General features: G+C 40.5%; 5 protein-coding genes and 2 long non-coding RNA genes across 9 annotated transcripts in view; 2 read left to right on the top strand and 5 right to left on the bottom strand.

The window, feature by feature from the left end:
- Positions 1-3,347: 3,347 nt before the first annotated feature.
- Positions 3,348-5,272, bottom strand: LOC146363049 (uncharacterized). Its single transcript, XR_014799249.1, has 3 exons — positions 4,879-5,272; positions 3,917-4,000; positions 3,348-3,793 (listed from the first exon to the last, which is right to left on the bottom strand). It is a non-coding gene; the product is annotated as an uncharacterized LOC146363049 (long non-coding RNA).
- A 4,130-nt stretch (positions 5,273-9,402) lies between these two features.
- LOC146363048 (ictacalcin-like) lies at positions 9,403-11,434 on the bottom strand. Its single transcript, XM_084919540.1, has 3 exons — positions 11,349-11,434; positions 9,921-10,066; positions 9,403-9,707 (listed from the first exon to the last, which is right to left on the bottom strand). The coding sequence occupies exons 2-3, from the start codon at positions 10,056-10,058 to the stop codon at positions 9,567-9,569; spliced, it is 279 nt and encodes a 92-aa protein (XP_084775666.1). The 5' UTR covers positions 10,059-10,066; positions 11,349-11,434; the 3' UTR covers positions 9,403-9,566.
- Positions 11,435-16,866: 5,432 nt separating this feature from the next.
- Positions 16,867-18,573, bottom strand: LOC146363047 (protein S100-A10-like). The gene is made up of 3 exons (XM_084920076.1): positions 18,318-18,573; positions 17,261-17,410; positions 16,867-17,126 (listed from the first exon to the last, which is right to left on the bottom strand). Exons 2-3 carry the CDS (start codon positions 17,387-17,389, stop codon positions 16,965-16,967), a joined length of 291 nt encoding a protein of 96 aa, XP_084776202.1. The 5' UTR covers positions 17,390-17,410; positions 18,318-18,573; the 3' UTR covers positions 16,867-16,964.
- A 1,669-nt stretch (positions 18,574-20,242) lies between these two features.
- On the bottom strand, positions 20,243-23,073 carry LOC146363046 (uncharacterized). Its single transcript, XR_014799271.1, has 3 exons — positions 21,061-23,073; positions 20,766-20,925; positions 20,243-20,478 (listed from the first exon to the last, which is right to left on the bottom strand). It is a non-coding gene; the product is annotated as an uncharacterized LOC146363046 (long non-coding RNA).
- A 558-nt stretch (positions 23,074-23,631) lies between these two features.
- LOC146363045 (tripartite motif-containing protein 46-like) lies at positions 23,632-39,076 on the top strand. Of its 2 annotated transcripts, none has more exons than XM_084919453.1 (12): positions 23,632-24,259; positions 26,726-26,987; positions 27,204-27,393; positions 28,071-28,269; positions 28,802-28,948; positions 29,690-29,785; positions 30,125-30,378; positions 31,231-31,352; positions 31,554-31,892; positions 35,247-35,476; positions 37,296-37,363; positions 37,697-39,076. In XM_084919453.1, the coding sequence occupies exons 1-12, from the start codon at positions 24,167-24,169 to the stop codon at positions 38,124-38,126; spliced, it is 2,430 nt and encodes an 809-aa protein (XP_084775579.1). In that variant the 5' UTR covers positions 23,632-24,166; the 3' UTR covers positions 38,127-39,076. The 2 variants fall into 2 exon arrangements, with proteins under 2 accessions (XP_084775579.1, XP_084775580.1); XM_084919454.1 differs by lacking the exon at positions 23,632-24,259 and adding an exon at positions 24,341-25,071.
- A 16,350-nt stretch (positions 39,077-55,426) lies between these two features.
- Positions 55,427-57,236, top strand: dpm3 (dolichyl-phosphate mannosyltransferase subunit 3, regulatory). The gene is made up of 2 exons (XM_084920040.1): positions 55,427-55,480; positions 55,691-57,236. Exon 2 carries the CDS (start codon positions 55,737-55,739, stop codon positions 56,013-56,015), a length of 279 nt encoding a protein of 92 aa, XP_084776166.1. The 5' UTR covers positions 55,427-55,480; positions 55,691-55,736; the 3' UTR covers positions 56,016-57,236.
- Positions 57,237-68,364: 11,128 nt separating this feature from the next.
- Positions 68,365-70,737, bottom strand: part of efna1a (ephrin-A1a) — a 12,883-nt gene continuing 10,510 nt past the window's right edge. Inside the window, exons 2-5 of one of the 2 annotated variants that reach the window (XM_084919499.1) lie at positions 69,735-70,030; positions 68,875-68,940; positions 68,668-68,763; positions 68,365-68,545 (exon numbers count right to left, since the gene is read on the bottom strand). In XM_084919499.1, coding sequence (XP_084775625.1) covers positions 68,421-68,545; positions 68,668-68,763; positions 68,875-68,940; positions 69,735-70,030 — 583 coding nt within the window. In that variant the 3' untranslated portion in view covers positions 68,365-68,420. Of the gene's footprint in view, positions 68,549-68,667; positions 68,764-68,874; positions 68,941-69,734; positions 70,031-70,737 lie in introns of both variants that reach the window. The other variant, XM_084919498.1, reaches the window with a different exon arrangement.

The following is a 70,737-nucleotide window of genomic DNA, read 5'->3' as shown; positions in this document are numbered from 1 at the left end:
CCGCACTATAAGGACTAAAGAGCCGCATGCGGCTCCGGAGCCGCAGGTTGCCGACCCCTGGGCTAGGTGGTATATAATGATGTGCTACGTGATCGCTAGCGACACAGCTATGTTAGCATAACATAAACAGTGAAGCTGGAGGATGAAGCTAACACTTTTCCACTCGATAAAAGTTAACAAGAAGCTTCCTGATGGTTAGAGACAAATGCAATCGCATGGCAGGATGCTGTAAACTGACCAAACTTCAGTCAGGAGAACAACTGAGATAATCCATCCACAATAGAAGGTTAGTCATTAATATACTGCAACAACATAGGAACAGAGCAGCTGTGATAGAATACATCATTAATGAATCAATGGTACAGAAGTGGAGGAAGCAAAAAGAATGAGTTGAATAAAGTTTGATTTATCTGACTGCTTTGTTTCGCTTAATGTGCCTTATAATCCCGTGCACCTTATGGTCCGAGAAATACGTATTTGACTTTTTTATTTGGCACACTGCAGTTTAATGTTGCAAAGCACCTCTTTTTAACTTCAGTGGATATTATACATGGTTATGCTCAGGATATGTCAGCCCATTTCTACTGGAAATGCCTTTTGGTTAAACCTTCAGCAAGGAATTTGCATTTGCACTGTTAAATTTTTATATAGCTTTAATGCACATAAAAAAACAGCTTCTTGTTTAAGTGAAAATAAATGGATGGTGTTTTTTTTGCGCTAGTAAAGTTGTGGAGTTGTATTTTGTCTCGCATCAATTATATCGTCAGTTATATCTTTATTGCAAATTTTCAAATATATATCATGATAAATATTTTTGGCCGTATCGCCCTGCTCTATCATCCAGTAAGTTAGCAGCTGGGGCTTCTGGAAAATTGGAGAGGTGGGATTGCAAAAAATGTCTGAGTTGTAAATATCTAAAAAAGTGAGTTTTGGGAAGACTGTATTTTTCTGACAGTGAGCCAATGATGCTAGTTTATTATGTATAAAGAGATCTTTAAAGTAAATAATACCTGCTCTAAACCAGACCTGGAATAAGTTGTTCAAAGTTGGGGGGAGGAATAGGTGGTTTGAAAGGATGGGGCTTTGAAGTGAAAAATTATTAAGATTGAAATGTTTCCTGAACTGCGCCCACACCCTGAGGGAGTGCCGAATTATCGGATTAGATGTAAAGTTGTCAATGGATAAAGGAAGAGAGGAACCCAGAAAGGAGGCAAGAGAAATACCCTGAGTTGAGTCTGATTCCATTGCCAGCCAGCTGGTGTGGCCCACACCTTCCCCAGACTGTAGCCAGTAGGTCAGGGACCGAATATTGGCAGCCAAATAGTAAAAGCTGAAGTTGGGGAGTGCCAGACCCACTTCAATCTTAGGTTTCTGTAAATGCACCTTAGCTACTCGAGATTGTTTACCCTTCCAAATGTAAGAGGAGATTATAGAGTCTAGAGTTGTAAAGAAAGACTTGGGGATGAAGACTGGTAAAGATTGAAATAAGTATAAGAATTTAGGAAGGATATTCATTTTAATTGAATTAAGTCGTCCGACCAGAGTTGTGTTCAGGGGTGACCACTGTTGAAGGCTTTGTCTGACATTCTTCAATAGTGTAAAAAGTTGGCTTTGAGAAGTTGCTTATACTTTACACCCAGGTAGGTGAACTGCTCTTTAACCACTTTAAAGGGGAAACCCGACAAATCTATTGGGAATGCTTCTTCATTTAATAGACAAAGTTAGCTCTTGGACAGATTTAATTTATAACCAGAGACTTGACTGAAACGCGCGAGTAGAGACAATATAGACGGTAGGGAAGTATTTGGGTTTGAAATAAAAAGCAATAAATCGTCAGCATAGAGAGAGACATGTGCTGTGTCCGAATTCAGGGGAAGGATGCTCATAAGGACACTACCTACCTACGTCACAAGGTAGTGTCCTTAGACAGACGGGTAGTCAGGAAGTGAGCGGCTGTGGACAGCCCCCTTTTTTTCTCCATAGAAACTTTATTTGGACAATTTTAATTCTCGCGGAGCTAGAAAAACCTTATCGTCGTCGCCCGCACGTTTTGTACCTTAGGCTCATCAGAGACAATCATATCCAGGTAAAATAATTTCCTTTAATCTACACGCATTTAGGAATTACAGCTACACGAATAATTGAATTATTGCCAGCGTTGTGCCAAAAAAGTGTTCGCCTGCCAAGACTGATTTCCAATGTTTCTGTGTGTAATATGTGTAATATCTTTATGTATGTTAGTAAATAGACTTCGGTGAACATGGTTTACAAAGGGGTTTTATATATACAATAATTACCTGTTGTTCAAGTATCTTTATAACTCTGGTTATAATGTAGGTACAATTGATATATTTGTTGCGCTGTCTGCTGTCCTCTTGGCCAGATTACTCTTAAAAAATTAATTTCTAATGTTAACAAGATTTTTTTTTAACTGGATAAATAAAGCATATATAAAAGTCACTGCCAAAAACTGATTGCAGCTTCTACCTTGTTACAGGAATGTTGCTGGTGGCTCAAAGTGACTTGATATCATTAATGAGGGAAACATTTGACATATGTTTCACGTATTATAGACCAGCAAGTTATTCACAGCAGGCAGGTTAAATACGAGCAATCAGTTTAGGGCAAAAACCGGAAATCAGTTTTGGCAGACGATCATTTTTTGACACAACATCGGTCATTCTTACACATGTACTGTATCATATAAAATATATAAACTAAATATCTTTGAAATGCATAGAATCTAATCTAATCTTTTGTTGTTGTTTTTTTACATAGCACTTTATTAAACTGTTGTCTGCTACAGAGTTACAAGTATTATACTAATAATAAAGCATCCACCATCTCCTGTTTGCATATTTCTGAAAACATCTTAGTGGTGTGGCAGCCATTGATTGAGCCAGCCCTGCAAACCCTGTGGATGGATGATGCAGTGGACAGTGAGAGGAAGCATCCTAAAGCTCTTTGCAGACCACCCTGTGTGATTCTCCACTCGCAGACCAGAAAAGACAAACCTCAGTTGCAGCACCCCATCCACATCTGATCTTGCTCGGGCAGATTCAGCAACACTGCCAGAGACTTCCTGTAATCTATTACAGTTGTTCAAGAAACGGTCCAGGAACAGGTCACTCAGGTTAATCCTGTGTGAACAACTGAAAATATTGTTTTTTCACCTTTACATACTGTGTATTTGAAATATTCTTGTTTAATTGTTATTGTTATTTACTTTATTGCTATCAAATAAATATCCAAGTAATATTGTTCAAAGTTAGCGTTATGTTCATACATGTTAAAAATGCCTGTAAATCAAATTGAGTTCAGTGACAATTACTGTTTGTTTGAATCAATTTATTAATAACATAAAACCTTTAAACCAATGCAACACATATAACAATGTAACAAATATATTCAAATAAAAAAATTTCTCAATACATAACTCATTTGGGAACTAATCTTTCTAGAAGTGAAAACAGTCTGTCCATCCTCTCCCTGCTCTCCTCTCCTCAGCCCCTCTTTGCTGCCTCATGTCCTCTCTGATGAGGTCTAGCAGCTCATCATCTCTTTTCCTCTTTCTCCCTGTCGAAAGTGGCTGACTCGCTTCGTCATCGCTGTCGTTTTGGTCACCCACTGCTGTGCTTGGCCCTGGATTGTCCTCAGGGAGAGAGGACATTAGGACAGGAGGCTTAATGGAAGGCATCTGTCCTATCACCTCATCCATGAGGGCAAACCAGGGCCAAGTAGCAGCAGTGGGCTTCCCACTGACCCCCTCTCCTGAGCCTGGATACTTGCAAACCTAAAGGCAGAGGAAATCAAAAATGACAGCAGGCAAATAAAAACACTACAACAACTCTTAGTAATTGCACATTTATTAACTTGTGTTCATAAGAATTATCTTCTTGATAACACACATACGTACTTTGTATTCTTTAAACTTATCTCATGTCTTCTGGCCTGCAAGGGGGTGACTTTCCCCTGCAGGCCCATCTTCCCCAGAATTGTCCTGATCACACACAACAAATAAGAGAAGAAAGGAAACCATGGCAACTATGTTAATCACTAAACCCAAAAGTTTTCACAGCAGAACACCAGAGGAATACCGTCTGGACATCACAGGTTCTGTACAGCAGCGGTCCGTGAGTCGTTTGGTACCAGGCCACGAGAGTGGAGGCTCCGCGGTGAAAATATGGTTTTCAGGGTTTTTAATTGTTAACTCGATTTCCCTGGGTCTTTTCCCTTGTTGTAGTTGTGCGTCTTATTTTGAAAGAAATATTTACACGTTACCATAGCGACAAGAGAGCATTAAGCGGCAGAGAGGAGGATGTTACTCTCAATTTGGCACATTTTCAGGAGGACGCTGCTAATAAAGTTACACAATTACACAGTACATTCACGATGCCACAGTTTTTGTCTTGGTCGGATCATTTTATGTGGTTGTATTTATCCGCGATACCTTAAAGGCCGCTCCGTGTCTGACATAAACTGATCTGTGGCGCAAAAAGGTTGGGGACCGCTGCTGTACAGCATGGTGGTTAATAGAACCGTACTCATATGAATATGATGTGTACATTGATTTATTCTTGCACCTCCACGCCCCAGCAGCCCAAATTCTTCACCCCAGTGAAGAGGTGATCGTTTTCTCCTTGTTTTAATACATTAAGCCGTTTGGTCTTTGTTCCCCACAACATATCACCAATTCGAAAAAATCAAAATTAGCTGTATGTAAGCGGCAATACATGAAAAACCGCGGGACCCACCATACAAGCTGGTTTACAGTTATTTAAATTAAAAAAACAACATGTCTATGCAGATGCCCAAAGCTTAACAACTCAACCGCTATAACAATTTAACTTTTGTACAACCAGATTTTCATATACTTACATTTGAAAGTGTTTTCCTCTCCTGCTTCGACAACCATCGTTATCAGAAACAAAGCTCCTCTGTGACCCGCAATGAATCCTGGGATATAGTAGGACGCGAGGGATACATCGGACCCATCCTTAAAATTTGGGGAAAAGTAGGACGCATTTGTCACCACATTTTGAGTACTCTTTGAATTCGGACAGCCTTCGTGGTGTCGCCGTGACGTCATTGCCTCCAAATATGGCATTGAAGCATCCTTCCTCTGAATTCGGACACAACTAACCCTCAAATTCGCGGAAAACAAGGACGCATTTGTCACCACATTTTGAGTGCTCTTTGAATTCGGACAGCCCTCGTCGCGTCGCTGTGACGTCATTGCATCCAAATATGGCATTTTAAGCATCCTTCCCCTGAATTCGGACACAGCTATGAAGTGGCTTTTGAGGGGCCTGGAAAGTTTAAAAGCTCTTGAAATTTGGGCCACACCTCCAATGTGATGACGGCTTTCTTGTTATGTGATCATTTTCATGGAATATTGGAAAATGGCTCCACAGTGCCCCCTACAAAATTTCAAAACATCAGCCCCTGCTCTGTGTTTCATCTATGAGTCTGAAACCTGGTAAGCTTATGTAAGATATCAAGATGTACAAAAAAGTCTCTTGGAGCAATATTCCAAATCCAACAGGAAGTGAGCTATTTTAAAATTAAAGTGTACCGTAATTCCCGGACTACAGAGCGCACCTGATTGAAAGCCGCACTCTCTAATTTTAGAAAGAAAATCAATTTTGTACTTTGTACCGGCCGCACCGGATTTTAAGCTGTATGCGTTTCACTTGTAATATGAGATATTTACACAGAAATATTACACGTGAGGATTTTTAACGTTTAATTTAATCCGTAAGGTAACATAAACATGGTAACATAAACGTTATGGTAACATACAAAAATACATACTGCAAATGCTTTTTTTCCTCGAACAGCGCCTGTAACACGGCTACCTTTAAGTATAGTTACGTATCAGTAACACACTAATTACGTTGCTTATGGGTTTTTTTACGGAACAGTGCACAAACAACATTACAACATCTCTTAACAACCAGTAGAAATATTTACCGTATATATACTATTTATCAATTTTATTGGTCTACTGTTACCAGCCGCATGTCAGTATAAGCCGCAGTGTTCACAGTGTGGAAAAAAGTAGCGGCTTATTACCCGAAAACTACTGTAATTTTGGCGACATTTTCCCCTCTTTTCAGGCCTCGTACTTTGACTAACTCTTCCTTGGGATTTCATCAAAATGACGTGATCTCTGGTGCATGGAACCTAAAGACCTTTGTGGTGCTAAATTGCAAAGCTTTTTATGTTTAGGGAAACGGGGTGGTCATGGCAGCACGTGGAGTTTCAATCACTCGCCAAAGAGCAGTAATCTGCTGTCACTCAAAAACACAATGTCCAATCTCTCCCAAACGTCGCAGACATGAGTCAAGAGTCAAGCTCAGAAATGTTTAAAAAAGCGATTTGTCAGTAATGGTTAGAGCGCCACCTAGTGGGACGACTATAATCATCATTGAATGAGATGAATTTTTAGCTCGTGGTTCTACGCATGAATTCCATCAATGTGACATCAGATTGGATGTGATGGGTGGAGGTGTTGGGCGTGGCTCGATGCGCTGGGGTGCGAGGGCCCTCATAACGTTGCTTATATTGTATTGCCTCCTGCAGGACAGGCTGCACATGTGAATTTGTCACTGTTTTTTCCTCCTTCTCCTTTTCGTTGCGTTTTTCTCCTAAGTTGGTTTTAGAGTAGGGTCATCTTTTAAAATGGATTTTTTTATGCTGGGTTTGTTTTTATTTCTACTGGGCTGGTGCAATATTAGTCGGGCAATGTGCAATCCCCGAGCTGGGCTCTTACCTTAGGGGAATTAGGTCTTTTAGAGGTGCTCTGTGTGGATTTGCGGTGAATAAGTTTTATTAAGAGTGATTTTAGTGCCACCAATTATTGCCTGAACTAAAACACTTAGTGCATGCGATAAGTGTTCTGTTGGGCTCGTATTTATTTGGGGTGGATTTGTGTTTTTTTAAAGCAGCGAACATCTGGGACCGCCGGGGGAGAGCAAGCCCTCGGGTGATAGTTGCATTGCTGGCAGGTTGCACCAATAAGACTATATTGTGGTCTTTAGTGACCTTTTTATTGTGATGTTTTAGGCCTATTGCAAACCCTTTGTGTTTTCTTTTAAAATAATAAACTGTAACGTATCTTGCTTATACTTACCCTCTTGTCCCGTTTATTCTGGGCTCGTTCCTGTAAGAGCTTTGGGGCTGAAAGTTTGCACGAGTAGTACAGAGGCCCTTAGCGGTTACTCGGTGGCTTTTACTCGCTACATTTATCTTATGTGAACAGTAAGATATTATTTTCCTCGCATTACTATCTTTCCTGTTTCGCACAGAACACATGGTGGCACTGCCGGCAGGTCATTGTTATCGAAATACATTGCCCATTGCTTTTTAAAATAATTAATGAAGTCTTGTTTTTCAAGTAATGATGTTTGAAATCTCCAGCTTCTAATTAGTGGTGTGACTCTTTTTTTTGTGTCAGAGAGACAGACGCAGGTGCATAACCACTGATTGTGATGATTGTGATTGGGCTTGTTTTGCAGCCACAAGACTTGGCCACCTTGCAGTCATTAAGTTGACTAAGAAATCGTCTGTATACCAAAGCAAATCTCCAACAGAATAAATGAAAAAGAAAAGACTCAAAGTGTTACAATGACACAGTCAAAGTCCAGACCTCAGCCAGATAAAAATATTGTAGTGGCACTTTAAGAAGGCTGTGCAAAAACAAATGCCCACAAACCTCAATGCACTGAAGCAACATTGTAAAGATGAGTAGGCCAAAATTCCTCCACAGCAATGCAAGAAACCGATGAAGTCATACTAAATAGATAAAGTGATTACTTCAAGTTATTGCTGCTAAATGTGGTTTTACAAATACTGAATCATGGGTTTGTATATGCAGCAGTGCAACACACACTATGCAACTATGCAACAAAAGCTATGAAATAAACAGGAATGCTATATTATGCCCCAAGTATTAATTCATTCTCAGTCTTAAAGGAGTTACTTAAATGTTACACATGCAATGTGTCATGTGCAGTCATGTGCTGTATGTCCATGTCCTTTATGTTTTTCTAGGACAATATAGCACATACAACAAAAACAGAGTTTGAATGATAAAAAAAAAAACCTTTGGTATGACCACCTTTATTCTTTGGCATATTAGGGAAGCTTTCTAGTCAATTCTTTAAGTAGTCTTCAGGATTAGCTCTCCAGGTCTCTTTAATGACATTAAAAACATTTTGTGTGTTGTTTTTCTCTCTATTGTCCATCACAGTTTTGTTGCAATATACCTTCCCCCTCTAATATTTGTGTAATTTAGTATATAGCAGTCTTTTCTCCTTGTTTTCCTATCTTAAGAATGACTTCTTTATAGCTTCCTTCCACTGAGAATATTTCTAATGAGGCTTTGGAGCCACTCAAAGGCCAGGGACACTTTCAGAAAGTCTGAAGCACTATTGTTCAAGACTGAAAAAAGTCTGGCTGTTTGGAAGCAAAATATGAAGAAATGGAGGTTGACTTAAGACTTTTGCACAGCACCCTAGTTTTGCAGAATAACTAGCGACCAAGGCAGCGTAGCTAATTCAAACAATCAAAAAGCGGTTAAAATAAGTGTTGAACACGTCACCACTTTTCTAAGTAAACATATTTCTAAAGGTGTTATTGATGTGAAATTCTCACCAGATGTCAGTAACAACCGATCACATCCACACATGAAATGTTTCTTCATGCATTCAATACTTTCTCCCTGTGTCATTTCTGAATATTACACATATCTTAATTCATTGTGTGATTTTTTTTTTTTTTTTTGTTGCGCATGTGGACTGAATGGGTTGTTACCAACATCTGGTGGGCAGAAAAACGCCTTTAGAAATATATTTACTTAGAAAACCGGGGATGTGCTCTGTACTTATTTTACCTGCTGTGTCTCTGTAAAGTTATTGGAGACTACGTTGAAACCTGAGTTAAAGCAAGAATATGTGACTTCAAACTACAATTACAGGGTAATGGAGTTGGCTAAAATGTAACATAATAGCAGCACAAGCAGAAACGTGTCATAAAGTCAATAAACTGATTCAACAATGGCCATGGGTATCGTAACATCACTGTAGGCCTTCAGACTATTAAAGCTTCAGAAGGAAAAAAAGCCCCTAAAAAACAAACCTAAAGTTTTCTGAGACCCCAAATGATTCAAGGCTTGGGGCTCAAATGAGTTGCTAGTATTAAAGTAACTTCTTGCAACATGTGTTTTGCCAAACTGAAACCCAGAGTGTGTTAAATTTAAGGATGTATGATATAAGGATGTTTTGCTTAAGAAGTTCACTTTTTATTAGTGAGATCAGGCTTGTGTTCTTGCTTCTTTCAAAAGTTTCTTCAGTGCAACTTCAAAAAGCCTGCTCTGGTAGCACAAAATGCAAACTAGTCTTTCAGAGAGAAAAAAAAGATTTATTTCATTTTGGATTTCAGTATAAGTTTGACTTCACTGTCATATATTTGTGTTTATATCTTCTTCAAAACAGCTGTCAAGGGACACTTCCTGTCACCGAACGGCAGCTCTCTCAGTTGGCCCCAAGGTGGCGCTCGGATCCTTATTTTTTGGTGAAGAACTCGTTGCAGATCATAGTGATGCAGGCGACCAGCGTGACATACTCTTGAAAATCCACAGTGCCGTCCGCGTTTGCGTCCAGATCCTTGAAGATCTTGTCCATTTTTGCCTTGTCAGTGGCGTTCTGCAGTGGACAAAAGTGTTAGCTTGAATTTAGACACTAAGTGATCATAAAACATAGAACTGCTCAGCCTACTTCTGCTCAAATAGTTGCGCAAACCACAGTGGAAAATCTGTGTATTTTCCACTCTCTCAAAGTAAAAGTTCTGCATCAGTATGCCAGTGTTTTCAGGCAACCTACTGGGTGTGAGATAGAAGGAGGATAGAGACCACTCACGCCAAATATGTCTCCAAGCTCATTTTGAAGAAGATCCTTCAGCTCTCCCTTGCTTAGGGTGAGTATGTCTCCCTCCTTGCCAGAGTATTTATGAAAGGTGGCGATGAGCAGGGCCATAGCCTTCTGGATGTCAGACATGATTAGGGCTAGTTTAGGGAGACAGAAGGAAAACATAATGTTACGTCTGAGACTGCAGTGGTATTTGTTTATGCAGGAAATCCACACTGAGTAAAGAAAGATGCCTCCTCTGAATAACGTTTACACATAATTCTGCTATGACTCATTATCTGGTGCAGATTAGGCTGAATCACGTGGTATTGTGGTCAAATATAGGATCTTAACAAAGGACATCATTGATATTTGGAACACGAGGAATTATTTAGAAGTAAACGAGGGGGAAAAAGGGGAATAGGCAGGGCCTGTTTGGTAAAACCAAAGTGAAAGAGATTGAGTCGTTTAACCCTGTGAGGTCCATTTTAGGTTTGCCTAAAATAATGATGCAGTGAAGCTCCTTTCAGTTACTTTTGAACCACTTCTGCAAATTAAATTGCTAATATATTTAAATTCTGGAATTATATATGTAAACATGCAGTAAAACATATGCATGTGCAAGTGCATACTGGAGGTCATAGCAGAAAACAGTGGCTGATATTACTGTTTGTCTTTGCCAAGGTTTCTCTAGGTTCTCAGTGGAGCTTGATAAAAATAAACTCAAGATTTCCACCTGGGCCCCACCACTCTTATTTCCCTTTTCAGCGGTCTCTAATGTAGCGTCTCTGCCAAGTGACACAGGACATTGTTATGGCAACAGCAGAAGGAGATAAGGAAGCAGGTTGCAGCTTAATTAAAGTCCCCAAAGCAACATCAGATGTCTGTTCTTCTAACATAGTATATCTAAATGATGCGTTCTTTCCACTTGACTGTATAAACCCAAGAGATTTGCTAGTGGTTATGCTGTGAGTCATACAGTGCTTTCCCCTCTTTAGGGAACACTAAGCTGAGGAAACTTTGGCATCAGAGAGTTTGGAAAGAGAGCACAAAACCTCATTCCTTAATTAGGTTGCAGTTAAAGGTGAGAATCGAGGGGTGCTGCTAACCAAAAAATCCCTTTAATGCATCCGTAAAAATGAGTTTCCAAACAAGTTAGTGGGATTCAGCCAAAATGAGCTCAGTCTTTTGCAGCATCAAGTTTCATAAGCAAGAAGAGAAGTTTAAGCATTAAAGTCCACATGGATGTGACAAACTTTGCAGTTCATCAATACTTTTCTGCTAATTCTTAATGTGCATTCATGTAAAACTAACTGTAATGAGCATTGCTTGATTAAAACGAACAAACAAACAAAAAAGAAAACCCAGGAAAAGTTTCCAGAGCGAGCAAATAAAAGCAGTTAACAAACAAAAAAAGCACTTGTAGGATTTTCTACTCACCAGTGCTGAGGTTTAAGACAATTCGAGGCTACTGTTGATCTTGGTAGAGCTGTTGTGATGAACCAATGGGTGGCAAAGATGCTTTATACATCACCACACCCAGTATCCCTCCCCCCTCCCTCTAGAATGCTCCTTTCATCTCCAACCACTCCTCCTTCCTTCATTTTTTAAAACATATTCTTTAACAAACACGACACTCGTGTGCTGTTACAGTGAATGTTTGCATTTGAGGATTTGGAGAATTCTAAAAACTTGCAGCATGTTTTACAAAATGTTTCTGACGTTATGATCTCAGGACTGCTTTTGAATCTGGAATTGCTGCAGAACAAAAGACAATAAAATATGAAATGTAAAGTTTGGGGTGCTGTGTCTTTAAGAGGACAATTAAAGTAAATTAAATAAATAATGGTCATGTAACAGTCTTACAAAATACCCTTTTTGCAGTGACGGATTCAAGACTATAAAAATGTTATGTTTATTGTTGATTTACAGTTTTTTATTTTACCCATTTGATTGACTTTATGTGACTATATTTTGGGGAAACCCTATGAGCAGCATTTTGTGGCATCTCTCTGATGAAAGGAGGGAAGCAGCATTTACATGTGAACTGAATCACGTTTTGTGCTCCATTTGAAGGTCACTTTTGTTAATTCTGTAAAAGAAAGTCCACAATTTGGTTTGTACATTTCATTCCGTCATAAACGAGTCTCTTGTGACTTTTGGTGGTGGAGTCATGGGACAAATGTTTGATCTGCTTTTAGAGATTTTAGAAGTAATTTTTCCCCGAATAAGAAACTTTGATCTTTACAAGATTTCATACATAATTGTGGAGCATTTGTGCTACTATGTAAATGCCGTTTTTCTACAAATGCATTAAAATTCTTTTTGACTTTTCTAACAGGATGACCAAATGTACTTCCTCTTTTTAAAAACTTACCACTTGGCACAATAGGACCAAAGAAATGAACAGTTACGTATGTTTTAAGCAAAACGTGCATCGCAGGAACCTTTAATTGTACCAACTAATTTCTGGTGTGTTTCTTTTGTATGTAATTAAAAAGTTTCTTTTTTTATTGACTTGTTTGAGATGCACATTATGTTAAAGTAAAAACACAGGGACAGTGACTCACTAGCACTGATTGTTATGGTTGTGAGTGGATCCACTCTTCTTTACAATTTTGCAGAGAGGCTGTGACTCATAGTCATGTCCCCAAAACCAAAGTCACAGAGTCCAAAAAAAAGAAAAGAAAGGAAGGAAGAAAAGAAAAAAATCTGCACTGTGGCAACTCTGTTTGCATGTTTGTTTCTCCCTGTCCGTGTGGCCTGTTGCATAACTTGAATTAGATATTTCTGGCATTGGTCTGGGCATTGTTTAGTCCTGTAATTAACAACTTCAAAGCACAGCTGAAAGCAGATGATAGGTTAGAATTCACTGTCACCATCATTCACAGCATTTTTAAACATTGTGCCATCCTTCTTCACTATGTGGAAATCATGAGTCACACATCTTCCTGTCGCCTTTTTCTCGGTCTTATTCACTCACTCACATTTACCAAATAATGGAGGGAGTATCCATGGTCACCGCATCCTGTGTCATATCCAGCTGTGATACACACAACACTGTTTGTTCAGTACAACTGGAGTGGATTTAATCACACTCACTCAGACCAATTTTTAACACTATAATTACAGATATGTGCCATCTAGTGGTTACAAACAGACATTTTTAGTGTCCAGCTCCAGCCATGTGTGCTCTAATGTAAGTTGTTTCTTCAGAAAGACATACGTCATGCAAATGCTGCATAGTGAATGTCACCCTAGAACCTTGTAGCTAGGATTGTAGAAATAATGAAGTCATGCATCTACAAGTACCCATGGAGGGAAACTATTTGGAGGTATGCAGCAGAGACAGTTTAAGATACAAATCACAGGAAATGACTGGAGGAAGTATTCAAGAGTTTTATTAAGGTAACACTAATAATAGAAAAAAAAAAAGACCTCAACAGAACTGCACTAAAAGATGCTCTAAAATTATGTACGCATATGTGCATCTATCATCTTCATTGTATCAGCTGAAGTATCAAAAGTAAAAACTGAAGTAAAAGGCTACAAGACATGCATAATATTATCATTCATATGTCATGACTTTAGCTGGAGGGAGTAAATTAATGTTTCCATGTATTGATGTTCAAGGCCTTTAGAGCCAGTCTGGTTGTTGTTCATTCAATTAATAAGTTTAGTGCCTCATTTGTAAAACACTCATCTTCATGCACTAAATTTATTGTAACATAAAAAAACTGCATACAACACTGCGCTAGAAAACCTTGCCTTGTAAACAAGGTTTTTTTAAGGTGGGTGAAAACTTGCAAATTCTTCAAAACATACTTAACTAGAAGTACATGGTTAGATTTAACCACTGTCTCATGTTTGCAGTTTGCATGTATGCACCTAAACCTTTAGGTCATAGGCTCTTTATGTCACGGTCTGGCTGGCAGACCATGGGGATATGGGGGAATGAGGACCCAAAACGCATGGTTCTGCGATGCAAACAGTGCACTTTATTTACAGTGAAGGCTGTAAACACAATAACTCCCCGTTGCTCCCTTGAATCCCGTGTGTGTGTGTGCTCCCCGCTGTTGTGTTCTCGCACACCCTGTGCGTGCTGCCGTTCTCGTCCACTCTTCCACCTGGGGGGAAAACCACAAAAACAGCCATCAACACCAACCCCGGCGGGCATACACAAACAGCACCGTCGTACGCTGACACACACTAACTTGGGTAGACAAACTCAATGATCCCACGCCAGTGGGAGCTCCAACACTCTCCTAAGTAGCTCCCCCGACGAGCCCTGATCACCAACAGGTGTGTGGCAGGAACTTCAGGTGTGGCCAGTCCTCCTGCAGGGGCACACCCATCAGGCCTGCATGTGGCTGTTCTCCATCCTCCAGCCACACATGTACACACCCACACCCTGCCTATACATATAATGAGTGGAACACAGACTAACACAGCATTGTGCAGAAAGACACACACATCACCAAATAATAACAATAATAATAATAATAATAACAACAATAATAATAATAATCATAATAATAATAACAACAACAGTCAAAACTGCTCACGGACCCCCGAGTCCTCCAGAGCTGGGTCCGTGACACTTTATTTTGGTAACCTGTTTTGGTGTCAACTTCTGTCAGTTCAACTGGTTCAAAGCACCCTCTCTGTGTGTCTATCAATAAAAGAACAGAAGAGAAGTGAAACAGCAGAATCAGGTTATAAAATACACATTTTGGGGCGATCGTGGCTCAAGAGTTGGGAGTTCGCCTTGTAATTGGAAGGTTGCCGGTTCGAGCCCCGGCTTGGACAGTTTCGGTCATTGTGTCCTTGGGCAAGACACTTCACCCGTTGCCTACTGGTGGTGGTCAGAGGGCCCGGTGGTGCCAGTGTCTGGCATCCTCGCCTCTGTCAGTGCGCCCCAGGTTGGCTGTGGCTACAATGTAGCTTGTCATCACCAGTGTGTGAATGTGTGCGTGAATGGGTGGATGACTGGATGTGTAAAGCGCTTTGGGGTCCTTAGGGACTAGTAAAGCGCTATACAAATACAGGCCATTTACCATTTTTCCATAGCAGCAACCACATTAAAACCACTGACAGGTGAAATGTATTGACCCTGCCTTTTCAGTATAACGTTCTACCCCCTCTTCTGCCTTCACTCCCTGAAGGCAGAAGAGGGGGTAGAACTCCAAAACCCAGATTGCAATTTGAACAAGCTTGATTCATCGAAGCCCAGCCCTGCTGTGGATACTTCGTGTCCTGTGGGCTGCAGGGCTGGGCTTCGATGAATCAAGCAGGACACAAAGTTTCCTCTCCCAAACACGCAGGTCCAATGGGACAGAGCTGTGTTGGCAGCTTGAGTAGGACCTACAAAACAATAAGCAGGTGATATTAATGTTGTGGATAAAGTGCCAAGTATAGGTTTTAAACTGTGGGATTTAAATGTCTATTGGTTTCAAACGCTCACATTTGAACACTGGGGATAAAAAAAAAAAATACAACTAAATGTAACTGTGAATTGAATCAGTATCAGGATCACAATAGTTATTTCCCATGGCAACATCTGCATGCAAACTGGACGTTGGGGATGGTTGGTATGTTTTGGACATTAATGTTATTGTTTAACAAGTTTCCACAGAGAGGGGCTTTTTTTTTTTGGTGTGTCCAAGATGGGCGTGGCATGCCACAGTGAATATTTGGTACTCCCCGAACTCACACCACAGAACGCCCCCGCAAGGAATGACTTGAGCAACTTTAAAACCAAAAGCATGCAGGATTATTTCAGTGAGAAAAATGTTGTGACAAATGTCATTATTACTATATTAGAAAGTCTGTGTTAGAAAACTAGACATGACACATACAGTGGTGTCACCGATCAGCGTCTGGTAAGATCGAAGAGTAATTCATCTAGACAAATGATGATTTTTCTTTTCTTTTAGGCAACATGATAAACATATAGCCTGCAGGATGCACTAAATACAAGGAAATGCACTGAAAAAGCAGCAGTCTCGGAATCTCAGCTGTGGGTCACATGGGCGTGGTGCTTCTGTAAACCAAGTGGTGCAAACTTTAGCTACACACACACGCACACACTTAAGACTCATCACATAGTCACATAGCAACTTCAGTGTTTTCCCAGTATCCATGAACACTGACAAACCAGTAGTTAAGCCCTGCCCAAAGCGGTGTTTGCCAAGAGCTCAAGAAGACCTCTTCCTCCTGGGTTTAGCCTTTCAGGCAGGCTTTTCTCAGGCAGTAAAAGCTTTGATGACTTCACTGGGATCGGCAGGCCATCATAGTAAACAGTGGCTCACAGTCTATCTGCACATCTACCAATAACAGATTTGATTGTTGGAGCATGCCTGAGAGGTAGGGCTGCCTGGAAGACTTCGTTTTAGAGCAAAGATATTTGTTCTGTTCAGTAAGAATAACGAGAGACGGGTGGTGAAGGGGTTATCTTGTTCCTCTCTCTCTTTCTCTGGTGTTATTCAACTTTCACCAGACATGAAACACGGTGGGATTTTTGTGATCTGCACAAGAACAGTGATGTGCTGTTCTTGTGAGTCAGTTGAGGGCTTGCAAAATACAAATCAAACTGACTAGGCAATGTTATCACCCGTTTTATTCATAGAGTTGCAACATCCTCTGAGAGTTTATGCCTCACTGAGAGAGGTGTGTTCATGCCTACAACATTCAGCAGATTCCTCAGAGCAGTGATAAAGCAGGGACTTTGTCAGGGAGGGAGTGGCTCATCTGCCCTTTAACACTCAGGGAAAACATAAAGTACTCAGTTACAAAGCCAACAGAGAAAGCTGTCTGGATTAAGCTTTACCAGCTTCTCAAATGGAAATGGTTCTGGTGCTTGCTTAAAAAAACACATGTATAAAAAGTTGAAGGGGATTTATGGGCAAATCTGTCTAACTTAAAGATTAGATAGTTAGGAAACACAAGACACAAGAGGTTTAAAATGATTCAGCACTTTTAATGAACAAAACTTTACAAAAAAAGCACAAAAAAAAGCAATGCTTTTTGGTCTCTTCTCTTCCACTGTTGTACTTCCTACTTCTTTCCAGCCTTTTTCATTTCGAGCTGATAGCACTGCTCACATGCAACAGACAGTCCAACAACCAGAGAAACAAACTCCTCAAAGTTCACAAGACCATCACCGTTGGCGTCCAAGTCTTTCATGATCTTGTCTACAGAAGCAGGATCTTTTTGACACTGTGTTTAAAAAAAGGGTGTGTGAGGATACATCAGCAACAGTGAGATTGCACAAGAAGTGGCATAGTATTGGATTACAGTGTGTAAATGATGCGCAGTGTGATTGCACAATTTACGTTTTGGTCTCATCTCACCTTAAGGAAGCTGGAAAGCTCAGCCTCCATTAGCTGTCTGAGGTTTTGCCGGGTGAGCGAACCGTCCTTGGCGTAACGGTGGAACACCTTGATGAGTCCTTCCATGCAGTTTTCCAGTTCTGAAGGCATGTTTGCTGGAATGTGTTTAGACTGAAAAATAATGTTCAGAAAATGTTGACTATGACAACTGATAGCAAGTCAGTTTAACTTCAGCTGACATTTTCCAAACAAGTCCATAGAAAGCATTTATGAAAGCTGCTTTGGTTGAGATGCTGTTAAACTCATCCATTATTGATGGAACTGACACATTTGGGTCTTTGTTTTACTTCCCACTGATGAGTGATGCTCGTGGGAAGACAGTAAAGGTATGTCACAGTAAACCACTGTGCAAAATACAGAAAATCTCAACATTTGAGTTACTGTCTTTGTAGCTGTAAGAGTTAAAAGAAAGGAGAAGTAGGAGGGAGGGTGTGTTATGTGTGCGCAAGAGAATGGAAAATGTGAACAACTTGAACTGAAAAACGTTAGACCCAAAATGGTGGGATTCAATGTGAGTAATGAGATAGGACACTGCAGGAACAAGCATGTGTGTACATGCCCACAGTCCAACCACACCCTTACAAAGGCTTATATTGATTATATGGAGACCTAGTTAACTGTCTTAAATGTGAATCAGAGCTTAATGTAAAAATGTTAATTCTATATTTTATTAATAAAAATAATCATAACACTGGAAAAACAATTAAAGTGTAGTTAATGTGAAAGATTGAAAACAAGAGAAAGAAACAAGATAAACTAACTAAAAGTTGGAGCCTAACTTAGTTAACAGCAGAGGAAATACACGGATCCGTTAGATACTGTTAGAAATTCACAAAGAGGGAGCTTCAGTAAATACAAAGCAGTGACTGGGAGCGGATTAAAGTAGGTTAAACAGTATGAAACACTATTCTCACACCTCCTAGCTGTATGTCTGTATGCTTTAGCAACTAAAGTTTATATTTAAACAAAAAATCGTGGCAAAGCCACACCTGTAGGACAAGAGCAGAAAGTTTCTTACCGTACAGTTGCTGGGACGTGGCAACAGAAGAGGTGCAAATGTTCAGACGTCTGCAACAAGCAACAGAGATTTTATAGTCAGGCGCTGGCTGACTCACACTGTGGCTCTGCAGACGCTGGACTCTGAACAGTTAATACACTGGAAAGGTTAGTAATAGGAGAGAAAATATATTAGTGCGACTTTAGCTTAAGTTCAGTCATCTGATTTAAAAACAAGGAAAAAGTTACTATTGCTGCTGATAGAAGAGCTAAAAGCCGTTTTTGTGGAATTTAAGATAAAGTTTCATTAAAGTTTAGGCTACCGGTTTAACAGACCCTCCGCCCCTCTCCACCGCCCACCGCCCACACACACGCTCTACTTTTCTGTGTTAATCTCTCATAATAAACACACCTTAGGTTTAAGGGATTTTAAAAAGTATTTACTGTAATTTCGAAAATCTGTAATTTACCTGTAAGACTAACTGATACCTAAAGAAGAGCCAATCAGCAGCATTCTGCTGAGTACAAGATCAATTCTGCAAACTAGAGCTATCATCCACAACAGAGGCAATCCAGCCAGTGTGGCTTCAAGGACTGTTTTGTCTCATATTATCTGCATTTATATTCCTATCATAACCTGAAACTTTACTCCTATTATCCTGAAATGCGTTTTATATCAAAGATGGACGACAGATAGCTAGGTGGATACAGTGTGCCACATTGTGGTGAAAACAGGGTATTACAAATGGCACGCTTTGCAGCCCAGTGTTAAAGCTGTATTTGAATAACAACTCGATCCGTTCTGTCTTTTTTTTTTTTTTTTTTTTAGAGGTTTGTGTCTCATTTTACTAACAAAGGAGAAAAAGAACATAATTGAACATAAAAATCACCAAAATACCTCATTGCAATTTTTCCTGCACTCAACTTTTGTTATTTTAACCTATTTGATCACGCTATGTATCAATGCTCGGTATTTTTCTTGCTGTTATCCATAAATACATAATTTTAACTGAAAGAGCTACAAGTACAGTACTTGACTAACTCTCATTTTCAAAACTCTGGAAATCTGGACTGACGAGTTATTATTGTCAGTCCAGATTTCCAGAGTTTTGTTTCTTGGTTAAAGCAGTTCTCTTCTTATTATCAGACTCCTTTAGTAGTGATTTCTTGAATCAGTTTTACCAATGTAGTCATATGTCTGGTCTGCTACTCAGGGAGGCATTGATGTGGGCTGTAAACTGAGTTTCCATCAAACTGAAAACATGTCAGACCACAATGAAATATTCCTCACCAGCAGAGGGAACTCTTGAGCATCTATTCCCATGTCTGTCATCATTATCAAAGTTTCCTCATTCTACTACTGTAACTTTCAATGTTGTATAAGCTTTTCCAAATAAAGAAAGCTTTGTGTTTTGAAGACTTATCCTTGTTCATTTATTGATTTATTTTCTTAAAGATAATAGCACCTCAAGGCCATTTGCTGCACACTGAGACTACCTGGTTACTGTGCAACTAATGGTAATAAACAATTTAGAAGGCAACTAATTTATTGCCTTCTAGTGTCTGATGAAGCGTACCTATTAACTGAAGACCATTTAAAATGCTTGTTCAGATAAAGAGACAGTAAATTTCTTTTAATCTCCAATTTTTCTGAAAACGTGAACATTTGCAGGCAGGGTTTATGGCAGAAGCATATCAGTTATTGCTGTATAGAGTGGAAGAGAACAGGGAAGTAACTGTAATCTAATTACCTTTTTGCAATAGTAATCCTTTACATTAACCTTATCATAGGGTTTATTTCAAACCCTATGATAAGGGTAAAGTGAGAAAAGCAGGCAATAAGGGTATATCCTAACATGAAACAACTAGTTCAGAGGTGTGAATAGGCAACTAGCAAACATTTCTATGCATCCCTAAGTTAAAGAAAAAACAAGCACAATCTTTGACTTTGACAAACTTTATTGTTTTGATGTGAATCCAGGGAAGGCCTATATTGGGTTTCTTTCCACATCAGCAGTGCTTTACTTTGGGCAGCCTTTTGCGTCCAGTTCTTTCATGACCTCTTGGAGGGCGTCATGGCTTGCACAGGCGCAACCAGCAACCAGTGAGGCGAACTCTTCAAAGTCCACACGTTTATCATCATTGTGGTCGACACACTTGAAGAGATCATCTTCACTTTTTCCCTGCAAAGGTGAAACAAACATTTAATAACTTGGAAAGTGAAACAAAACAAAAAAAGTGCCAAGTTTAATAATACTAATTAATAATACTTAATAAAAAAATTTATCTCTTGGTTCATGCTTTTAGTCAGGCTGTTATGAGAAATTTGCAAACTCAATAGATTTGTAGGGCTGGTTGATTTTAATGCTAAACTATGCCTTAAACATTTACATTGCACTTTAAAAGTGTCTGGATGTCACCAAAGTTATTGTGATCATTTGCAGTTATTTAGTACAATGTTTTCCCTTACCTGAGAAAGTAAAGGTAGTTCATTCTTCACTAATTTTAGAAATTGTTCTTTGGTCAGTTTATTGTCATCTCCTTGGTAGGACATGTAGGCACTGAACATTGCAGCCAATGCCATTTCCAGTCTTGTTGGGTCTGACATTTTTGCAGTTCTGTACAAGAATCTGGACAAGAAATAAAATGGATCATAAAATATTATTTGGCATGCATCGGCAGAGGGACAGAAATGTAGATGGACTGTACTTACAACAATTCTTTACTTTTTAAAAATGTGATTCTTAACTAAAAGTTTTACATACATGTCAAACGGAAGAGCAGCTTCACTGAAGCAAATACCTTAAAACAAAATACATGCAGTCAGAGTAGAACCAAAAACCAGCCAGTTTAACATAAATACAGATGAATCTTCAACCACAAGAAACAAAATTTGTCTAGTTTCTATCTAAACAATAAAAAAGTCACAGAAGAATCTGCTCCTACCTGGATTCAGCAGAGTCAATAGAGCGAAGAGAAAACCACCTCCACGAGGTTCAAAAGGGTGTTCGTGACACTCCCATTGTCTGTTTCCTGATTAGCAACTTTGTTTGCATTTTTTTAAAATATGTAACCGCTTCCATCCTGGAGGCCCTCGCATACAGGCAAATTCAAGAGGCCACCTTATACTGCAATCACTAAAATAGGTATAGCTTTCTTATACTTGATTTCTGTTGCAGGACTGGTAGCTTCAGTTTCAGAACTGGTTTACTTATAGTGTGCCTACTTATTTTAGTATGGTTGATTTTCCTTTTTGCCATTTTGACCAGGTGTGGGTAATAATGGTCTTTCTTTGTTGCAGTTATAATTCTTCCCCTGGCCTAGTGTTGATGAGCATACTTGCACAGTTCAATAAAAGATCTGACGAAAGACAAAAAGAAACACTTTCTGATTGCTAGCGACAGCTTGAAGTAAAGCGGCAGTTTTGTAATGAAACACATTGACCGAGTCAAACACAGCTGAGGCATGCATATCTCATGTTCATTGTTCAAACAGGAATTTTGTGATTAATATTTTATTGTACTTTTAGAACACTACAGTCCACTGCAGAGACAGATTACATCACATAAAAAAAAAACATCAGCATAGCAGCAGAACAGTAGAGAATACCAAACCAAAATGAGGGGGGGCAAACAAAGCAGGAGATAAACAAAAACATGAAAAAAAACAACAACAAAAAAAACAAACAAACAAAAAAGAAACAAAAACAGCCAGCCTTTGACTATGTGGGTCTTACTGCATGCCACACTCTGACATCCCTGAGAGTGCTTCGTCAGAATTCCAATGTCTATCCCACTCTAAGTTCTAGTCCAAACAGGAATTTTAATATGAGGAAGTAGTCTACACACCCAACAGAGAGCTGGTTAGGTCATTATTGAACACACCTGTCAGGAAACTTTCCACCTGTGGAAGAAACACTGAGACATGTGAATAGCTATGGCAGTCTTTTTGAAGAACAATCCAGTTTTTGCTTATTGCATTTGTTAGATTTGTATTGTTGGATTATCATTTATTCCACAATAGTTATTGGAACTGTATAGACAAGCAGGGGCCACAGGATTCGGGGCAGGATGGAATGCTGGTAGATCCAGGCTTTAAATCTTCCAGGCAGGCCGGACTTATCCACCTTAATGAGCCACGCTCCCAGCTCCTCATTTGCCTTCTGAATGCCATTAGAGTCTTTCAGGCTGGAGTCGAAGAGTTTCCCCAAGCTCTTGACTGGTTGTTCCGTTATGGATGGAATAATGGTTCCTGAGACCTTGCCCTTCTTCAGTACCATAGATCTTGACTTGGAAGGTTTAAAACTCATCCTTGCCCATGAGATGAGTTTCTCAAGTCCTTGCAAGATCCACCTACACCCTGGGACTGATGATGTTGTAATGGTGAGGTCATCCATATAGGCTCTGATAGGGGGCTGACGAACACCTGACCTTGTTAGTGGCCCTCTGCACTCCACCTCAGCAGCCTTTACCACCATGTTCATTGCAAGGGCAAAGAGCATAACTGAGATGGTACAGCCTGTTATTATACCTTTCCGGAGGCGGTGCCAGCATGAAGTAACTGCCCCAGAAATGACCCTAAGCCTGAAATTGGCGTAATAGTCCAGAATCAGGTCCTTGATCTTATTGTTTCATGGTTGGATAAACATATCTATATCTGTTTTAGTCTAAGTGCCTTTTGTTTAGATGAACTGCTGGACTTCCAGACCAGCAGGTTTAGGGAGGTCGTTTTGCAGACAGAGTAGGTAAAACAACACAAAGTCATAAATATACTTGGGAAAGCAGCTACTTTTTGTGTTTTATATACAAACTCTTTCATAACTCCTGTTGACCAGAGGCTATTTACTAACGTAAGCAAAGATATAGTACATAAAATTTATGTATCCTCAGAAAATTCAACAACTAAACTTGATCTGGGGATCCTAAAACTTGAAAAAAAAAGTGATTTCTGATGTTTGTCCTTTTTAATTTATTTTTATGTACTATATCTTTGCTTACGTTAGTAAATAGCCTCTGGTCAACAGGAGTTATGAAAGAGTTTGTATATAAAACACAAAAAGTAGCTGCTTTCCCAAGTATATTTATGACTTTGTGTTGTTTTACCTACTCTATGTCTGCATTGCCGTCAGCATATATCTTTATTTATATTATCATTGTAGAACTGTTAAATTTGTTGCAATTTCTGCTATCCTCTTGGCGTGATCGCTCCCGAAAAATACATTTTTATAAGTCAGTGAGAGTTTTTGCCCTGATCAATAAAAGATATATAAAACTCCCTTTGCCAAAAGCTGGTTGCAGCTTCTATCTTATGACATGATTGTTTTTTTCTAGCTCAAACTGACATCATCCACGAGAGATGTGTTCGACAGAGTCTAGGCCAACGACTCCTTTACAACATTTTAAATCCCGGAAATCAGTTTTAAACCGACAAATACTGGTTTTTCCCCACTACGTTCTTGAGTTATTAAGGAATGGGTTCCTGGATTTACAGCGATTTTCCCTGTGTTCCGCATCAGCTGAGGGCATCCGGTGCAGGATGGGAAACGTAGGGGGAGGGATGCCTGCGTGAGGAATAAAGCCACAGGCATCTTTTAGTAGTAGCTATTCGGCGTGGATGCACTCGTAAATTAAGAACAAATTCAGATTTTTTTTTCCAGAAAGCGTTTTGTTTTTATGTCTAAAAGCAGCACACGGTGCTTCTTATCAGTCGGTAATTAACGCGCGTAAAAATGTCCAAATTAAACATCTAATAGAAAAAAATAATATTAATATCCAAAACGCTTCTATATTCGAGACATATTTTCGGCATATTTCGCGTTCTTAATATGTGTTACATGGCCATCGGCCTGGACACACCACAATCTATTTCCAGATGATGAAAACAGGGGGAAGCTATGCTCTTAAAATGGCAGAGATGGATTTAAAAACAGCCACATCAGCGATGGAAGCCTTGGTTCGCGCCACCGTAAGTGTATATCTGTGACATTGTGCTGTTAGTTGATATACGCTGAATATAACGTGGAGTATGAATTTGTATTTATTTATTTCTTTTAAATAAAGAGTAGCTATCATGTTTTATCACGTTTTAAAGGGAAAAAGCGAATTATCGGCGTGGATGGCACCTGCCGGAGTGTCTCTATCACATGGGCCCAATCCGTGTGCTATCTGTTTCTGAACCTCAATTAAAGTCCACTGAAATAAAATAAAACTAAAACATATTTTTCTTATCATCTTTAGCCAATTAAATATTGATCTTCTTCGATTTTTGCTTTACCGACATTAATGAGCTATAGTCGGTAGCTTACATATCGGACTTGAGCTTAACCTCAATTCAAATGTGGCAATTATAATGTCATTAAAAAATAATAGCATGGGTGCAGACCCAAATGACACGTTTCTTTTTTCGGCACTCCGGATGCTCGTTTCCATGGAGACGAGATGCAGGACTCGGGGCTGCTGCTGAGACAAATAAAAAAAACGTGTATCGATGCATCTGGGAGCATCAAGCATTGCAGGGTTAAAACCTAGAGGTAATTTTTAGACACGGCTCCAACAGAGCGTGGTGGACTGGTCTTAGAGGTGCACACAGAGCACGTTCAGCAGTCAAAGGCAGTCACGTGCGTTATCTTTTCCGTCGCCATAGCCCGTTTCCTCCAGAGCCCATCGTACCTGCGCTAGGAGGTCGTTGTAATCGCTCAAACCCCTCCCCTCTTTGCACTACACAGACACTGCTGTGATCCTGGAAATGCTGTCATGGCGCCTAGATTCCAGGTGAAGGTAAGGATGCGCTGCTTGTTTTTCCCCGCCGGCCTCAGCAGCAGCAGCAGTGCGGACTGTGCATGTGAGATGGAGGTAGAGAGCCACAGTTTGTAGCTGTGCGCTCAGCCTTGCAGGAATCGGAGGTGCTTGAAAATGCGATAGGCTAAGCTGCTAGAGGATGAGAAAAAGACAGGCCAGAGTTGACATTGGAGAAAATGACTGAGGTGGACTAAGGGAGGAAGGAGGTTATTAGCATTAATCCAGTTTCATACTTCAGTGCAGGTCGTCGCTATCCGCCAGTTCTCTCCGTGTAATTCTAATTTGACTAAGGCGGTGCTATCTGCAAATTGGGTAGATGGTGCGCTATCAGCCAGTATCTGCACAGATTTTCTCATCCGGCTTTATTGTATGAATGTAGACCTTTCCTTTTTATATTCCCTTCATAATATTCCAATTGTTCTGCATCCCTATGCATAATCTTTGTGTTTTAAGTAGCCCTGATGGTGGCATCATATCACATCACAGTGACACAATCCCCAAATCCCCTATGCAGCACTGTCAGTCTGTTTGCTTTGTCCTGGTTTTGAAGTTAACTCATAATGTCTGTGATGCCCTGCAACCACTTCGGTAGTAGGTTCTGTGTCAAGGGCATCCACAAAGCAAAGGGGGGGGGAAGGAGGTCCTCATGACTGGGAAAAGGACAACAAATAAAATATATTATTATTCTTAACATCACTGGACATAAAATCTGTGTATTTTTCACACAGACCAGGATGTAATGAGAGTGGAATTAATCTTTTATCAGATCAGAGTGACTGCAGTGGTAAAGTCACAGGTTTATGCAATAGTCAGTGTCCTTTTCTGTCAGATCAATGTCCTTGAGCAGAGCACGCGTTAAGTGCTCCAGAGGTGCGAGTTTTGATTCGCCATCCAGGTCTGTTTGCTGTAGTTTCACAAAGCGAAGGTGCTGCATTGGCAGTAATGTATAGAAAAAGACAAATGCATTATCAAACCTGATTTTGCGTGCTAATATTACACATTACTACACATTTTTACGAAATTTCTTAGAAACAAGTGTGTTATAGAATTTCTGAGTCATAGAGAAATGTGGCTACTGGCTCATGGTCACATGCATGGCTGTGATTTAAGAGATGGGTGGTTGAATAATTAATGCCTCATCTTAATCCATATTTAACAAGATTGGCACCCTGTGTCGCCTGTGTGGCACATCTTTTTCACATTGCCAAGTATTTCTCAGGGTATCTGCTGTGAAGCTGTTTCCCCTCAGTTATACATCTGCAAGACGGACTGGTCTAAAACGTGAATGCTGTTCTGGTACTGAGTAAAAATGTATCTATAGAAGTAAGAATCAAAACTCTTAAGTATAAAACGACATTTGGCTGAGTCATAGTCTTAATTTTGCATCTTTATGCTATAATTGGATAGTTTTAGATTTTAATCAATTCCATTGGCATTCATGTTTGAGAGCTTTTTATGCTGCCGGCAAATTTTAGTTCCATTTATTCAAGTTAAAGTTTTTTTTGTGCACAGTCAGGCGTCTGTGTGCTGCATTCCTAAACACAATCATCTTCAGGATGTCTGGATACTCAGCCTGTTTTTCTCTACAGCACCATGTGCAGATAGTCATCCTTTGCTTGTTTGCTTCCAACAGTCTAACATGAAGAGCCTGGAGCATGAGTTGCATTGCCCCGTGTGTAAGGAAATAGTCAAACAGCCTGTGGTCCTGCCATGCCTGCACAGCGTCTGTCTCTTGTGTGCCTCCGAGGTCTTGGTAGCAAATGGATACCCGCCTCCAGAGCTTCCACCAGAACCCAACTCACCAGCCTCCACACCCAACACCCGTTCACCTCGTCAGGCACGCAGGCCCACACCTAAAAATGAACAACGGCCCATTGACCGCGTGCTGCGTTCAGGTTTGTAGTACCTCTCTCCATTTATAACCTAAGCTAAATCTCACAAAGAGGAGAGGGAGGGTGTTTTTGTTTTTGTCAATGAGGCATTCTTTCTTAAAAATAACCTGAGGTTTTTTGGTGTAATGGGATTGCATTTTCATGCCATTAAAAAGAAATGGCAACCATGATTTTCCTTAATTTTCTTTGTTTATAACTGGTTTTACTTTTTTGTTTAAGGTCCACACCCCCCTTCACCATCCATGCCACGGTCTCCTGGTTATGGGACGTACCCAGGTAGACGCCGTAAGGAAGGTCCACCCTTGGTGATGATGTTCCCCTGTATCCCCTGCGGCAGAGATGTTGAGCTGGGAGAGAAAGGCCTTACTGACTGTCTGCGCAACCTCACCTTGGAGCGTATAGTGGAGAGGTAAGTATAGACTCAATCTGCAAACAGAAGATTGGGAGCTGTGGCTCAGGTGGTCGAGCAGGCCATCTCAAGGTCAATGGATCGATCCCCAGCTCCTTCAGATGAATGAATATTAGAAAAATGACCGTGTATGTGACTGAGCGAATGAGACTTGTAGTAAAAAGTGCTTTCTGTGTTTAACTTGAGCAGAAAGATGCTATTTGAGTACAGATTCATGACAAAAACAGTTAGATAACCCTACAGATTGCTGATGTCCTTCAGTGCTCATGATGTTTATGGACAAATGTAAATAAGGAGAGGACTTAGACCTGAAAAGCAGAAGGTATGGGAACAGGTCCAAAACTTATTGTCAGTATTCAGCAGCTGAACCAGCACTGAGCGTGCACTGCAACATGCTGTAGCTACCCTGGCTGACCGCATGTTTCCACAGCTTTCCATTCATCACCTGCTCATTACCATTTGTCTCAAGCACACCCATGGGCTCGAATCACTCTTTGTTATAAACATTTGTGTTCCTTTAATGAGAATTTATTTCATGTCCAAATATTCAACTCATTAATCCTTTATTTGCTTGGTTGCCAGGTCCCACTTCATTAAAAAAAAAAAAAAAGGTGGAACAAGCTCAATAACGTGAGGCTAAATCAGTCTGTCTTCTCTTTCTCGCTTACCTTTCTCAGGTACAGACACACGGTGAGTCTGGGCAGTGTGGCTGTGATGTGCCAATTCTGTAAGCCGCCTCAAACTCTGGAAGCCACCAAGGGCTGTGCTGACTGCAGGTCTAATTTCTGCAATGAGTGTTTCAAACTCTATCACCCATGGGGAACGCCACGGGCGCAGCATGAGCACATCCAGCCTACACTCAACTTCAGGCCAAAGGTACTGAAACACTGACACACGCATACTGTTCATCCACATCTGCTTGTGCTAAAATAAAGCATAAGTGACAGCAGACATGAAGTCTTTTGTTACACTTTTCAACACGACATGCTTTGCTGAGGGTTTATAAGTATTAATTGTATATGTTGTTAAATAAGTGGTAAACTGAGTGTAGTTATATTGCACTGCATTATATAGAAAGTGTGATTGCCATGCGAGGCACAGTTCAAGTTGCATAAAGGACAGTAATTGCGCATTACTGTAAGACTGCATGGATGGAACAGTTATGGTTTCTTTCCATGTGCAAAATATGGATTTCTGACCCACAACACAAAGAAGAAAATACAGAGACCCCTTTACATTTACTTTACTTTTGTTTTTCAGAGCCCTCCACTGGCTCTTGGCTGCTTAGAAAAGGCAAAGCAATAAATTACCCAGGCATCCTCACACTTGTGTGCTACATTCCTGTTTTTTTCTACTCAGTAAAATGTGCCTCCGATTAAATTGTTCTCTTTTTGCCTGTCTCGCTCAGGTGCTGACTTGTCCAGAACACGACCAGGAGAAGCTGCAGTTCTATTGTCGGTCATGTCAGCGGCTGCTCTGCCCCCTCTGCAAACTGCGCCGCATTCACACCGGACATAAAATCCTCCCAGTGGCCCAGGCGTACCAAGCGCTGAAGGTTTGACTCACAATCTGACATCTATCTCTGTCCCGCACAGTGAAAGGTTTACTAGAGGCAGGAATACACACAAAGAATGTAGTAGTGAAGCCAGCATATATGTGAATAGTGTGAAACCCTCCATTTCACACATTTCACAGTTTAAAATAATATATTATAGTAGTCAAAGACTGCTTCACTGCTTCCTCTGACAAAGAAACTGAAATCAGCTGATTGTAGCACAAGTGCAAATGCAACCGATAAACAGGATCGATCGGCAGGCAGACTAACAATTCCAAGGAATTGGACTAGAGAACCGGTTCTTGATTCCCGTTCCTATCTATCCTTCCATCTTCTTTCACTTGTCTGGAACACCTCACCCAGGTGCCATCTGACAAGGTCAGATAAACAACCTCGACTAGCTCCTTTTTATTTGGAGAAGTAGCGACTCTGCTCCAAGTCTTTCACGCAAGACTGCAGAGATGAGATTCTGAGCTATCAAGGAGGAATTGTTGCGCCACTTAGACTTAGTCTAGATCTCTAAAATAGTTTTGCACTTCACTAACATTTGAAATGCAACCACCAAATGCAATGAAGGTAAAGATAAAAATGATGCAGTGCTGTTTAAAAAGCTACAGTAATGCAGCTTTAACTGTTAGACAAGCATAGTGTGCAAGATAATGCAGATGTGTGGCTGTGTGAAACTGATAATCCGTGTGCATTTGTTGTTTCTGTGTCGCTTATTTGGTGTTAATTTGACAGGAGAAGATTACAAAGGAGATGAACTACATTCTGTCCAACCAGGACACAGTTTTGGCTCAGATTACCCAGCTGGAGAGTTCCATCACACAGACTGAGGTGATTAATACTTCTGGCCCACAAAATCTCCCTGAACATGGGATTAAAATCAGTCAGCAGCTACTGCAAGTATTTGTTCAGCTTGGCTGTTTAGGATTGGATACTATGTACAACTGCTGCATGTTTCATGCATGATCCAACCTGTTTGACTCTTTTACAGTAAACCTGTTACCTACTATAGCTGGCATCCCTAATCATATCATTACAAACCTATATAACTCCAAAAATGTGTCTTTTCTCAAAGTGTTTTATAATTTTATTTGGACCCTTTTTAAGAATGTACCAGCAGAAGCCTGGTGTTAGTTCTCCAAACTTGTCTTTGTGCTTTTTCCTCACCAGGTAAACAGCGTGTCGGCCAGAGAGCAGCTGGCTCAGAGCATCAGGGATTTGACGGCCGCTCTCGCCGAGCGTCACGCTTCGCTCACCCAGGCTCTGGAGGGGGCACGGCAGAAACGAGGCGAGGCACTGGCTGCTCAAGTGGCGGAGAGACGTGGCTTGTTGGAGCACGCTGGGCTCATGGCGTTCACGCAGGAACTGCTGAAAGAAACAGATCAGCCCTGTTTTGTGCAGGCTTCTCGCCAGACTCATAACAGGTTTCCTTTTTGTTTACGTTAAGTAATCACTCTCTGATTTGATAGATCTTAGATTAGCGCTTTCTTTCTTTTTTTTGAGGGGAAATCTTCAGAGACTTCTCTTCGTGCATTCTTCTCTGCTTTGTTTGGCTTCAGGGTAGAGGAAGCAGGCTTAGAATGTATAGGAATCATAACTTCATTGGTTCCAATATAGGATTCATGTTTTATAATTGACTTGTTTTTCAGCTGATCATCTTCCCAAATAAAGAAACAGCATAAGCAGTGTTGTCAGTAAATCCAAAGAATAGCACAAAATGTGTGTATTGCCAACATTTCCAGTACCATATTTTTATTCTTGTAGTTGCTTTGCATGAGTCTTATTTATATAATAATAAGCCCCTTTGTTATTTTTTATTCTGTAACAAGCTGTTTTAGCTCCCTTGCACCTTTGGGCCTACATTCTTATGACTGGCTGACTATTTTATTACATTTACTGGGATTATTTGTGCATACCCTTAACTCATTATTTGAAAGTTCAGTTTATTGTTGCATCTGTTATTGTAAAAGTAAATATCCATCAGAGAGGAGGCAGGGAACACCCTGGCTAGGTTCAAATGTAAATACGTGAAAGGAAACAAGGAAAGCCCCACATACAGCACAGTATCTGGAAATAAAAACTGAAGGGATGTCACTAATGTCCTGCTTATGTTTTTTATTATAATAGAAATATAGATTAAAAGCAGTCTTATCTTTTATTTATTAATGTATTTTCTTTTTCATACATCCTTTTAAACTGTGAGTCTTCCTCACTGTCCCTCCTGGAAGCCTTTGTTGATTCCTCTGACGCCGCTCTCTCTGTTTTCACTGCACCAGGCTGAGTAAAGCAATTGAGAATCTGCAACATTTCACACTAGCGGCCGATCCATCATTCAGACACTTCCAGCTGGACGTCTCCAAAGAACTTAAACTCCTGACAGAGTTGAACTTCATCCAGGGTGAGGAGGGTTCTAGTTGAAGGTTAAAAAAAAGATACGAATGAAATAGCGTAAGAGCAAGTTTTCTATTGACTTTCTAATTAAACATTCACTGTCTAAATAATTTCATACCAACTACATGCGAGCGGGTTATAGAATTATTATTATTACATATATAACATAACTTAAAAATTTGATCTAATCATTATGTTATTGCCATAGTGCCCTTGGCTCCAGTGATCGATACCCAGCGTAGTCTGGCCTACGACCAGCTGTTCTTGTGCTGGCGACTGCCCCCGGAGTCTGCACCATCCTGGCACTTTTCTGTAGAGTATCGCCGTCGTGGTGTAGTACCAGGAGGAGCATCCAGAGGTGGGATCAGAGGAGGACTGGCTGCTGCACGCTGGGGCTGGCAGCGATTGGACGAAGTGAGTGGAAGCAGCGCTGTGATTGACAGGTTGGAAATGGACAGCGTGTACGTGCTGCGGGTGAGAGGCTGCAACAAGGCGGGCTACGGAGAGTACAGTGAGGAGGTGTACCTGCACACCCCGCCTGCACCAGGTGAGGGTACACACCGAGCTTCTTAGTTGTCCTTATTAACAACTGAACAGGACGACTTTGTCACAGTGTAAACACACCCAAACAACATGGCTGTTTGGGGGAAAAAAACAAACCAGAAACATGTCAAACTAGTTTGACGTGAGGTTGCTTACATGCATGTCACAGATTGTCCTGGGAAAGCAACCACACCTTGAAACTGGACTACAACCAGTTTTCTACCATATATATTTTTGGGAGTCAATGTTTTATTTATGAGATCTTATCTGCCGACTCAACATTTACCCCAATTAATAATCATGACTATGACACCAAGCAATTGCATCCCAGTTTAAAGTGCAGTGACTTTCAGGCATTGCTTCAAAAAGGTTCAGATGGTTTCCTGCATAAAGTCTTTTAAATTTTCTGCACAAGCAGCCTCTGTAAGCACTGTGACTTTGTCAGAATTATCACCTTATGATTGTATCTCTCTTTCACCAAGCTAACTGATAATAAACACTGTTGTGTAAAAGTATTCGCCCCATCTTTCTTAGTTTTCTTCATATGTCACACTTACATGTTTCAGATCATCAAACTAATCTTAGTATTAGACGAAGATAATGCAAATACAAAAACGTGCTTTTTGTATGATGATTTAAAGTTCTTAAATGATGATTTCAATTATTAACGAGGGGCGGGGAAGCTATCCAAGCCTACACGGCCATGTGTGAACAAATAATTGCCCCCTAAACCTAGTCATTGGTTGTGATGGCAGCAAGAACTGCAATCCAGCTTTTGCAATACCTGCCAGTGAGTGATTCTCCCAGTCAGTCCGGCTCTGGAGGACTTTTGTTTTAATTCTGCCAAACTGGAGGGTTTTGCGTGTCACACTACCACAACCATATTTGACTGTTGCACAGAGTGCTTTTATGTTAGTTTTATCTTGGATTTTATGAGCAGCAAACCTTCAAAACCTTCCAAAAAGTTCAACTTTAGTCTCAGTCATCAGTCCACTGAATATTTTCTCAAAAGTCTTTGGGATTATCAGTATGTTTTTTGGCTTTTTTTTTTTGGCTGGCCACCCCTTGTTAAAGAGTGGAGGAGGACTCTGTGGTTTGTTGATGGCCCAAAGTCTTAGAAATGGCCTTGGTAACCCTTTCAAGAGCTTTTTCAGATCTTTTAGCTTACTTCACTATCAAACAGCTTCTTTTTAAGTGATTCTTGATTCAATCGGGTGTGACATGTTAAATTAAATTCATCTGTCCAAAAAATGTTGTTAATCACAGTTAATTAAGGATTTAACAAGGGAGATAATTACTTTTTCCATACAGGTCCAGGTAGCTTTTTCCACTTTAATTAATGAAATCACTATTTAAAAACAGCATTTTGTATTTACTCTGGTAATATTTTTCTAATATTAGAATTCAATTGATGATCTGAAACATTTAAGTGTGATAAATATGCATAAAACTAAGAAATCAGGAAGGTGGAAAATACTTCAACAGTACAATCACAGCACTGTACGGAAACTTTAAATTTGTTAGACAAGAGTCATATTTTAAGTCACTTGAAATGCCATAATGTGATAAAAATTTGCTTGTTATGTACATTCCACGAGTAGTTTAATTTACCTGACCTGCGATCAGACTCCCTTGAACACCTTTAGGTTAGACTCTTATGCAGAGCTGGTTTAAAGGAGCAGTCCAACCTGATTTTAGTCCCAGCTCCCAACATGGAAGAATCGTCAGGAGACTCTTAGCACACCTTAATGAACTGCATGTGTTTTAGTGTCATTCACATCTTGCAAGGTTAACAATGTGCACTGTACAAACCATAATCCCAAAAAGTATGAAAATATTAATACCTGAAACAAAAGCAACTGCAGAAAATAAATAAATAAACAAGAAAAACGGTGTAAACACGCACCCCACTTTCCTTGGTGAAAGCTTTATTACTTGGACTTTATTTTCTGATTTATTTTGTCTGTTTCTCTCGCCATGTAGGCACCTTGCTTGTAACAGAAACACAGAAACTGGCACCAACATTAACTTAGCTCACAGTAACTGTGCATGCTGGAGGTAAAATTGTAAGAAAACATACCCAGAGTAAACACCCAGTAAACAGTTCTTGGCTCACAACGTCTTTTGTTGCAGGCATTTTGTGCCTAAGGTGTTTGTTTTTTTAAAAACTAGCGTAGCTAAATACAACAGGCATCTCTGTTACTCTTCCAAATACATTTGCTGTACCTCAAGACTGCTGTACCTAAAGACCTCAAGGTCTTTAGACAGTATCAAATATGTTATAATTACTCAGAAAAGGAGATATGAATTCGGATGGTTTATCCCTCTGTTGAGTGTAAAATGCATCATACACACTTGACACGTTCACCACATCGCACCCATTTTTTGTTTTTTCATTTAAAATGAAAGCATTGGAATGCTTACTGTGGTGAAATGCTTAAAAATCCATTCTCTTTTCTGTCATTCCAATTTTTCCTTTCTCACTTATTTCCACTTCTCTCTCTCTCTTCACTTTTGAACCATCTTCACTTTCTTACTCTTTATTTCCTCATCTTTCTCTCATGTATTATTTCCATTTCACAGCTTTCTACTTGTCATCCTCAACTGTGCTACTTCCACGCTGCCAAACTACGTGCCTCCTACAGAACGTAAGAAGTGCACTCATACGTATCCTCTCACCAAATCTCTGTACCCCGTACCACTAAATTATTTGGTCTTTTCCCTGTTTCTCTTTACGGTCATCCCACACATCCTCTGTTCTTCCACCCCTGCTTAGACACCCACTCATCCCTCCGCCTCCCACTTTAGCTCCTGTAACGAGATCTGTCTGAGTGCTGATGAGGTTTGCGGTTTGTTAAGACCTGAGGCTTAACAACATGGATCTGATTCAGATCTAGGGCTTTTTAACCATCGATTTGAGTGATTGTTGAATTCCTCGTGTCCTTGTTGGCTGTTGTTTCCTTCCTGCTATTGCATATCTTCCCACTGTACTTCCTGTGGAAATACTGCACTTAACGCTGCCAAAGCTTCTGTATTTTACTTCCTGAGTCATCAGTGCGTTGTGTGGACCAGTGTCCTTTTCTCTTCCAGTGCTGGTGGAAGGAGGTGCATGCCTACTCTGTGGTCCTCTCCCTCTAGGCTCTCCTCTCAGCTGCTTCTTATTCTCCTCACTGTTTTTCTCTTTGCTGTTTTCTGATTGTAAATCTGTCTGTCACCTCCTGTCACTTCTAAAACTCCCATGTGTCATCTCTGTATGCACCTGTCCCTTTGTTTTCTCAATTTTCCCTCTTTCTTGCCTCCATTCTCTTCTTCTCTCCCCTCCCTCTGCTGTGTCCTCTGTCACACTCTCTCCTCTCAGTGCTTAACTTCTACCTGGACTCTCGCTGGGGTCTCCATGCCGACCGCCTGGTGGTCAGCAAAGAGCAGCGTTGTGCCCGCAGCGTTCCTGGTCTCTCTCTGCTGCAGGCTGCCGACCACGCCCTAACTTCCTGTCACCTGACTTCTGACCTACTTGTAGGGGATGTAGCCATTACACAAGGACGGCACTACTGGGCATGCTCAGTGGAGCCTGGGTCTTACCTTGTGAAGGCAAGTGAATTCATGTGCACACATTTCAACAATCATTGATTATTATTAATCTTTGGCTTTTTTCCGCATCGTGTCTCTGTCCCGTCTTCCTCCCCCCAGCCCCCCACCGCCCCCCACTCCCTGAGCCTGGTTCTGCCAGATTTCTTCCTGTTAAAAGGGATTTTTTTCCTCCCCACTGTTGACAAAGTGCTTGCTCATAGGGTTTAATCTGATTGTTGGGGTTTTCTGTTTTCTCCATATTATTGCAGGATCTATACTTAAGTGCCTTAAGGCCTTTTGATTTGGCACCATTTAAATAAAACTGAATTGAACTGAGAATTTCATGAAAACGTACTGCCAGGTCAATATTCCCATTACTGTGTGTAGAGTATAGTATAGGCTTCAAAAAACTATAAATATTCCAGATTAAAAATGCTTTAATCTTCTTAAAAAAAAGTACCAAATTTGAGCACTGCTTAAGGCCACAGGTCATCAGATTAAGAAAGACTAATAAAAACAAATGTGGTCTGTGAAACTCAAGGAAAATAAAACTTGTGTTTTTATGTTTATGTTTTTGTGTCGTGACTGCAAACTACTTCTTAACAGTTTCTATTTTAGTTTGAAGAAGAGCACTAGAACAGACAAATGGCCTCTTTGTCCAAACAATCTCAAAGTACAAACTGGCCTGTATGATACCCAGAGGTCCGAGATGTACGGCTTTAAGGGTATTAAAAAAAAAAATCATAAAATCTAAATTTAAAATGTCCTCAGAGTTGGTGTGAGGAAGGTTCAATGGGAACGATATGTTAATGAAGTTAAAGTGTGATTTCATCATATTTGGTACAATGTAAGATCAGCCTTCTGTCATTTCATTCAACCAAAATGAAATGTTTGAATGAAATGACATGTGTGTAAATGTGTGTGCATTTAAACACACCGTCTGCCGCCTTCCTTTTTCAAATGAGCCCTAATCCACTTATAAGTGACATGAACCCAGAGAACACATAAACCCACCACGCGGACTACAAGCAGTTTGTTCTCATTTCCGTGCCTCACCCTTGCTCCCTTTTCCAATTTATTTACCTCTCATTAATAGATGGGGATCTGCCTTGTCTAGGAGCCGCAGCCAATCCCCTCTGAGGCTTTCCCCAAAGTGCAGCCTCAATTCATGCTTACGCCATCTGCTGTTATCTATTAGAAATGCTGTCGAATCTAAATGAGGAAATGGTTCCAGCTTGTGAAATAACCCAAACTATACTGAAACTAATATACCTAATAACTGTAATTCTCTTTTTCTCCATGGCTCTATTTAAAGGTAATATAAACTCCAGAGTTTTAACTACATCATTTATTTTCTCAATTCAGATTCCAGCTGCCATAGATTGAGAGGCAGACAACCATTCACACCTATGGACAAATTAGAATTGCCAATTAACTTAACTTACTTGGGAAGACGTCTGAGTACCAGAAAGGCCCCAGCCAATATCAAAAAGGGTGACATATCAAATATGTCACCCTTATTTACCCCAATAAGGGTGACATACAACAGCTTCCCATGTATTCTTAATGATGGGTTTTGATACCTCATACATATTAATAAAGATATTGTCTGATGAGCATTAGAATAGTTTCCAGGTTTTTAATCAAGGGTAGCTGCTCAGTTCAGAAAAGAGCTTCAATGGTTACTCCTATTGTTTTAAGAAAAAGGCTAATCCATTCTTTAACATGCATCCACTTAATTAAAATAAGAACAAAATTGGATAACTTAAATGAGGTTTGCTATAAAAATGAGTTCTTTATCAATTACACAATGGTTGTTTCTCTTTTCTTTTTGGAACAGGTGGGAGTGGGCCTGGAGTCCAAACTGCAGGAGTGGTTTCACCTTCCACAAGACATGGCCAGTCCCCGGTGAGCAAAGAAAATATGACAGCTCCAGATCCAGCCTAATAGATTTTAACTCCAGCAGTGATGATCATGCAAATTACAATTTACTACAATATTAATGCTTATTTATGTGTGTTTAGGATCCACTCTTCAAATAGGATTACAGATTAGGTTTAATTGTATCTACTTAATATAAACAAAATCTTTGGTGTGCAAAAAGTAGGAGGGTCTAAATACTTGACTTCACCTGCAAACATTTGTCACACATGCTGTGACTGCGACGCCACAAAAACTAGTTTAAAGAAAGAAAGACAGTGGTCAGAAAAGAACTTAAGAGCTCGCTCTGTCTCTCTGCAGCTACGACCCAGACAGCGGCCATGACAGCGGCGCAGAGGATGCCCTGGATTCTGCGCCGCCCTTCTGCTTTCTGACTATGGGGATGGGTAAAATCTACTTGCCGCAGCACAGCTACCACCATCAACAGCGGGACCCCATCACCAACAGCAACGGCCATTCATCGCCCGCTGGCCTCACTTACCCGCTGCCGCCCCGGCTCGGTGTGTGCCTTGACTTTGAGAAAGGGCGCGTCACGTTCTACGATGCCCATTCCTTGCGGCCTCTTTGGGAAGGCCACGTGGATTGCACCGGCCCCGTGTGCCCCGCTTTCTGTTTCATTGGTGGAGGGGCCCTACAGCTTCAAGAGCTGGTAGCCAATCGCAACGCAGATCAGACTCCGGTCAGACGGGTGACCATCCAGCCGCGAGTTTCCAATTTAAATAATGGCTGATCTGAAGTTGGTAATCGGGAATGTATTTGGTTAATTTGTGAAGTATTTACAAAGCTAGAGCGAAAGTTAGACATCTCAGCGACTTTGGTTTGTATTTAATTTTCTTCTACAATAAAATGTTTCTATAGCAACAAATATGCAATGTAATTATGTTTCTTACATTTTTGTTACATGCAGTTTTGCAAGAGTTACTGCTTAAGTAGTGTCTGGACTATCCAGCACCTGATATGTAATTATATCTTTGATGCTTGCACTTGTAGCCAGGCTATACTGCATACATTTATAAAGCTAATGCATACATAGCTTCACACAGTGTCGTCTTTCATGTAGAAGCTTTTATTCTGTCATTTCGTGTCCTTAATGTTTCTCTTTTGTTTCAGAGATATGAACATTATGTGAATACAAAAGAGCTTTTATTGCATCTATAACTAAATCTGTGTTTAACCACAGCTAATGCTAGTCATTCAGCCATTATGATCCCAACCAAAGTGATTGTTTTTCTGGGATGTAAATGTGGTAAATTAGAGGTAGAGAGGAACAATGAGGCAATACTGTAATTAGAGGCTCCAATTATACCTCTGCTGCAAAGCTAATCACTAGTTTCCACACTTCTGTTTGTGCATCGCTGTTTTGGATTTCAAATAGTCTGATGTCTGTGTGTGTGCGTGAGTGTATGTGTGTGCATTTGGGTGTTTAATTCCCTGTTTTCACGGGGGCGTGTGGCTTGACTGATAACGGCACCGACTGGCAGATAGTGAAAACTTGTTTTCTCGCACACAATACTTTTGATTTTTTTTCCCCCAACCTTGCTTGATTGTAAGTTAATGAGCAGCGCTTCTCATGAAAAGAACAGAAGATTAACGTGTAAACTTCGTCTGCTGACAGAATGTTTGCAAAAGAAAAATGGATTAAGGAAGTAAACACTGAATAAATTCAAATTGTTTAAATTATTACAGACTCACCTTCTGTTTCATTGTGTTGCCGTGGTTGTTAGAATTCAATCAGCGTTTCAGACTGTTCTTAATCGGCTTCTTTACTGTGCCCCGACAGTGAAACGTTAGCGCTGTTTCAGCGCTAGGGGGCAGCAGTACTCCGTCTCTGAGCAAAGCACTAGAGACACATGCAGTTACTGTAATGGTCTGAATACATTTATTTGGAAAGGAGAATCACTGAGGCTGTTCTCCATATATTATTTGGTATGTGATACTGTTAAACAAATGACTGAAATGTGCTGCTAACCTTATTCTTAAATACAAGGATAAATATTGCTTTTTTTTTTGCCATATAAAGAAAATATTATGATGATGAAGGTGATGAAGAAGAATTAAGGAATTGTCAAACTTAGTTAAAAAAAAAAATAGAGAGCCACAGGTTTGATCACTTGAATTAAATAAATAACAACAAACCAAGTTTGCTCTGCTTTCTTTGTGAGCGATCTTTAAAGTTGACCTATTATACTTTTCCTTTTTTTCCGTCATACATGTCCTGTTACAGTTGTGGATGCTTCTATTAAAAAAATCAAATTATGAGGCCAGCTTATGTATACAAGTAATTACTATCAACCAAGTGCAATTCAATGCAGTTTTATTTATATAGCGCCAAATCACAACAACAGTTGCCTCAAGGTGCTTTATATTGTAGAAACCTAGGGAAGAACCAGGCTCTGGGAGGGACGGCCATCTGTATGACCAGTTGGGGTGAGGGGCACAGAACTCTTTCAGAGTTTTTTCTACTCTTGGATCTACATGAAGTGTTTCTAAAATGACCACTTGTGTGATGGTGAGTTTGAAGGTTGTCTGTCTCAAGTTGCCCTGCAACAAACTGGCGACTTCTCCAAGGTGTACAACCTCTCACTCTCACCCTACTACACCTGAGCTAGGCAACAGCCTCCCACGAACCTGAATTGAATAAGTGAAAGAAGATGGATGGATCTGTATGATGTCAAAAAATGGGGATAATCTCTTTAAAATGGTCATCTTGGACGCATTTCTCTGTCTGAACACGGCACCCCACCCACATGGTGTTCAAGCTCTCTGTTTTTGAGGGGCAGCCAATCAGAAGAAAGTTGGCATAAAGGGAGAGTAGCAGTTTGTTTCAGACCGAGTCTCGGTTTAAGACGGATCGTTTAGAAGTGTAAGTCATGTGAAGCTACTTTAGTAAAGACAAGGATTTAAATATGAATTTTTAAATTAACATGTTTAAAATGCGCAGCATACCACATTAGCATACTTGTGGCATATATCTACATGTGGTTGTTTAGCATAATACAGGGAGTGCAGAATTATTAGGCAAATGAGTATTTTGTCCACATCATCCTCTTCATGCATGTTGTCTTACTCCAAACTGTATAGGCTCGAAAGCCTACTACCAATTAAGCATATTAGGTGATGTGCATCTCTGTAATGAGAAGGGGTGTGGTCTAATGACATCAACACCCTATATCAGGTGTGCATAATTATTAGGCAACTTCCTTTCCTTTGGCAAAATGGGTCAAAAGAAGGACTTGACAGGCTCAGAAAAGTCAAAAATAGTGAGATATCTTGCAGAGGGATGCAGCAGTCTCAAAATTGCAAAGCTTCTGAAGTGTGATCATCGAACAATCAAGCGTTTCATTCAAAATAGTCAACAGGGTCGCAAGAAGCGTGTGGAAAAACCAAGGTGCAAAATAACTGCCCATGAACTGAGAAAAGTCAAGCGTGCAGCTGCCAACATGCCACTTGTCACCAGTTTGGCCATATTTCAGAGCTGCAACATCACTGGAGTGCCCAAAAGCACAAAGTGTGCAATACTCAGAGACATGGCCAAGGTAAGACAGGCTGAAAGACGACCACCACTGAACAAGACACACAAGCTGAAACGTCAAGACTGGGCCAAGAAATATCTCAAGACTGATTTTTCTAAGGTTTTATGGACTGATGAAATGAGAGTGAGTCTTGATGGGCCAGATGGATGGGCCCGTGGCTGGATTGGTAAAGGGCAGAGAGCTCCAGTCCGACTCAGACGCCAGCAAGGTGGAGGTGGAGTACTGGTTTGGGCTGGTATCATCAAAGATGAGCTTGTGGGGCCTTTTCGGGTTAAGGATGGAGTCAAGCTCAACTCCCAGTCCTACTGCCAGTTTCTGGAAGACACCTTCTTCAAGCAGTGGTACAGGAAGAAGTCTGCATCCTTCAAGAAAAACATGATTTTCATGCAGGACAATGCTCCATCACACGCGTCCAAGTACTCCACAGCGTGGCTGGCAAGAAAGGGTATAAAAGAAGAAAAACTAATGACATGGCCTCCTTGTTCACCTGATCTGGACCCCATTGAGAACCTGTGGTCCATCATCAAATGTGAGATTTACAAGGAGGGAAAACAGTACACCTCTCTGAACAGTGTCTGGGAGGCTGTGGTTGCTGCTGCACGCAATGTTGATGGTGAACAGATCAAAACACTGACAGAATCCATGGATGGCAGGCTTTTGAGTGTCCTTGCAAAGAAAGGTGGCTATATTGGTCGCTGATTTGTTTTTGTTTTGTCTTTGAATGTCAGAAATGTATATTTGTGAATGTGGAGATGTTATATTGGTTTCACTGGTAAAAATAAATAATTGAAATGGGTATATATTTGTTTTTTGTTAAGTTGCCTAATAATTATGCACAGTAATAGTCACCTGCACACACAGATATCCCCCTAAAATAGCTAAAACTAAAAACAAACTAAAAACTACTTCCAAAAACATTCAGCTTTGATATTAATGAGTTTTTTGGGTTCATTGGGAACATGGTTGTTGTTCAATAATAAAATTATTCCTCAAAAATACAACTTGCCTAATAATTCTGCACTCCCTGTACAAATTATTCATCTATTTGTTAAGGGGCCAAATTGATGCCAACTCACATTCAATGTACACAAGTGGCCTGAAAATCTTGAAACACAAATGCACATGGGAGGACACAACCAGAGAGCAGCCTTTGGACTTTAAACCATTACACCTCTAATGATTTGCTACACTTTGGCCACTGATAGCTGTGGCATTAAATCATTCACTTAACAGCACACAAACCTTTACACGTTGGCTGATCTAACTCATAAAGTCTAACCGGATCACTCATGCCAAGTTCCTGAACTCCACAGAAAAAGCATTCACTGCCAAACGATCTCTTGGAATTATGTGCTGTAAAGGATGTGTAGGATGTACCAGTAAATCAAACTTTACTGTTTACACAAATGCAATAAAAAGTTAACTTATAACAGACATTCTGTACGTGCCCTTTAGACCCAGGCTGCTGCTAACATAGTGACTAAGACAGGAGTTTACTCTGATAAAGCAAAAAAGACGTCACCTGTTGGTTGAAACAGACTGGTGACTTGGTAGATATTTCCAAATGTTTAGATGTTTGCCCTTTCCTCATAACAAATAATAGGCTTATGGGGTTTTTTTTCCCCCATGTTTCGAAAATAACATCCCTGCTCATGAGATTCTTTTGGTCAATGAAACAATCGGGGTGAGAGCAATGAATAGAGATGACCATCTGCTTTTGATAGATGTATTAACACCTCACATGTGCAGGCACTTAGCATTCCTTATGTAAATGTAATGTAAATCACTGCCGTTTACCTTTTATGAGCTTCAATATGAAAATCCACATATGTGTTTAATTGGACCCACATTCAAGGGGAAGCTGTATGGGGATTTGGGATTGCCTCGACCACAAAGGGAAAATAAAAAATGAAGGAGAAAAAGAGAGATTGAGAGAAAAATAATAAAGCGTATAGCCTTGACACAAGCCAAGGTTCTTTCTTTTTTTTAACGTCCTTATACACACAGATAAAAATACAACCTCCAAAGGGAGATTTAGCTCTGATCCCCCATGATATAGAAGAAGTGGAATGTACTGTAAAGTATGAATATGGCCTGTGCAACCTTCCACCTACCCCCCTGCTTGCTTGCTGCACCTCTCTTCTTTTAGTCCAAATCTGTAACAGATTGGGTTTAGTCTGACTGGAGGTATGCAGCCACAACACCACATGTAGGGGTCTGCATAATCCCTCCTTTGAGTATTAAGCACACAGCATGGGCATTCTTTTAAAGACCTGGCAGGAATTACTAATACATAATCTCCATGATCATCATTTAGTATAGTTCAAGGGGAGAGGATGGGGGTGGGGAGGAGGCAATCATTTGAATTTATGAGGGATCTCGGGGGTATATACAATCTGTGAGAGACAGTGTGTGGTGCCATCTGGAGAACACATAGGACTCGGTCTGCTGGAATCCCCAAACCCAGCCAACATGGAGCTGAACGTCATGTTCAAGAGGCCTGAGATGTTTGTTTAATGCACAGAGTGGTTTCTATAGCCTGAAGGGGAATACATTGTTTAAGAGGAACCAACTTAATGCTATTCTGCTGAGTCAAAACTATTACCATGGTTCTTTGTGATGGAGGCCGGCACTAAGAATTAAACAGACAGGGGGGTGAATAATTTTTAAAAAGACATCATTATAATGCGCATGTGATTCAAACTTGATTTTGCCAGCTCCCACTAAAACACAGCAGCAAAACTTTTATGTAATTGAAGAAGTACATTTATTCTTAAACGTCACCGGACAAACTTTTTATATATATGCAATCACAACAGGCGATGAGTCCTCCTCCATGTGACACAGGTTATTTGCCGAAAGGATTGAATCACACTCAGATCATTCGCTTCTTTTACTGAGTTTGCGCCGCCTTTAAATTTAATAACGCTGCCTTGATATTTTTCTTCCAGACGCAGTGATTGCTGAAACATTTATGTTCCTTTTACCCGTCCATCCATCTCCACATGAGACTAAATGGAATTCATAATATACAACTTCCTGCTTTTATCGCATTGATGATCTAAATCGAGGTAGGAGGGGGGGAAAAAAATCAATCAGCTAAATGTTGGCTAAGAGGATTTGAGGGGCATAGCGGGGCCATCTCTCCTCACTATTCTAAATGAGGGGTGACAGTAATGCTTGACGGAGCCCATATGGCCACTGTAACCCATATGGCCACTGTAACCCACTGCACTGCAATTGTGAGGGAAGACACAGGGCTAATTCAATTTAATGTTTACACTCCGGTGGCATATCCCACTCTATTGGATTTCTTTACTACGCTTTGTATTCTCAATTGAATGATACAATTAGCATTATGCAATGAGTGTGTAGTGGAAGGCGTGACACATACTGCATACACCGCACAGCCCTACAACTAGCATGTTTTTGGCATGATACTGTACGTTACAGGCCTAGATGTTAAGAGTTACCACTCCCATGTACGTCTGTTAAATATAAAGCTGAAGCTTTTGCTTGGCTAGAAGTAGTGACTCCTTAGAGAAGGAGCCTCAAACATATGGAGCCAGAGCCAGCCTGCCAAAGGATCCAATTGGACCCAGCGCGTGGGTTTGCAATGTGTAAAAGTGCAACAAAGTCATTAATAATTACAGCACTTCAAAGGAAGAGAATGCTATTGCTGAAAATTAGGTGATTACAGCATTACTGCAGAGGTTGGGAATGTCTGGGTAATTTTACAAGTTTTGAAAGATGTTGACAAAAGTTATTTGACTCATAAAGATGTAAAATTTGGTTGTTGTTTGGATCTAAGTTGCCTACTTCATGTGAAGATGAGCAAATGTGAAAAAACTGAGATGTACTGTTGAATTAAGCTTAGAGTATTTTGTTTTCAATGAGACACTTCAGGCTGTTCGTCGTCTGTTTTGTAAAAAGCTGGTTCATTAAATGTGAGCTTTTTAATGTTTCATTTCACTGGGGAAATTTTCAAGGTTTTTCGTCTTATTATCATCATTATTATTTTATACATATTATTATGCATGGGTTTTACAGGCCAGTGAACTAGGACTGCATGTGGCCCATGAACTAAAATGGGTTTGACACATATGACACCCCTGGAAACCTCCAGTATACACAGTGGCTGTTTCCTCCTGTTAGACACAAAATTTGATCTTTTAGTTTAATTTTTGACAAGAAAGTAAGCAACTGTATTTTGCATAATGCTGAAATATCACTCTAACCTCTTAAACCAACAATGTCAATGCCTCACGTTGCAGATTGATTTTACGCTGACCTGAAAAGAATGGTTCACTGGTTAGAACCATTAAAATCCTGTCTTTTCAATCAATTGAGTCAAGTGAACCGAACTTTATTGCATAGCTTTTGGCCCTAAGGTGCAACTTTTAGGATGGCGTAGCTTCAGATTTAGTATGTCTGTAGTCTCTGCCTGTAACTTAACAACTTGGATATTACTGTTTCCATAAAACCGAGGCGTGGGAATAGCATTTTAAAGAAACTAATGGTACAGAATCTTTGTAACAAATGGTGTGAGCAGGTGTGGGGCCAGTGCATGTGTGGTAAGAAATCAAGATTTTGGATTGAGCTTTACAGTATGCACTGTGACATAACCACTCAGTAAATCAGTCAGTCAGTCAGGATGCGGCACACTGAGATTGGTTTTCCACCGTGGTCAAACATGCTGAGTCGGACCTCAATGTCCCCTACACAGTAAAAATTCCAGGTTTCTGAAAAGGAAAAAGGCAATTCAAATCAGCGTGTCAACAGGGGATCTGTAAACCACACGTTTCCTGGACGGCTCTGTCAAGACCAGCTGTGCATACATCATAGCCTGTCTGATCTGTGTGTGCACTGTTAAAGAAAGATGGACATGAAGGGGGGAAAAAAACACAAAAAGAAGGAGACGTGGGAAGTAATACCAACAGACACACTCAAAACATGTAATAGAGAAGGGGGAGTAGGTATTTAATCTGTGAAAACAAATAGGACCAGCTTTCTGAAGTCTAATGACTCCTTAGGCCTATCTGTTACCACCCTGCAACAGCCCACCCTGGCCTTCGTGTCTGTGCCTCATCACCTTCCAGATGCTCACCCAGTGAAGGGGTGAAAGGTTGGCAGGTGCCTTAAGGAGCAGGGAGGAGCCTCGGGGTCAGATTTCTGTGAGGTTGAGCAGTCGTGATCTTTGGGTTGAGAGGGGTGGCGGGGCAATATGGCTTGTGTCAAGATGGGCATGACTGCAGAGCAGCAGTCTGACCCAATCAACTTCATTTATGGGTAATGACAGACAGACAGCCTGTCTGATGTGGTGGCCTCATTGAGCTGCCGCTTCCCACCCCAAATCCATAGTCCTCCAATCCTTGACCTGTAGCATTTCAACATAAGGTCAACGGCAGTCACCAGCGGCATCAACAATGGCGTATCTTTGTGTGGTTTCAATTGCAAAACTGACCTGTAAATGTGAAATAAATTATTTACTTCACCTTTCAAGCGCCAGGCGCTGATTGCATTTGGCGTACTGCGCAATAGCTTAACTCTGTAGCCGCTATAAATGCATAATTAGTTTGTAGAGTAAATCAATAACATATGGATTTGTGCTTGGATGACCAAATCTATGCGATTTCCCCATTCATGCAAAGCAAGAAAAGAAACAAGAAAGGTCATTCTCTGCATAATGAGACACCAAAAGCGATATCTTGAATGCAGTCAGTGATGCTTGCATCCATCGACTGGGCGTAATTAGTTTTTTGTCTTTAACTTGATGTTCAGTTTGGCAGATCTGCCTATTTAATGCTTGTTTCAGTTTATCCCAGATCTCCTTAATACAGTACAGTGAAATAAAGTTTGCCATGTCTACACTAAAATCAATGCGCTTTGTCTTCCTGATGGTCTATAGCTGCATTTAATTTAGCAATACAGTAGCATCTCCCAAAGAGCTGTTTGCATCGCCTCTTTCAAGGGAAAACAATGTAGTGAGCAGATCGGACTACTAGACAGAATTCCCCCTTCCTGCCATTACCATCAATTATGTAAACACAAGACGAGGTCAGTTTATTCCAGTCTAGACATGCAGCTCTCCATCATCCGCCCCTTGCTGCGTGCACAGCACTGACCCACATTAATACATTTATAATCAATACCTCCTCAGGTCCTGTGGGCATACTTGCCTATCAGATGTTGAAGGAAATTGTGCAGTCCAATTTAAAATGGCCGGGGGGTGGGTGGGGGAACTTTCATAGCCATGTGCCAATTAGTTCCACTGTCAATAACGGTAATCCTAAAGGACATTGTGTTTCAGGGTGAGAGGAGAGAATGGATGGAGGGAGGAGGGAGACATCATCAAGCTTATGCCCGTTGTTCATTGTTAATGGCTGTTACACTGACAAGAAGCATTTGATCAGACACTCACACAGACACACACACATTGACACACACACACACACATATTGTGGCCTATGAATGTGGCTGAAGGGGTTGTGTTATGGGGCAGAATTACACATGAAGATAACAAGTAATGACGTCTTATAAAGGTCAACAAACAAAGCACTAGTAGGACAAACGCAGGCTGTGTGATGAGATTCATTAGGACAGCACTGATAGCGTGGAGAGAGAGGAGAAGAGGGAATGGGGGGGGCGTGGGAGGTGGAGGGTGAAGGGTGAAGGATGGGGGCCACATTCCTCCACTGTTTCACTGCTGCCATCACAGCAGCAGCTGAAACAGGTGTGTCTCTTTACTCGGGCCACCGAGGGCAAGTGCTGGTCTCACATGGTTAAGGATGGTCACACTTGACCACACTCTGACCTTACACCCAACGGAGTAGCCCGAGACTTCATTAAGTGGGCCCTAAGTAGCGCAGGGATCCCACAACTATTATGTCTGCAATTTAATACAGGCCCTGGCTGTCCATAATGATCGCGGCTCAAGGGTATTTATGAGCTGTGTGCTTATCAATGTCAAAACCTTCAGGAGTCCCACTTTAAGTCCAGGACACCCGATGAGAAGGGCAGCCGGGTCCTCCACCCTGATGCCCCTACTTTGATTCATGGCCACCTCAACTGTCTGAAGAGCCTCTTCTTAAACTTTAAAGTTAGCAGACAAACTCAGCTTCACTCGTTATGATCCATCTGGGCACAAAGGTGCCGTTTGAAGCCGAAAACAAAGGAGACAACCGAGAAGTAGCTTTGTTTAAGGACACATCAACACAGGCCTGACCTAATGGTCTTATTGGGATAACACACACCTTGTTGCACTGAGACTTGAAACCATTATACATGATGTAAAAATTAACACTTGAAACTCGATCTAACACATATCTGCCTAAAGATGTGACCGAAAACTGTTCAAAAACAAAGACATTAAAGCTTCAGGTTGTGGTGACAGGTAACAGTGACAGTTAGTGGCAGGAAGACCTAGCTAAAAATTGTTCTTCATCTGATTCTTCTTTCAGGTCATTTCATTTCATTTATTGTCAGCTTAAAATATAACAAGTCTCTTCTCTCGCTCCGTGCCTCTCAAAATCTTTCAAAAGAGAGGATTATGGTGGTGCTCCTCACTGAACATCTAATATAGAGTTGGAGGCTCTGCTGTAAGCATTTTAGCATTTAGCCATTTGGCATTTCTTTTTGCTACTTTTTGTTTATGAGACTTCTGACATCTAAAGTTTAAAACTCGAAGTGTTACCCTCGAGGACAACACTTTTTCTGACCTCTCTTTGGACGAGCGATGTTGCTCTCATTGTGTTTCAGGGTTATCAGCCACACCCCAGTGCCTGGATCACCCACGCCTAAAGGTCATCAGACTATCACTGGGGCTGGACATCATGTCCCACTCATCCTCAGAGTGTCATCTATTGTTGAGCTTGTTGACAAGTATCCTGCTATGACCCCGGAGTACTTGATAACTCATGGGAGGCAATCTGTTTCTTGCTTTCTTCTTCTCATGTTTTTGTGGTAACATCGGAAACGATTTGATTCCATAGACCAACTGAGTTTTGTTTCCCTAGGCGTTGTGGGCTTTCTTTTCCTTTTATTTCTTTGGCCTTGGAAGACTCTGAAACTTATCTGCTTCCTTTTGTTTTTTGCACTTGGTTTGTCTTTGTTAATTATCTCACTGTAAATAAAAGTCATACTTTAATACACTTAAGAGTGTTTCCGCTGCTTTTTCCCCTTGTTGCGCTTGGTCCCATATTTCCAGTAACTCCCAGTGTTCCCCTAGACATCACGTCAAGGCTGTGGCATTGACATAAATTACATTTAAACACTTAAGTAAAAGAGTAGATTAACCTTCTCAAGGCAGGCGTTGCCGATTTGCAACAGTTAAAAACTAACAACCTGATTACCCCACATACATATTTTATGAGTTTTTTCTTTTTACTCAGAAGTACCACTGCAGGACTTGGTTGTGCATTAGCAACAAAAAGTTTAATTTGAGCCTGAGAGGGTTAAAGAAAAAGGCAACTCAGTTTTATTACTAAAAATGTAAATACACTTCACAATTTTCCATTTCTAGTCAATACACTGTAAAGTTTTTTAATGAATATTGCAATTAAATTAGTTCCTGAAGAGGTTTAAGGAGAAATGGGCCATGCTTTTTCCGATGATTCTTCATCTTTCATCAGTAAATCTGAGGTTGATGAGCTCTAAGCCTTTGCTAATTGGTTTAGCATTTTCCAGCCAGGCTGTACTAATTTTTAAGTTGATGTTTTCCAACCCACGTTTTCATGGAAAAAACCCTGAGTTTGAGAGATTTCATCTTGTTTTGCCCCTTGTTTGGATTCCCAGACACGTATCACTTCTTCTTGTTCTTGTTCACCAACCACAAAAAAAAAAAAGAAATCTGTGCATGGAACCTGGACTGGACTGTAGGTCACTCTTTGCTTTTTCTCAAGCACATCAACACTCACATCTAATGACAACATTACACACAGCTACAGTCTCCAGCTCAGGAAACAGAGGGTTCCTGTTTTTGAATCCAGGCTCTATTGTTATCTTAAACAGCATTTTGACAGTCCACACACACTCGCCCCCTCCTCTCTCCTTCTGGCTTTTTTTTTGGCGTTTTTTTTTTTTTAATCTCCCCAGCTTGCTTCACACACTTGAGATATTACACAATTAGTATCTAGCCAATCTAGATCCCTATATAGCTTTGTAGTAGCACACATTCTTATCTGGACCTTTCACTCGGCTAATATTGACAAAGTCAAGGAGATAGAGTCAACACAACGATCCATTACCACTGTTCCTGTTTTATCTATGGGCCTTATCCTTGCTTTCTGGCTGGAGTCACACAATCACTGCAGTTTCTGCTCTTAAAGATCAAGTATCTCCTCAACAATCACCGTCTCTGCCAATCCCTGTCACACACCGTCTTTATGCTTTTGTTTCTCATTCCTTTTACTTGCACTGCTATATATATATTCACTCACCATTGTGAGAACTGAGATGCTGCATGCAGGCTTTTGTGCAGCTGAAGGTGTTAGAGGGATTGAGGAAAGTCTGGATAAGCAACAGCTGGATTTAATGCACCATTAAGGTCATTGGTTGTTCAAGCTGCACCTGCAAATCTCCTGATTTCACCCCCTGTTTAAAGCTCTTTCCCTTGTCTGCTCCCTCCCTCCCCTCATTTTTTCTGTTGCCCTCTCCTCTTTCGTTCACATACTTTGTCAGCCCTTTCTTTTTTATTTGTGGTCCTCTCAGCTTTCCGTGTCTGGTCCTACTCCTGTCCTATCAGCTTCGAAAGCCCCCACCCACCCCTTCTTTCTGGTTCTTTTACAAAAATAACTCTTTCACTACACACCCCCTGTCTTCCTTTATTTTTATTTTTTGCTTTATTCTGCATATCCCACTCTGTTTCTTTTTTTCAAGTTTCAATATCTCCCTCTCATTCTCTCAGTTTTCATGCCCCTCCTTCTCACAGGCTGTTGTGTTGTGTCTGCCAGGCCTGCTCGATTGGAGGACAGGTTTCCTGAGTACTGGAACGGAACAGGAGCTGGCAGGGAGATACACTGAGAAAAGCCAGCTCGACCGTTCCCACTGAGAGTCACACGCGCTCACAGCGCTGCCCATACCAGTGTATTCCAGGCAGGACACGGCACACGCTATGATGTATGTAATGATGTGGCATGTCATGGGTAATTCCACCAGGATTCACTTTATCATGGCGATGGAGAAACTTGACCTTGGTAGTCTGGTGTGTATCATGTCATGTCTGCTTAACAGTAACAAGTGCAGGGCCAAATGCAAAAACAGGATTAAACCCCAAAGACTGACAGTGCGCAGACCCTGTCTGCTTCTTTTTTATTATTTACCCAAATAGATCTCATTTTTGAGATCTATTTGGGTAACATGAGTTTTCCAGATCATCTCCATATCAGGTTGCCTCCATCATTGTTCAGTCTGAACTTGGCCATGAAAAGATGCGAAGCTTTTGAGTTTTCATTGAAGGCCGTGCCCGTAGTGTGATGGTGAATTTCAATCAGTTGCCATGAAACTTTAAGTTGTTGTAAATAACACATACATTATCCAGTGTGGCCCAAACTTCTCATCTTCAATAGTTAAACCAGCCCTAAGGACCTCTACATTTTTGTTTTAATGATGGTTATAGTGTCGCATAGTGACAACAGGAAATGATGTGTTTTATATGTTGATGTGCTTCTCCAAGCTGGTTGACCAGAATCCGATGAAATTTGAAAACTATTGAGGGGCTGATGTTGCTTTATTGTGAAAGTTGTCAGTTTTCATCAAACGGTGGTACCCTAGTGACATGGCAAGTTCTGATCTGTCAATAACCCAAATATACAAGTCTGATCCATAGACAGCAATGAAGATGGACATATAGCTAACACAACATCGCCTATTGGCTAATGACTTGCGATTAACAGCTTGTTATCCAATGAATGTGCAGTTTCTCCATTTTGGCAGGTAGTGTGACTAAGATTTACAAGTTAGATTTACTTAAACTTTATCCAGTATGGCCCAAAACGAGTGACTGAGCTAAGCAGGAAACTTTTCACACATGTGAAGTCAGAAGGCTGTTTTTTCTGAAGCAGGATGGGAAGTTTTTGCAACCAGAGCTTTCACCATCTGCTGGACTCAAGATAGAATTCAGTTTTAAGGCAATTTCGCAATGACTTCATTTAAAAGACCTTCAAGATACAGCTAAACTTCGCATGTTTGATAGGAGTCCTGATTTGCTTTCACACTTCTCAGTCACGGATAGACTTCCATACTTTATGTGTGTGACATGTAGGTGAGGCACAAATGGCTGTGTCACACTAGCTAAAATATATAAATGAAATAGTCCATGCACTTTTTTTTTTTTTTACATGGATGAAACTTTGTAGGTTTTTCAAGACTTACCCTCAACCCAAATGGGATTTTACCATTTTAAATTTAAGATGCCATGCTCTGAGACGATAAACTTTAACAAACTCCTCCAACAGATTTATTAAGATTGATATGATAGTTGATCAGTTTAATCATCAGACTTTGGTGATGCTAAGTTGTAATGCTTTTGAGTTTTTGTTAAAGGGTGGCATGAGAAACTTCGATGTTGCCTCACTCATCTGTTCTTCTAACTCATCTGTCCCAAGCTTCACAAGCTTGATAGAGTCCAGGTCTAGAGACATCTACATGTCAGTATTGACCAGTGACTGTAGAAAACAGTCATTGTCATAATCATTGGTCAGTTCTTTTATTTAGTCATTGACATTGACTCACAGACATAGCACCACCTAGCGGTGACAGGAAAGTAGCATTATCGTCATAAACATTGTTAGATATTAGCGATATTTTCACTTTAAGCTCTACAGCAACATGACTTATGATTACTGGGTGTTCTCCAGTGGCACTTAGTGGGCACAGGAAGTCATGCATTAAGTTTTATAATTGGCTAATTTCTAAACATATATTTTAAATCTTCCAGATGTGGCTTTTCCCATATGTCACTGAATTGTTCAGAAAAAGTAACTCCGAGACTTTTGTGAAGCTTTCTTTGTGGGCTCATGATCGTGATTATTGGACCATTAAAAAGCTAATAAAACATAATGGAGTTGCATCATTCACCCCTACTTGTGCTGCAGCTCCTTTTTATGACAGTCACAAGCAATAAACATGTAGACCATGTAATAACAGAAGCGAGGGTGGTTTTACAAAGTCATTCTCAAGATAAAGTATCCTTGAAAATACAAACTTGTTACATTTCAAATGTTTTGCAACACCCGACATAAAACCCGACTAGCCTCAAGTCTTCCATATTGCAGTCTCCATTAGCAGAAGAAACAGGATCTAGCCCTCTGGCACACGCGCAGATTGTCACTCATACTATTAACACTGATGCGGATAAACATAAACACCGCCATCCTAAGAATAACTTCCATTTTTCCCCAAAGAATGATGTTTATTTCTCAGCTGCTCTTCAGTGTGTTCCCTTTTTTTACAGCCGCGTGAATAATGTTTACATCTCCCACCGGTGACTTTACCCTGGAGAGATCTGTTGTCCCATGCACCTGGACAGTTCATCACCCCAGCTGAACAGATATGCCCCAGAGCACCCGAGGAGAAACTGAGATCAAATGACCGTGAGTTCCCGGTGGCCCCTAATTAAATTGTTGTTGGATTCCTCGCTTTGGAAAAAAAAAAAAGCATTAGTATTTATGGATAGCTTTTAGGTGGTGCTAATGGTAATCTAATTTTCAAAATGGCTTTTCTAAATTAAGAGGATGACACAGAGGCAGAGTTAGAGGTCTGATGTAAGTTAGAGGTCTAATGTGTGTTAAAAGCCTGACTGGGGGCCTCATTAAAGACTTGCTTGACAAAGTGTTTGCTTTCTCTCAGCTGACAGGGTACTGGTGTTGTTAATAAATCAGACAGCAGTTTAATGAAGTGTTTTAATGAAAAGCGAAAAGACAGCGACAACATTAAGATTTATTGAGACGTGCAAAAAACACGGGCAGCTGTTGTATTTAATCTTCCCAAACACTGTCTTCTTACTTGTTCTGTACCATCCGATAACTACAACAAGAAAGCAATTATATAGAATATAATAAGGATTTTATTAATCATTTAAATAACAGTGTATAGACTCTTAGATGGTGGGATGCAAACAGATACAACAAAAAAGGAGCTGTTTGTATAAAAAATATTATTTAAAACTTAAATTGTCTTTTGGTATTAGTTCGATATGAGATTTAATAAAAATATATAGTACTGCTAAAAAAAGTCTTCAGCTGCTCCTCGTGTCTTTATATTTTGCTAGGAAAAAGGGAAATAAGTGCAGCAATTTATTAGAACATGCAAATAAACATGCAGTTTATACATGAGCTTAAATGTCAATATATGACCACCTTTATTCTTTGTCACAGCCTGATCTCTCTTCGGCAAACATTCTTGTAGTGTTCCTTTCCAGGAAGTGTTCTCCAGGCTTCCTGAAGGACATCCAATACTTTTCTTTGGATGTTGGCTGCCTTTCCTTCTGTTTTTTTGTCAAGATGATCCCACACTGCTTTAATAATGTTGAGGTCCCGACTCTGGGGAGGCCAATCCATGACTCATACTGTTCCATTGTGTGTGTTTTCTCTTCAGGTATGCTTTTACTGCATTGGCAATGTGTGTGGGATCATTCCCATGCTCAAAAAATGGAGTACCAAAATCTGATACATTTCTGCATTCATAATTCCATCAATTTTGAGAAGATCTCCAACCCCACTGGCTGAAATGGAGCCCCAAACCACGACAGAGCCTCCACTGTGTTTTACAGATGGCTGTAGATACTCACTATTGTACCTATCCCCCAACCTCGTCATTACATACTGATGATGATTTAAACCATAAATGTCAAATTTGTATTCATCACTCAGTCAGACCTATTGCCACTGATTTTCAGCCCAGTTATTGAGTAATTTGTTACACCTCAGTCTTTTCTCCTTGTTTCCCTTCCTCAAGATCTTTTTCATAGACTGAACTAAAGAAATAGACACAAATTTGTTTTTGTGATAGACTGCTAATAAAAAGTGAAAAAAACAACAGCAACTTGTTACTATGTTGTCTGTGTAGGCACACCCGTGGCTCATTCCTTGAGTTAGGTGCCAAGTCTTTGTTAGGTCATTCGGGCTCAGAGCTGAAATAATTACTGGTTAGGTAGAATGATTGGGAAAAGTCTGAAAGACTTTTAGAAAAGGTCAAGAAGTATTACTTAAGACCACTTTAAAAATAATTATAGGGATGTCTGGCGCCTTGAAAAGAAAATCTAAAGAAATGAGCGGTGAATGACGGGTTTATTATGCACAGTGCTGTGCATAATAAAACGTATTAATAATAATAATAATAATAATAATATAATATAATAGTATTAATAATAAATTAAGAAAAGTTTAATCAAAATGTCACAAAAATGTTATATTTATTAACAAAAGTCCAGATAATAACTCACCCTCTGTTAGAAACCCAGAGCTATTTCCGTCATTAACTCCATTTCCCATAAGGCACCGCGGCCTTTTAACGTCATTAATGTGCGCATAGCTGAGGTGGCGTTTGAGAAGAGGTAAACAAATCGGATTATTTTTGAAAAGATTTGATGCATTAAAGGTCGAAATTAATGATGAATTGTTATTAAGTCTGTTGCGTTTTTACAGCTGTTCTATTCTAATTATCCAGCTGCTGTTTGTCTCTCGCGTGCGTTGTAGCTAAAACGGCTAGCACGTTGCATTTACAGTGTGCTAAAGCTAAGCTAATCCAACGCTTTCCCTGTCAGGTTGTTCTCTGGCTGTTCCCCTGAAATCCCATCGGCAGCTTTCATCATGACCAAACTTCTGCAGTGGCTGTTCGGTGTGTCGCTGCTGGGCGCACTCTGGGCTTTGGTCACTTTTGACCTGTTGGACCTGAGCCTCCCGCAGACTTACAGAGAGGTCGCCTGGCCGATGCCTTTCTACCTGCTGATTTCATTTGGCTGCTACTCTCTGGCCACTGTGGGGTACAGGGTGGCCACCTTCAATGACTGTGAGGAGGCGGCGAAAGAGCTACAGGAACAAATAAAAGAAGCCAAGGAGGACTTAAGGAGAAAAGGTTTAAAAATATAGAGATTAAAAGGGCGCTATGTGTAAACTTCTGGGACTGAGAGGAGAAAAGCACGGACTATTGTCTTATGCACATAATGTGTATTCCTGAAAAAAAGGGTCTTGTTTTGGAGACATCTTCCTGAACATCAGGATTCTCATTCACGACTGTGTTTTGTCAATTGGCTGTTTATCCAGTATGTTTCAGAAAATGAGGAAAGAGCCACACTGATACATTTTTGTAAATTTCGAAATATATAACTTTTACTAAGCCAATCCGCATTACCTCAGCATCGCAGGACTCTTAGTTAAACACTGCAGGACATGCAGAAACATTTTGGAAGTGATGACGCAAAGGCCAGCAGTCGCTTTCTGATTGGGCAACAAAAGTTAAGCCAAAACATGTCAAAGCTTGACTCTGTTCTCCAAAGCCACAGCTTCTGCCTTTGATAGATAATACCCTGGCTTTCTTATGCTTTTGCATTATATTCAGTCACACTTACACCTGATTGTGGGTCCAACTAAATAAATCTTTGGGCTTTCTTTATGCCATTGCTGTTATTCCTCTGCAGTAATTCCACCCTTCTGATTGGTACCCTTGCCCAGCGTGTGTAATTGGCACTTAATGCAGACGTAGATCATCTCTAAAACTGCTTATTCAGGCAAAGTCAAAGATCTTTAAATTAAAACGCATTACTGTGGCTGAAGCCTGAGAAATGAGTAGTTTAATGAATGTTTTTCTGGTTAACCCATAAATGTCAAGAACGGAGGGGGAAAGGGTTTTGTAGCAGAGTTTATATCCAGCATCATTTTTGCTCTAATCTGTTTGTGTAATGTGGTTTGACTGATTAGCACATCTTACACCAGAAAGAAAGTCGAAACAGTGAACACACATGGTGGTGTCTTTGGCTGTTAACTCCATACGGTTGCTTTCATGTTACTCTTTATGCTAAATTATAATCTGTACACAGTTGCTGTTCACTGCAATGCCAACAAATGCTCACATTGCACCAATCTGATTAAAGACCGCTTCCACTGGGAAATCTCAGATGCTTTCAATCAGCCTCGGCTCCAGAGTAGCGCAGCACATGCTGGACCTTGTTGTGTTCGTCTGGAGATTGTTGATTGTCGCTGTAGGTGGATTAGATTTTATCTGTAAAGGAATGTACATTCCATTGTCCAGTTTGAGAGTTGTACCCTGAAGGTAACACTGAGAATTCATTAAATCTATTTTCCTCATTTTTATTTGGTCTAGAAATGTGTCTTTGTTGGTTTGAATGAGTATATGCATGAGTGCTTTTGTGTATGATGAATTCCTGCCTGGGGGCTTATATCAACTGTTCAATGCCTCCCTCTGTGTGAAAGACTGATCTGTATCTGTCTGTCGTAGTTAATGACGAACTATACGCTACACAGCAGTTCCACGTCTTCCCACACAGAAGTTTGGTTCATAAATTGGGAAAAAAAAAAAAAGTAAGCTTAAGTCTGTAGTTCTGAACTAAATGTGATTTTGGCAGTTGCAGTTCTTTTGTGAAAGCCTTAAAAAGGCTGCCTCTGCTCATTTCCAGTGAGTGCCTGCTGCGCATAAACAAAGCGTAGCCTGGCCAAAGGCATCATTATAGTGCTTCAAAAGCTCCCATAACTTCTGAACAAATGCAAAAGAGTTGGCAGTTCTCTCTGTGCAGGCTCTGCCCGTTGTGCTGTTTGGCTGCAGCCCCATCATGCCTTGCAACGTCACCCCCATGAATGTCTGCAAGCTGTTGCTGGAGCAGACTGGATGAAAGACAAACCTCTCATTTACCAGAAAATCTTCTACTTTGGTATATACACCAAAGGCTTCCCTCTGTATGCCGTTATGTTCTTACTCGTAGCCACATGTACAGTAGTTGATCACTTTCCTTTGTTTTCACTCTCCCCAAATCCAACTTTGAAGACGTGGGTTGTTGGGATGAAAGTATACCTCGGAATAGGCCAAAGATGTTAGATAGGTGAACAGTGCATGGAGTTTTGTGCCGTTTTATCCCTTCTTTAAAACATGCAGAAGATAAGCTCCATTCCTGACTTTTGCATTTACGTAACAGCAAATCTATGTAGGTGTAATCTGATTCAGAGATAGAGATAGAGACGAATTACATAAAATACTTTAATGCTCTTTTAAAACATCTCTGTGCAATTCATTTGTCCTAAATAGAGATGGACCGATCCGATATTACGTATCGGTATCGGTCCGATACTGACCTAAATTACTGGATCGGATATCGGAGAGAAATAAAAAATGTAATCCGATCCATTAAATATCAAAAAAGCACCTCACAAAACTTGCGACACGGCGTAACTCGGCTCATAACCGTAGCACGTCGGAGCAGTGTGGTCACGTGATAGAGCGGCTGTGTGTATTTGTAGCCTGCTAGCAAACATTTCATCTCCGAGGAAGTTATGTCAGAGAGAAGTAAAGCAAGTGTGTAAGTTCATCTCTGAATGTTTGTAAAGCATTCCCGCGTTAAGCTTAACAACCGATATATAGAGCAACTGCCCCTCTCTCTCTCTCTCTCCTGCTGCTACTTCAATCGTGAAACTGCTTAATGATCAGCTGATCGGCTTTTCTGTCGCGAGTCCGTCTCTCTTCTTTGTTTTTGGCCCACTTTGCACCAGAAAGAGGAAACCAGCGGCTGAACAACAGCAGCACGTTTAAGCTTGATAAGCTGTTGTTAGAATTTATTTAATATTACTTTCTACACCAGGATCTTTTTCTATGCAGCTGACGGCTGGTAACTGTGCAGGGGCGGATCTAGCAAAGTTTAGCCAGGGGGGCCGATAGGGCATTAACAGGGAAAAGGGGGCACAAAGACATACTTTTCTTTCTTATTCTCATTTAAAATATCTAGCTTTTAATTATTTAATAATTATCTGAATCTTACACCCAAAGTTTTAATCTGATGTAAAATGTATAGAAGTCCATTACTGTATATAGTAACTGTTAAGTCTAATATACCCTATTAAGCTGTAGTACTTTTTCCTTTGGGAAAGTACCATCTGTGAATTCTGCAATTCTGTTGAAGAAAGATGTTGAATCTATTTAATTATTCTTGAAAAATAATTTATTTCTGTGATTTTTTTTCACCCTGCATCAAATTAAAGTTGATTACATTGATTAAGCATCATGAGGAAGAGGCCGGTTCCCTATTTTCTTTTGCTGGGAGTTTGCAACCCTATTAGTTAGGTTGCTTAATATTTCTGCTAAGTACTCTTTAAAATACCAGAATAGGGAGGATGGAGTAGGTTTAACTTTATTAGATTGATCAGTGTTGCTGATCTATGAAATATTTTGGGTGCAGTGTTTTGTTTTTTTTTTGTTTTTTTTTTTTTGTTTTTTTACATACAGGTATAACAGAATAGCTTTAGTGTTGTTGTTGTTTTTTAACTTGAGTATGAACTTATACAAAAAGCAGCAAGATATTAAAAAAACAGTTTTATTGATTAAAAAACACACTATATCGGATTCATATCGGTATCGGCAGATATCCAAATTTATGATATCGATATCGGTATCGGACATAAAAAAGTGGTATCGTGCCATCTCTAGTCCTAAATGTGAAGTGATTGCCATCAAAACCGCTGCTGTTTGGTGCTTAAGTGGCAGTATTCACAGGAGAGGATGCACCTGATAGAGTAAAGTAACATGACACACTGTGCAAAATCTATAATAATGATTGCACAGTAATTTATTTTGTCTGTCTGCATACTCTTTTTGGCTTAGAGGTGAGAGCTTTGCTCCTCTCGTGAGAAATATGTGGAGAGCTTCCTTTGCATTTCAATTGACTTCTTAAAGATTCAGCTTTGTCAACTTTGAGAGCTGTTATTAGAGAGTGCATTTTAGAGGAGCAGCAGTAACAGGCCTTAAATTGTTACCTGGGCTCTGCAGCTGCCAGATGACTGGAGGGGGAAAAAAATGTCGCTCTGTCGCTAGTCTGAAGTTGTGACTCGAGTTCCATTATTGTTCCTCCACCGTTAGCTTTTCTCGAAGAACGATTTAAAAAATAGGAAAGGCAGGTTCTTTTTTCTGTAGAACTACATTTCATTTTATTCTTTGCTCAATTTCCTGGCTGTGCTGTGCAGGTTTACTGTATGTGCACCAGGGGAAACAAACACGAGTGACAATTAATGTGTCATGAAAAAAACAACGCTCAACATCTGCCAAAATTTTGAATTAGCAGGGAGACAACAGTAGGGCAAACTGCTGTGATGGGGATGTACTACTTTAGGTACCAGTGATACAAATAGAAAATGTACAAAGAATTTTACATCACTGGAAAACTTCTCAGCACTGTGCAGTTGGCAGTAAGACTCTAAGATTGAATTTTACAAGGCAAACAGCAGACATACAGCATCTCCATTCTTTTACATGTAGGTAGTCATGATATGTTTCTTATTAATATACAGCTTTGTCTCATCACCACATGCCTTTTCCATGCAGGGCTATGGTAAATAAAAATGTAGGCGTAACGTGACTGCTTACATATTTTACTTTTATCCTTAAGGAAATCAAACCTTTGCAAAGCCCTATGATCATTGTATCACCTACATTAGAAGATCTCTTTAAGACCTCAATTTGATCTGCAGTATTAGAAATTCAGATTTGAGATTCTGCTCTGAAGATACGAAGCCATGCATTATTTAAAGTAGCTATTCAGTCTCGTAATACAAAGTGGATCATTCCGTAGACTTGTTCATGTGTCAAAGTCAACTAAAATCTCTGTGTTGTAAAGTGAATAAGTGGAAAACTTTAAATCTTTTTGTTGCGGTTTTTGTGCAGGTGATCTTTGGGGTAAGAGAGCCACTTTCCAGCTTTTCATAATTGGTATGTCTGACAGTAAGAGAGGCTGGGAAAGATGACAAAAGTGCACAGAGTGTTCTTCACCTTCTGCTCCAAAGCGGCAAGGTGAAAAGCATCGACCAAATTGTGTGAGGAGCCAAAAAAATTGGAGGAAACCTAATGGGGACTGAGGCAGACGGTGAGAGGGGGCCAGGCCACGGGGTTGTGCCCACAGCATGGCCCCACTGAGACCTTCAGACACTATAAAAAACATTTCTAGAGACACTCTGTGACACTGCTGGGAGCAAATCCATTTCGACAGGCTGAGAACCAAGACTGAAAAATGATAGGTTATCATTTTTCCTGCACAGAAAATACTTCTTTTTCCCCACCCACACATTTCACAGCAAAACCTCGAACCCATCTAGAGACGGACAGAAAGAGAGATGGAAATGGAGTTATTGAGGGCTCAGAGCTGAAAAAGATGGAGATTTGATACATTTGATACAGATACAGAAACTGTGAGGAGCGGTAATAACGGGACGAGAGTCACTTGGGGACAAATTGAAACGGGAGATAGATACAGAGAGAGCGAGTGAATTAAAAACGCAGAACAAAAGATGTGTGAAAGTACGAATGAATAAAAATGGGTGAAAATGACTAAGTGATACCGACAGGAAACCGAAGCATGAGCTGGAACAAAACAGATGACCCTGGCAGTGGTGACAGAGAGTGTATGACAGGGCTTTTCGGGAAGAGAAGACCACACCCCAACCGCTGCTGATGGCAGGGGACCAAAACGTGTCTCAACTGGTCCTCAGACGCCATCTTATTCTGTAGAACCAAGGTGTTTTCTCCTTATCGGCCCTATCAGTCTCTCCCTGCTAATGCTTTTGCAGGCACTAAAGCAGAAAAGAGCATAAAGGGCACTTTAAACAGTGCTGCTGCATTAAAAATACATTTAATCCTAATATAAAGTGCATCATTACTGCATAAAAGGAAGGCGAACACTGCTTAAAAAGTCACTCATGGGTCAGCTTACTGTTCTTTCACTGCTGCTTTGATACTTACAGGACACTGGGTTGCCAATCTAGGGCAGTGTGAATGCGTATAAATGCTGCAAATAGCTACAATAACATTAGGTAACCTCCCAGAGGTCCTGTAAGCTAGATACTCCTGGCTCTTGTTAGAAGTAACATACGCTAGCAGGCAGACAGGGACGGATCATCGTGTGTCCTGCTGATAGGAGGCTCGACTAAGCACAGATATACAGAGACAGACCAGCTGGCCATGCCAAGCCTGCTCTGAATTGTGTCCTCTACAGCCTCCACCCAGGTTTTAGGGTTGCACACTGCTGGCAAGTCCTCACTTTGTTGAAGATAAATTGATAAATCCTGTCCATTTTTCTGCTTGAAAAGAAATATTTCATTCAGTTGCACCAGATTGCAGCTCTTGTGTATTGCCATTATATTGGCAACTTTTGCTATTTGAGTTGCATTGCCAAGCGTTTAACTTTCAGAAATATTATTATTTGTCTGTGATTTCTTTTCATTTAAAACTAACAGTCTGTAGCTGCGCTGTGAGGCTATGCTTGCTCAAAGCGAGGCTTTGAATTAAATAGAAACTCATATAAGATTACTGTGTGTCGTGCTAATATTTGGTAATTAACGTTAAACACAAAATATATTAAAGTCATTTGTTTTGCAGGTATTTTTTTCCCTAAATTAAAAGTACAACAAATTAAAATTGTGACCTATTTCTTATACTAGAGGAAAAGTTATGAGTTCAGTCATTATGATTCATCCTGTGGGTGAGAATTCATTTAGATGTGAGCTGTTACATCCTAATTCAGTGCATTAGCATCCTGCTGCTGGTTTCACCAAAAATACTGGATTGTTTCAGTTGCTTCAAAGACAGCTTGTATAAAGCATAATTACAGTTTGGGAAATGGAATTTATTGGAGACAGTTTTTTTTTAAAAATGCAGGTGGTTAGAAAAGTCTTTGAGGATATTAGAAATACACCAGAAACATTGTTTTGTGTTACTGTTAATCTATTGATTAAATGATGACTGGCTCTGTAACTCGAATTTAACGAGAAAGGTCCCGAAATGGGGCTGTTGTATATCCTATTGAGGTTTTCATACGATTTGGTAATGGAAAACTTAAACACTCATATCGCTGATAAGATACTGCAATGTGAACTCAATCTAAGTATTCAATTCACAGTAGTTTAGCTCTTCTGCAGAAAACGTGGTAACCAGCATGACTGAAGTGGACACTGAGCGGATGAACCCATGCAGGTCAGATTTTAGGAAGTGCCCCTTACATCTCTTTGAAACCTAAGGGAGGTCATTCATCAGTTTGTGCAGCTGGTTTTAAAGCGTGACCCTAAACTCGAAAATCGCAAAACAAATGAAGATGTGTTGAGGATATCGTGCACTCACAGTCAGCTGCCCCAGTGTGTGAGATGAGTTCATTGATCTACTTCTGCACCGACCGATGATGTCTCTCCATTTCCTCGGTGTGTCTTCTGCTTTGACTCGAAAATCTAGGACAGACTATTTTGCACTTTCATAACTGCAACTACATTTTTCTGTCAATGTACTATGCATATATGATGCCAACCCTGCATGGAATAAAGCCTCTAAATGTCTCTTGTATTGATGCATTTGACTGAACTTAGTTAGTTTTCATTTTTATTTCTGTAAACTGATAGGTGTCGTCACACCTTATTGTAGTTTAGCTTCATTTGCTTGTACTTAATCTTTCTGGTCTGTAAATTTGAGCTTTAAAATCCATGTAGTTTTTTTCTCCAAGGTCTGTAAAGTCATTGTTCCTGCTGTTTGTGCAGCACGTTTGCTCTAGTTATCTACTGACTCCCCTTACCGTTTCTTATGGTGTTTAAAGATTTCACTCTTGCTGTTCGCGTTTACTTAAGCTGGTATGCCGAACGAGTGAGTAAATAAAAAGAATTGTTTCCTCTTGACAAGCTTTTACTCACTGGAGCCTCTTCTTGGGGTCGGATGGTTAAGGGGCCTGTCCGACGCCCTAAATTTACGGCCACGTCTTTGAAAACATTGGGGAGTTGGGAGGTTGTGGCACCAGTGTTTGGTGCTACAGCTGTTTTTACTGTCACGGCCATAAAGCTCCCCTGGGAAGGGTGAGACAAGAGAAGAAGAGATGAGAACAATGGCTTGTCATACAGCTTGCAGACACGCAAACTATCATGGTTGGAGAGGAGGAGGTGTGTCGATGCTGGGGCTGAGTGTGGAAACTCACCATACGGTTGAAATAAAGATAGCAGAGGGGTCACTAAGGCGTATTCAATCTTCCTGCCAAAAGACAATGCTAATGGTAATAACAAACAGACTGCACCTCATTTTTCTTTTATCTCATTCGCAGCTTTTCCTGTCTGTGACCATCTTAGCCTTTATTCTATTTGTCTCCTGTCACATTAGTGTATCTGAGCCATTATCTGTGATATGTGCTGCTCGGGAGATCTTCCCAGTGTAATGAAAAGGCAAAATGGAGTTTGGTTTCCTGAAAGCTTTTTAGCACAAAAATTCCTTAATTTAAAGATGCATTTTTCTTTTTACTGATAGTGGCAAACTGGATTGCTGGTTCTTTTTAGAGTATGTATGAATATCTACCCCTTTATATTTAATGTGTCTATCCTGTGGTGATCATCTGTTGTTGGATGCTATACATAGTGGAGGAATTGTACCTGCCTCAGCTGTACACCTAAATGCCATTTTCTTCTCACCTTCCTGAGAAGTTATCTGAGAATGTTTTGCTTCAGTTACTGTGTGAAAGAGTGCAGCCAAGCAGAAAGCTAAGTGTCACTGTAACTTTGTCTCAGATGTTTTACTGTGTTCCAGGATTGAAAATAGGTCTGCTCTGCAAGGCTGAGGGCAGCTTTAAGATAACTTATAATACTTTATTATTATTATTGATGTTCCAGGTAGCTTTATGATGTTAAGCAGGTGTGCTTGTTTCTGATTTCCACTTGCTTACATGGTAAATGGACTGATTCTGATACAGTGCCTTTCTACTTAGCTTGAACACTCAAAGCACTTTATAATATAATCCTTATTCACCCATTCACACACACAGTCATACAAGCACTTTTTTATGCCTTGGTCCTTTCTATCTATCATTCACTCTTCAATGAATGCATCAGAAGCAACTCTGGGTTCGTATCTTGCCAAAGATTCAAACTGGAGCAGCAAGGGATCGAAGCACCAATCTTCTGATTGGTCGATGACCTGCTCGGCCACAGACACCCCAAATGTGTCCACATTTCCTAAATAGTATGTAACATAATGCACAGCTGGAATTATTAGAATAATTTTTAGTTTTACTGATATTTGCAGATAAACAAACAGGTTATAAAAGATGGATGCAGCCACTGTGACATCACTCACTGGCAGTGTTAGATCCAATGCATGTAAAGTAATGCAGTCACATTATGTTTTTTGGTAATACAATAATGCGATACATTACTCTACTAATGCGTTGTTACTTCTGTTACAAAAGATGTTGTTTGTGCGATGGACTAAAAACAAAGAAACATCCGACGTATCTTTTTTCTTCCTGTACAGATACAGCTGATTTCAGTTTCTGTGCAGGGAGGAGATCACTGGTGGAATGTTCTGCAACTTTTGAGGCGATATGTTCATTACTTTTATTTGTAATCTATGTAAAAAAACAAACAAACAAAAAAATCCAAAACATCTCAGAGAGAAACAGCTTAATAATACTGCTACAGTGTGAGAAATTATTTTTTGATCTACAAGACCATCAGGAAGAAGCTTGGTGAGAAGGAGAGAACTGTTGATGCGATCATTTGGAAATGGAAGAAATATAAAATGACCATCAATCACTCTCGGTCTGGAGCTCCACACAAGATCTTCATTCATGGGGTGAGGTTGATCATGAGAAAAATGGCTGATTGGCCAAAACAACTTGGGAGGAGCTGGTGAATGATTTGAAGGCAGGTGGGATCACAGTCATCAAGAACACCACTGGTAACACACTACATGTAGTGAATAAAATCCCCCTGCTGAAGAAAGCACATGTACAGACCTATCCTAAGTTTGGAAGTGAACATTAAAGGGAGTTTTTCCTTCCCACTGTCACCAAAGTGCTTGCTCACAGGGGGTCATACGATTGTTGGGTTGTTTTCACTGTATATATTATTGTACGATCTACTGTACAATATAAAGCGCCGTGAGGCAACTGTTGTTGAGATTAGGCGCTATATAAATAAAATTGAATTGAATTGAACATCCAAATGAATCAGAGAAGGCTTGGAAGAAAGTGTGGTGGTCAGATGAAACCAAAATTGAACTCGTCTACCATCAATTTGACCTGCTGTGTTTGGAGGAAGAAAAATGTTGAGTATGACCCAAAGAACACCACCCCTACAATCAAGCACAGAGGTAGAAGCATTATGCTTTGGGACTGGTTTTCCAGCAAAAGAATTACCCAAAATATACCAAGGCAATTAATACTAATGGCTACCGAAGATGCACATTAAGCTCATGGAGCAATCTCGCCAGTCCCCAGAAAACCTGTGGAACCTGACACTTCAAGAAAACAGAGCCCTGATAATCTTACTTTCTGAGTCTGATGGACATTATTAAAACCATGGACTTCATGTTCTATTCGGACCAATGGAACCAAGGGTCAAATTTTCATAGACTTCTGTACAACTGGAAAACCAGAAGAGTCGCCCCCTGCTGGCATTTGAAAAAGAATGCATGTCTGCCAATTAGCTGCAGAGCCACTTTACTCCAAACTATACCAATGCTCTGGAAAAGCCTCACAGGTAACCACAAAAAACAAAATTCTATGCTAATGCATCCATTAGTTATTAAAGCTCAAAGGGGTGGGGCCAACACTGCTTAAATACTGCTGCGGTTAAAAATAATCACAAGAAAGTCATTCTGGTTTTCTCAAAAACATCTTTTTTTTTTTATTTTCACATGAAAAGTTTTCACATTTATCATATTTATCAAACAGGCTTTTTATAGAATCTATAATATATTTATATGTACACATATTATACATTTCTCTTACTTACACATGTACAAAATTAGGTAACAAGAATTCAGATAAAAAAAGACTGACTTCAATGGTAGTCATACACTGTTGTGCTTTGTTGAATCAAGCCAGCCTGTCAGGTGAAGATGTGCTTGGCAACTGGGTTTGATGCTGTGTCTCGTCTGTTGTGAACTGGTGACTATAACTTTTTTTTTCTCCTTTTTTTTTTTTTTTTTTTTTTTAATTGCTCTAAACTAAAACTAAATAGCTGATTGCCCCACTTTGTGTTTGCTTGTTTTCCAGTCGGGGTGGAAAGCACCATGACACACAGGGGTGAGTCCTGCGCTAAAAAAGAAAGATTTAATACCAGCCCCTTGTGTCAGACAGTTTTAACCATTGCGAGGCGAGATCCAACAAACAGAGAAGTCCTGCCTCTCTGCGGTTCACACAACATCTCAGTGTTTCTTTTGGCAGAAAAAAAAACAACAACATTTGTCTCAACACGCTTTCAATCAAACGCTGCACAGCTTACACACATTCTCCTGTTCTCAATTAAACGCGCACATATTGCCTTTCACACAAATACTACCTCCACCGGGGGCCCTCCCCATCGGCAACAGTAAACATTTCATTTTGTGAGCACATGGTATATACAGTAAAACGTCTCAGCCGCAAATGTTATAAATTATCTTCACAGAATGTACACGTAACATGATTCAACGTAGTGTTTCCATGTGTTACAGAGCGTCTGATGATTGTGTGTGTGTGTGTGTGTGTGTTTGAATTAAGCACTGTTTTAAATGGAGTGTATGTTGATGTGCAGTATTAGTGCTACAGTATATAAGCACATGGTCTGCGAAGGAATGGTGGTCATGAGAACAACTTTTGTGTCTGTTAATGCTACATTAAGAGAACGTAATCACCTGGGACAGCAAGGTCACGCAATACCGTTACAATAACAATACAACAAATAGTACACAGTACTCAGGGTGGAATAGTGTACAAGTTGGAGAGATGACTGATCTTTGGCTCAAAAGGCTTGAGATTACTTTTTATTTTCTTCCTTTCTTGTTTCTTTAAATGCTGACTCCCTGTCCCCCATGTCAGTATAAAATTCAAAGTTGGTTAACTTGGTGTCGTAGCTCCTGATTGTCCTTCAGCCACTTCAGGTTCCTCTTCAACTTCTTTCTTCTCTCTTGCAGGGAAGTCCTCCAGAGCGGTTGGTTTGATGGGGGAGCCCCAAATAGCACAAATCAAGGAGAGCTTTGTCTTTCCAGAAAAATACTGTCATCTTTTGGACAAAAAAATAATAAGACAAAGCACAAGTACTTGTCTCAAACGCTCAAAGTTGCTCAGCACATGTTGTGCAAGCGAGTCCATCTGTACTCTGCAAGCTTCAAAAGTCTCTCCCTGCGGCCAGCACTGGGCATGTTTTTTTTTTAAGTCAGTGGTTTTCAACCCCACGGACTGTCTTCATTGTAGTCTCTGAAAAAAAATCCCCCCCCCCCCCCCCCCCAAAAAAACCCCCCCCCAAAAAAAGTCTGCCAACAGAAATCCTTTTTATGTATTCTCAGTGCAACAAAAACAGTAACGAAAATGGGACTAGCACTGAGAGGATTGAGAGGGATGTAGCTGCCGCTGCGGAGTTTGTCCGTACACTTTTCTGAACATCTGGCAGGATAACCACCGGGTCATCTGCTTGAGGATAGGAGACAAAGAAAACACATTAGTACCATAAATTTACATAAACCCCAAATGTACCTGGATTGTTTTAGGGTCAGGGATAATTAGATAGGACACGGGGTTGGGCTACATACCTGCAGGCAGCCTGTTGGATGGGTTGTGAACCCCGCCACCGGCTCCAACTGCAGTCCCACCTGTGCCCCCTTTAGCCACTCTGGCCTCTTGAGAGCCTGGGGAAAAAAAAGGCCATCAATCATTCTGTCTTGCAATAGCCTAAAACACGACTGTTAGAGGTGACTGTACTGCTTTCCTTTCATCCAAGAGGGTGGTCAAAAACTTACCATCTGCGGCTATGACGTCCACCCTCAGCCTCAGGCACTCTTGGCCATGGTGGTGCAAAGGTTTGGCTGCAGGGAAGAAGAAAGAAACAAAACAGGCGTTAACATCCTTACTAATACACTTATCCTCTCTTGGCCCCTTAATCCACCTTAATGCACGCGCGCATACAAACACTGACACACAAACCCTTGGCAACAGAAAAACAACGGTACAAAGCCCTGGGAAGCCATCTGTGATCAGGCAGAGTGTGTCTTGTCCTGCCATTTATCTAATTACAACCATGGCCAGGGTGACAACATTGCCTGTGCTTTGTGGTCAGTTTACAGCAAGGCTAGTATTGCATAAAACTTGGCAAAGTGAGCCAGCGCCCCAGTTTTCAAAGAGCTGGCCACTGAGCTGCAGCTTATCACACCTGGTACACAAACATGCAAACGCCACCCAGGTCACACTTTGTTGCAAAAGTAAGATTCCTGTGAATCAGGGATAATTAGATGGATTGACATGAAGTTTTTTTTTTATCATTTCCAGGCAACGAGCTGCAATGACCTTAAGATTAAAAGATTTTTTTCCAAGTGAAATGTCTCAAAAAGACGTCCATGTTTATTTTAGCATGAATTAGGATAACTTTAAGGATCGCTTAGCATTAGTGTCTAGCATCTAGTCATCATTACATAAGTACCACATTTCTATGACTGACTTTGTGTCATGCAAAACATCCAAAAGCTAATATGTTGAACAGGAAAACGCTGTCAATTTGAAGAGTTGGCATGTAGTTCCAAGAACATTTATCTTGGCTGCATGCTCCCTGTGTTATTAGAAAATAAGTTTAACTAGGAACTAGGACAGGATCCGTGACACTTACAGATATAGTAGTAGCTCTCTCCTTGGCGAAACTCCTTTCCCAGGGTGAAAGGAGTAAAACGCTGGAATTTTTCAGAGAACTTCTCAGGAGCGTGAGGGGCAAATGGATGACTGCACTCCCAGCGCATCTGGTCATACGACTGCGGCTTGCAGTTGTCGTAGTCCTCCCGCTCCACCATGTAGAGCACGTATCGCTCAGCATCCATCGATGGCACCTCACCCTGCGGGTAATGGGGGCAGACGATGTCCAGGTAGTCATTAAGCTTCACCTCCACAGCATAGTCGACCCGCTGAAACCTGTCGGGATGAGGGAGAGGAGGCAGGTTACGCAAGTGGCAGGAGACTGATAACCGTGCTTATAGCATCGGAGCAGTAATAAATATAAGCCTCAAAACCTCTGATTATATATTGATCGGCTACACGCCGGTATTCAACAGGGAAATCAGAGGAAAGACTGTTAGGTCTAGGAATGGGAGATAGAGAGCAAAAGAAAGAAAGAATGTTTGTATGAGAGGATGTATATGCGTGTTCAGGTGGAATGAAGAAGGAAAACGCGATAAGGGGAAAAAGTGATCTGCAGAGGACACGCCCATAAATATGGATGAACGGGAGGCCAGTGTAGCTGATGCTGCTGTGCTGAGAGTTAGCACCGAGTGCACATTGATCCCGTGTCTCCCTGGAGTTGAATGATGTTTACCGAGAAACATTAGTAGTCAGTTAGCCCGTCAACACAGAAGATGAGTATTGACATCTGCAGGCTACATGCACACACAAACAAACACACACAGGTAGAGCAGCAGAATGCATAATGACAGAGAAAGTGGAAACACACCTGAGTTTGCGAGCGATAGAGACAAGAATATAAATAAAGGTCACATACAACTCAATCTAAAAAAAAAAAGCTTAAGGATAGACAAACTATAACTGGGGTAGCAAAAGGAAATGGCAAAAGCATCTGCCACAGGATAAGACAGACTAAGGCAAAGTGGAATTTCTGAACCAAT

The sequence above is a fragment of the Perissodus microlepis genome, chromosome 22, assembly GCF_051167445.1.
Source record: "Perissodus microlepis isolate ML-2025 ecotype Zambia chromosome 22, ASM5116744v1, whole genome shotgun sequence".
In the NCBI taxonomy this organism is placed as follows: domain Eukaryota; kingdom Metazoa; phylum Chordata; class Actinopteri; order Cichliformes; family Cichlidae; genus Perissodus; species Perissodus microlepis.
This window is presented reverse-complemented; position numbering and strand designations above follow the sequence as displayed.

Coding starts and splice junctions, on each gene's coding strand:
- LOC146363045 (XM_084919453.1), top strand. CDS start 24,167: ATGATGAAAACAGGGGGAAGCTATGCTCTTAAAATGGCAGAGATGGAT. Junction 30,379..31,230: donor TCTCGCCAGACTCATAACAG/GTTTCCTTTTTG, acceptor TCACTGCACCAG/GCTGAGTAAAGCAATTGAGA. Junction 35,477..37,295: donor CTGGGTCTTACCTTGTGAAG/GCAAGTGAATTC, acceptor TTTTTGGAACAG/GTGGGAGTGGGCCTGGAGTC.
- LOC146363048 (XM_084919540.1), bottom strand. CDS start 10,058: ATGTCTGACATCCAGAAGGCTATGGCCCTGCTCATCGCCACCTTTCAT. Junction 9,708..9,920: donor AGCTTGGAGACATATTTGGC/GTGAGTGGTCTC, acceptor TGTCCACTGCAG/AACGCCACTGACAAGGCAAA.
- dpm3 (XM_084920040.1), top strand. CDS start 55,737: ATGACCAAACTTCTGCAGTGGCTGTTCGGTGTGTCGCTGCTGGGCGCA.
- LOC146363047 (XM_084920076.1), bottom strand. CDS start 17,389: ATGCCTTCAGAACTGGAAAACTGCATGGAAGGACTCATCAAGGTGTTC. Junction 17,127..17,260: donor AGCTTTCCAGCTTCCTTAAG/GTGAGATGAGAC, acceptor TTTTAAACACAG/TGTCAAAAAGATCCTGCTTC.